General features: G+C 32.7%; 1 protein-coding gene and 2 long non-coding RNA genes across 3 annotated transcripts; 2 read left to right on the top strand and 1 right to left on the bottom strand.

Moving 5' to 3' along the window:
• Nucleotides 1-15,077: 15,077 nt before the first annotated feature.
• LOC148599020 (uncharacterized) lies at nt 15,078-21,663 on the top strand. The gene is made up of 7 exons (XM_088561060.1): nt 15,078-15,334; nt 15,675-15,837; nt 18,510-18,620; nt 18,997-19,050; nt 20,075-20,200; nt 20,494-20,622; nt 21,314-21,663. Exons 1-7 carry the CDS (start codon nt 15,251-15,253, stop codon nt 21,550-21,552), a joined length of 906 nt encoding a protein of 301 aa, XP_088417186.1. The 5' UTR covers nt 15,078-15,250; the 3' UTR covers nt 21,553-21,663.
• A 5,581-nt stretch (nt 21,664-27,244) lies between these two features.
• On the bottom strand, nt 27,245-42,397 carry LOC148599019 (uncharacterized). The gene is made up of 6 exons (XR_015918505.1): nt 42,244-42,397; nt 40,565-40,628; nt 39,640-39,694; nt 33,902-34,016; nt 30,274-30,502; nt 27,245-27,309 (listed from the first exon to the last, which is right to left on the bottom strand). It is a non-coding gene; the product is annotated as an uncharacterized LOC148599019 (long non-coding RNA).
• A 14-nt stretch (nt 42,398-42,411) lies between these two features.
• LOC148599018 (uncharacterized) lies at nt 42,412-47,447 on the top strand. The gene is made up of 3 exons (XR_015918506.1): nt 42,412-42,606; nt 43,466-44,056; nt 44,648-47,447. It is a non-coding gene; the product is annotated as an uncharacterized LOC148599018 (long non-coding RNA).
• Nucleotides 47,448-60,129: the final 12,682 nt, after the last annotated feature.

The following is a 60,129-nucleotide window of genomic DNA, read 5'->3' as shown; positions in this document are numbered from 1 at the left end:
CCACGCTCCTAGTTTCTAGTGGAGTCCGAGTTGCTCATTTACTTTTGTTACTTTGTATGTATGATTTTAGTTACTTTATGTTCTTTGTTGTGTATGTCTGTTTTCCATGTCTGGTCTTTGTCCCTGGATTACATTCTTTTGATTACCGCTATAACCTTGGTTCCCTTGATTACTCTTTAGAAAGCTCTGCCTCATTCCTATCATAAAATCATATTATTGACCAATCAGAAAGCAGGGGATGCAATCGTTTCAGTTTAAAATATCCCAGGGGTATTCCTAAATTGAAAGAAAATAATCACGTCCCCCTTTTTGAAATGATCGTCCCGACAAATCGTTGCAACTTTAGGTTCAGTTTGTGCTCTAAAACATATCTTAAGTCTTTGAAAAACATTTAATTTTAAATATTTTAGCGATTAACTCTGTGAAAAGTGTGTATTTTATGCTTTTTTAGCAAGCATTGTCACTTCCGGTTTCTTTACAACAAAAACCAAAACGAAAATTGCATTATCTCCCGTTTCCCGCGTGACCAATAAGTGGAACTCTCCTGTCAGCGCGGCATTCCCAGTGTTAGAAACTGTACAGTGGCACAGGAATTTCCGTTTGAAATGGTTGGTAAAACTTAAGTTCTATAACACTGTAAATCATCTGCTTCCAGTAGGGTGAAATATTACGTTTTTTCGCTATAAATGGCAGCACAAACTGGTAAAATCGGTAGTCAAAACAATACAGAGATTATGAACAATAAATAATTGAAAATAAAAGGAACTTATAATACATCTATCTTGAACTGTCAATGTGAAAATAACATTAAAGATACAAGTAGAAAGTACTGAAAACAGGCATTTTGATATTATTGAAGTCCATCATTTATTATCTGTTTAATTGGTCAGAAACAGAATCTTTTTCAATAAATCTGGATGTTGGAACTTTTTTTTCATATTTGGATTAGGACTAAAATAGGTAGAAATATACCATAGCTTTATGAAGACCTCAAAATAAAGTTTACATCGATCTTTCATCAGTAAATAGTCTGGCACTAATTCATAAACAGTTGCTTTGGCAACAACATAGACTGGGAGCTGGTTAAAAAGGGAAATTTATCATTTTAATATCAAAATAGTCTCGTTTGTAATTTATATTTTTGAAATAAGGATAACAACTAAATTACCGAGCAATAAAATCAAGTCGAGCCTTAATAGATCTAAATCTAACGTCGACGGTCCAAAAATATTGATCATGATGCATCACTAATATTTTTGGACTGTCAACGTTTCAAGACAAAAACTTGTAATTGATAAGTCTGGTTATATAACAATTTAGACGGAGACAAGTTTAATGACCTAATGGACTAAATGGATTGAAACTTATTGTTAAATGACCTTGAGATTGATGGAATGTGTAAAATGTTTACAGACACTTTTCTTTCAATAATTAAAGAATGTGTTCCATCAAAAATAGTAAATTTAAGAGGTAAAGATAAACCTTGGTTCAATAGTGAAATACGGAAGGCTATACGTGTTCGTGATAGAATCCGGAAAACGTTGAAAATATAAGCGACTCGGTGATAAAGAAAAATATAAGAAACAAAGAAATAAGGTTAATAACTTGAAAAGAACAGCAAAAGAAAAAAAAATGAAGAAAATCTAGATAACTTTATTCTTGAAAATACTTATTATCCAAAAGTTTATTGGAAAATTATAAAGATGCTTTTAAAATCTGAAAAAAAAGGTTCTTACAATATTCCCCCGTTAACAAATGTTTCAGATATTCAGTCAATGGGGAGTACGGTGTACGAGGACGGACGATGAAAAGTGCATTGTTTTAATTGAATACTTTTGTTCTATATCAAACATTAAAGCTCCATTAGCTGTCATTGTCGTAAATTTTTGTTTCTTTTGAAATATACCTTAATTTAGAATTATTTCTACTAATTTGTACTTCTCTTGTACAATTTCATTTGATATCCACAAATAAAATGCATTAAATACATGGAATATGTGTCTATATATTTATTGTCTTGCAAGACAAAAAATCGAACTAGATAAGTTCGTATGCATGTGGCCTCTGGTGACCTTAATCCGCGCATGTGTTGTAAGGGTCGCTTCTTTAATAACAAATCTGATTGCAAAGTAAAAGTGGTTATTCTAAGGCAAGGAAGACCGACGGACTCGAACCGTAAAAGAAAAAAGTCCGACTATAACGCAAGGATCCTTTTGAAATTTACGTATTGTGACATAATGCGGCTCAAATATGGTCATTATTTATTTAAAAACTAATCAAGAAATAGATGAAATGAAATGAAAACAAGACACGTGCTTACCTGTGTATCTGTTATTGTTATTTTATCAAGGTTCAAATATTTTTAACCCTGGTGAATGAATGTCCAGTCGGCCATCTTCGGAAGTAATGGCGAAAAATAATTAGATCAGTCCTATCGATCTTCTCTGATAAAAACAAAAAACATTGTCGTTGTTTTTACAATATTCTGTAGGTATCGACATTAATTGCATTACTACAAACTTATTTCATTGAATCAGCAAAATTAAGTAGAATCAAATCTGAACAAATTTGGCAGCATTTAAGCTTTAAAGAAGCATACAACCCTTTACCAAACATGGAGCGAAAATCAAATAATGAAATATTTACCATAAATATAGAACGTTCCGAGATAATAGTTGTTTTCAAAATTTGAAACCCGAATAAGGCATCCGGTCCTGATATAATAAGCCATAAGATGCTAAAAATCAGCCCTGAAAAAATCTCAATCCCTTTACAGATATTTAATAAATCCATTCAATATCGCAAATTTCTGTGACTCCGATTTTTAAAAATCGGGATACCGCTTTACCGTCGAACTATAAACCTATTTCTTTGATCAGCTGTGTGAGTAAAGTGATGGAGAGAATAATTCATAAACATGTCTACAATCACTTATTGAAAATAAACTTTTGTACAAATACCAAAACGGGCTCCTCCCTGGATACGCAACAGTGCACCAATTATTAGAGCTTTATAACTCTGTTCTTGATGGATTAGAGAAAAAAAAGCTGTTTCGTTCTTTGTGACTTCTCGAAAACGTTTGATAGAGTGTGGCATAAAGGTTTACTGCATAAATTGAAATCAGACGGCATAACTGGTGATCTTTTAAAATGGTTTAAAAGTTATCTTGAAAACAGGGAACAAAGAGTTGTAATAAAAAATACAGTGTCCCCGTTTGCTGTGTCTCAGTTGGAGTTCCACAAGGGTTTGTGCTAGGTACTCTATTATTTATCATTTTTATAAACGATATATCTGAAAAGCCTTATTCATTGACAAGACTTTTTGCAGATGATACATCATTTGGAGTTCTGGTACCGATCTTGTACATATTAAAGCTACTATAAATCATGATCTTGCTGAACTACATGTAGGCGACTGGTCTAAAAAGTGGTTGATGATGTTTAATCCGGATAAGACTGAAGTCTTAATGATCTCTAATATGAGTATACCTGATATTAACATTAACTTCAGTAATCAAGCAATTCCAATTGTTGACTCTCATAAATACTTAGGTGTAACATTTAGTCAAAATGGCAAATGGAATACTCACATTGACAACATAATTAAAAGTGCTGTGAAACATATCAACGTGATGCGAAAGCTTAAATATAAAATTTGTAGGAATACTTTAGAAAAACTTTATCTAGTTTACGTACGGTCAATTTTAGAATATGCATGTGAAGTATGGGACAACTGTGGTGTAGTTTCTTCGAACAAGTTAGAAAATGTGCAACTTGAAGATGACAGAATTGTAACTGGATTACCAATTTTTACCAAGATAGATCTAATCTACCGCGAAACTGGATGGGAAACATTAAAATCTAGACTTGAGAGAAAAAAACTCCGAACAAGGCCAGTCGTATGTAGATTTCGGAACTTAAAAGAAAGGGAACGGGTCTGTAAGGCTGCAAAAGATTTGAAAGGAACGACGACGTACGGAATCTGTGATCACTATCCTAAGGAAATTAATGACGAGATAATTATAGAATTATTATGGCCATAATTCAAAGATTCCAGACGACAAAAGAAAGAAAAAGGTCTGTTTCAAACGAGATCGTCTTTTTGTTGAGGTGAAGAACTTTTCCCACCGAAGAAGGACAAAAATGTGGATGTTGTCAGAAACGAAAGAGATTTTCGACGGAGATACGAAAGACAAGGAGCACGCCCAAACTACGACTTTCTGAGAGAACCCCACCCAAAGTACGACTTCTCGAGAGATTCCCGCTATGAACCCCACAACATAACTAGATAGGACGACCATGGACGAACCGTTACAACTGTACGCTTGAATGATACGCAGGACTCCCACACAAATTTGAACTCTTCTGATAGTGAATCAATCAAAAGATCAATAAAACTCTTGTCACTTAATGTTTGTGGTATTAAAAATAGATTGTTGTATCCTGAATTTAATTCATTGTTGAATGACTTTGATATTGTTTGTTTGATAAAGACAAAACTTGATGACTGCTATACGGTAGATTTAAATGACTTTGTATTCACTTATAAGAATAGTAGTAAAATATCTAATTATAGATCAGGTGGTATTGCTCTAGGTTACAGAAAATATTTAGAAAAGTATATATCAAACCGATTGAAACTAGCTGCCAATTTGTATATTGGTTGAAAGTTGATAAAACTGTATTTAATTTACCCGACGATGTATTTTTTGGTATTGTATAATGTGCCACCAGGGAACTGGAATTATGCGTCAGACGATGCCTTTTTAGATATATAAAATGAATTACAGAGATTTTCTCAAATTTCAAATCATTTAGTCTTGGTGATTTTAATAGGAGAATTGCAAATACGACCGATTATTATGATAATATATATAGAAACCAATGATTTTATGCACATATAAGAGATTGATTTTACTATGTTAATGTTCTTGACAATTTGAAAATAAGTAGAAACAGAAACAGTTTGTGATACAGTGATTAATGGTTATGATAGAAAACTAATAGATTTTTGTAGAAATAATAAAATGTTTGTTATGAATCGTAGAATGGAAGATGGAGTCGTAGGTAGACCTAAACATAGTAGTGTAATAGATTATATTTCATGTAATTCACACTTTCTTAAATATGTAAACACATTCGAAATACTTGATTTTTGTAATTTATATTCTGATGTACATGTAGCAATATCGCTGAACACAGATACTTCGGGTAAATTTTTTGAAAAGAGAAAGAGTAATCAACAACAATGTTATAGCGGCAATCAAACGAATGTAATCCAGGGACAAAGACCAGACATGGAAAACAGACAAACACAAGAAACACACCCATTCAACAAAATTATGATGAAGAGAAAATCAAGAAATTGGATAATGAGAAGGTAGATATATAATTATGATACAAATATTAAAATGTATAATGCCAATATGACTAGTGTAATCACCAGATAGGAAATTGAAAAGGCTGTAAAAAGGCGAAAAATACTAAATTCTCTGGTGAGATAAAATAATAAATGAATATATCACTTCATCTCTTGACGTCATGATTGAAAATTACGTTATGTTTTTTAATCTCATATTTAATACTGTTGTCTTGCCGGATGCATGGTTAATTGTTAACATAATTCCGATATATAAAAATAAAGGGGATATTATGGAGGCTAAAATCTATAGGCCAGTTACATTATTGTCTTGCTTGGGAAAAGTTTTTACCTCTATTTGAAATCAGAAATTAACTGATGTCACTCATGAACTTGATATTCTTAAGGAAAACCAAGCAGGCTTCCGGCAAGGGTACTCTACAACAGACCATATTTTGTTATTGTACGATTTATTTGAATAACTGTCTCTAAAGAAGAAAAACTTTATTGTATTTTCATAGATTTTGAAAAGCTTTTGACTTTGTTCACAGGAACTCTCTATTTCACAAACTGATATTGAATAATGTTAATGGTACATTTTTTAAAAATAATCCAAAATATTTACAGTGATGTTAAATCATGTTTTATTCATAACAACAACGTCTCTAATACATTTGCTAGTGAAATTGGTGTGCGACAAGGGTATAATTTGCCACCTTTATTGTTTTCTATGTGCTTAAATGACCTGCAGGAATACTTGCAAAATTTTGATGTTGATGGTATTAAGTCCATTTCAGATGACATTGGAAATGAACTAAATCTATATCTTAAGCTATTCCTGTTGATGTACGCCGATGACACTATTTTATTGTCGGAAACTAGTACAGATTTACAATTATTATTAGATATTTTTTGTTTATATTGTAGCAAATGGAAACTTAGGATTAATGTTAACAAAACGAAAGTTATTGTATTCTCGAAAGGTAGAATACCAGATATATTAAGTTCTTTATCAGTAATGAGGAATTAGAAATTGTCAAAAACTATGAATATCTTGGAGTATTATTTCCTTAAAGTGGGTCTTCCTTTAGCCACTCGAAAGCATGTACTTGATCAAGCTAATAAAGCTATCTATAGCATTATACGAGAATGCCGAACAAACCATTTAACAATTAAATGCCGATTGGATATGTTTGATAAAGCCATCAATCCAATTTTACTTTATGGCTGTGAATTTGGGGTTTGAAAATTTAGATATTATAGAAAAAGTTCATCTCTTTTATTGTAAACATATACTTCGTTTAAAAAGTCAACACCTAGTTTTATGGTTTATGGGAATTAGGAATATTTCCTATTTCAATTATTTTAAAATCAAGGATGATAAAAATTTAGATTCGACTAAATTATGCAAGAGAAAACAAGATTTCCTCCATATTGTATAAACTTTTGTTAGTCTTTTATAACAACTATGGGTACGAGAACAAATGGCTAACATTCATCAAAAATATATTTGATAGTTGTGGCATGTCAAACGTATGACGCATGAATGAATCATCAAAAGGTCTAAACTATAGACTTTTTAAGAATAATTCCGAATTAGAAGATTTTATATCTGTTTAACCATTTATTTTTGTATATACATTCCATAAGTTTAGATGTGGAAATCGTCGACTACTGATGGAGGTGGGAAGGTGGCAGAACATTCCAAGAGCGGATAGACTGTGTCACCTCTGTGACTCCCCCGACATCGGCGATGAGTTCCATTACACACTATCATGTAATTATTTTTCGAAATGAAAGGAAGAAATATCTTTCGTGCCATTATTGGCAAAATAATAATATTTTGAAGTTTAACCAGTTGTTCTCATCCCATAATTTAGCTGAACTAGAAAAATTGTGTAGATTTATGAAATATATATCTACTGTCATAAATCCACCTGGTTAGGTAAATGTAACTCATGTACATGTACAAGTATAATGTATTTCTACACATGCATTAATATCTGTATTTTGTATATATGTTATTATCTCTGTATTTTGTGTATATGTTATTATCTCTGTATTTTGTATATATGTTATTATCTCTGTATTTTGTATATATGTTATTATCTCTGTATTTTGTATAAATGTTATTATCTCTGTATTTTGTATACATGTTATCTCTGTAACTATGGCATAGTTTAAGAGAATAAAATCATAGTCAAAAATTAAAAGTCACTTATTTTTGACATGATCAATATTTTAAGTGCTTTTTAAGCAGATTGATAAAAGTTTGACATATTTTTTTGTTATTCCATTATTTAGCGCTCAACAATATTCGTTTCGAGGAAATTGGAATGAAGAACGGGACATCAATAGTCAAGACAAAGCACCAAAATTACAAAAAATAGTCATAAGAATAATATATATAAATTTAAAGAATGAATTAGCAAGCCAGGCTTGAATTAAAAAAAAAACAAAAAAAAACTGGAGGCTTGGACCAGGTTCATTGGTAGGATATTAATTTTAACGCCTTTCTCTGTTTTTTCCTTAAGCGCCCGTCGATCTGTTTTTATTTAAATGATGTCATTCCGGATTTAAAAGAAGGAGGAAAACTCTGGCATTGTTAAAAAAAAATCATCTGGTATGTGAAGGTGAAAAAGAGAACGTTACAATGATGTTTTGAAAATGGATTATTTCAAATAAATCGGCCTTACCATCATATAGATCGATGAAAAGTTTCCAAGTTATGAGTGGCTTATTTTCTTTAATTCTTGTTGGTATTTAGATTATAAAAAAGCAGAATTCGAGAAGTGAACCATAAAATGGCTTACTTATTCATTCTTTGCGTGAAGCAGACAGACGTGATTGGCTGCCCGAAAATTAAAATTATGACATTGTAAATGTTCAAAACAACTCCTAAACTCCACAAGAATCCATACAAACAACGTTTCATAGCTGGATCTACAAAGTGTACAACCAAACCTCTTTCAAAATTTTTAACTTCTATACTCACAACTGTCAAAGAGGGTCTGCAGTCCTACCACAACACTTGTTACTCCCGTAGTGGTATTAATTCAATGTGGATCCTGAAAAATTCGAAAGATCTTTTGGAGACAACCAGTTCAAGACTATTATCTGAATATAATAACATTAAAACCTACGCTTTTCAACGCTGTATACTTCTATTCCCCATACTCAGTTAAAATCCCGAATTAAAAACATTATATCGTTGTTTTTTTCCAAAACAGATGGTGCACCTAGATACAAATATATGTTCTTGGTAGAGATTCATCATACTTTGTAAGAAATAATTTCCAATTATCTTCCAAATATACAGAGGAAGATGTTTACAAAATGCTGGAATTTTTAATCGACAACATATTTGTCCAGTGTGGTGGACGTGTTTTTCAACAAACGGTCGGCATTCCAATGGGAACAAATTGTGCTCCTTTACTTGCTGACCTATTCCTTCACTCTTATGAGGCTGACTTTATAGCTGATCTGATCAGAAAGAAAGAATATGGCTTGGCTACATCCTTCAATCTCAGTTTCCGCTATATAGATGACGTAGTATCTTTAAACAATCCTAATTTCGGGGATTTGATACATCGCATCTACCCAAAAGATCTTGAGATAAAGGATACTACAGACACTGTGAAGTCAGCCCCATATCTTGACCTACACTTAGAAATCGATGGTAAAGGAAAACTATTGACCAAACTTTACGACAAATGTGATGACTTTTCATTCAGAATTGTCAACTTTCCTTTCATCTGTGGCAACATCCCTTCAGCACCTGCGTATGGAGTGTTCATATCACAACTCATACGTTATGCCAGAGCTTACCGAAACTACGCAGACTTTTTGTATCGCACTAGAACTCTAACAAATAGGCTTCTGGAACAGGGTTATGTTGCTACAAGATTGAAGTCATCACTACAGAAGTTTTATGGTCGTCATCATGAACTCGTGGATCGTTATGGTGTACCCATCTGCACCATGAAAACTGATTTATTCAACGGGTCATAGTTTTCCTTTCCTCGTTTGTCTACCCCGGACTTGACTTTTTATGAGCAACTCGGCGGGTGTTTCTAGAAAAGTAGGGGACGCTTACCCTACCGGTGCACCTGGTCCATGCTCCCAGTTTTTAGTGGAGTCCGTGTTGCTCATTTGCTTTTGTTACTTTGTATGTATGATTTAGTTACTTTATGTTCTTTGTTGTATATGTCTGTTTTCCATGTCTGGTCTTTGTCCTTGGATTACGTTCTTTTGATTACCGCTATAACCTTGGTTCCCTTGATTACTCTTTCTACCTTGTCAAAATATGACAACAGAAGTAACGCACAATTCAATGCACTTACTACAACTGATGTGTACATGTATCGCAAAAAAGTAAGTTTATAACAACTTACAGACAGTAAATATAGAAACGATAGATTGTATCCCCTGATTATAAACGTCTTGATCAGAGCCTCTCTCTTTTTTTAGTATTGTTAATCCGCCCCTGCCCTGGTCAATGATGTTTCCTTTGAACTAATATTCTATAGCAACTATGTTACCATTGTGTCATATTCATATGGCTACTAAAACTGGAGTCTTTTTGAGAGGTAAAACGTCTTAGAAGTTTTTATTTCATCTGAACTTATTTCTTCTTTTTTGCGTTAGAATTTTTGAATCTTCGTTAGAAGGAGTCTGGTTTGTTTTTATTAACTGGTTTAGTATAATCCGTTCAGAGCAGCGGCAGATCCAGAGGGGTGCATGGGGATGGCACCCCTCCTTTTCATATTGTAGATTCGCCACTGTGAGGATAAATTGCATGACAAGCATCAGCCTTGCGCACAATTAAACATCATAAGACATAAATATTGTGACAACATGCATGTACATGTTTGCACATGATTACATGCAAAATTCAAAGTTCACAGTTTGTGTACTGTCAAATATATTATGAAATCCAGCCTTATGAACCCTGAATCGCATTTTGTGTTTGAGAATCCCTGATTCATGGTTAAATCTTTTACGTTTTATTTGAAGTCCAAGCATATAATAAAGACAAAAGCAAAAAAAAAATATGCATGATTTTTGTATGTACAACCATAAATATCAAAACCTTAAGTCTTTTCATCAAAACGTAAGGTAGACTCGATACTTTACATTTGTTTCTGTTCGTAAAACAGTCCGGAAACTAGACAAATTGTCCGGAAACAATACCGTGTTATACAATTTTAGTACAATTATTAGTTTAAATATGTGAACGTGTGCTATTCCAAACTCATTTTGCAAAGCCCATGTTGCAGATCGAATCGAGAACGTTGTGTTTATTTTATTTGTTATTCAGTACGGAATACTTAAGTATGCATTGTAATATCCTCTACGGTGACTTATGACATTTTTGTTCTGTAATTAAATAGTCAACTTTTGTCGGAAAAAGTTCTATTATACATTTTTGAAATTGTATGCATGTGATCTTTACATGTTACTGGGGTCTATTGATCTTTGACCTCTCCTATAATTAATGCAAAATAGCAGAAAACTTTATCACTTTTCAGTTAGAAAAGAATGATATTCAAAAACTACATTGATTTATCTTTCCACTGACAAATGATATAGCCGTATACCATCTAGGCCCATTAAAGTTAGAAAAATCCTTAGCCGCTGCACTATTACAAGAGTAAAAATATTTATTCGTGGACCCCTACTGGTTAAAATGAAATATAAACATTATTTACATCGAGTTCAAGAACAGGAATGGTGTTCACCGTTAATTGAAATCTACTGCAAGAATATGATGAAATGTTGAAAAGAAAATTATTTTCAATTTGTTTCTTTACAAGTAAATTAACCTTGAAGTTAAAAACGTTTCGCCAAAGTGTTCTTATAAAGTTACCTTTTCAACCTTGAAATAATTTAAACTTAGTAATGTCTGTTTACAATAAATCCTACCATGGACCAAAGATGACAATCATAAAACACAAACATGAGAGAAGCCGAAAAAGAAACCATTTTATAAATTTGCTCATGTTACCCCGTACTTTACTAAACACAAACACAGTAAGCTGTCTTCTGTTATACAATTTTCAATACAGAATCGAAGAAAAACAGGTACCAGTTAACTAATTACCATGACAACATCAAACCTACTTCAATTTTCCCTTTTACACAAAAAAATTGAAAGTATTGCAATTAACTGTTGTTAATAGTACAGTACATAACAGGTATACACTAAAAAAAAAAACTAAGGATTCACTCTGCGAAACCTATTTTCTAATTTGTCAGAATTATTTTATTCTTGTTTTGCGAGTTAATATGTCAAACGCTCACAGACACAGACACGCTCTCTCACGTTCTACGTTTGTTCAATATTCATTCTGTTCTTAGCAAATGACATATTATTAAACTGTCAGGGGTATGACAGAAAGTATAGACGCTTAGCTAAGCATAGCTTGTAGGAAAATACTTGTAAAGTATTCAGACGGCTTAGCATGCATATATGCAATGGCGACTCTATGATTGGAATTTACTTTTGCTTGAGAAATTTGTTGATTTTGAGCTTTTGGGTGGTAAAATGTGACCAAATATAGCTTCGACTCTCTCACTGTTTATAAATTTCAGGTAGATACTAAAACTGTACAATATTGATCGGGGTATGAAGCATGTATAAAAATTCAAGATTTCATGATTAATTCTACTTCAAATATTTTAGAGTGAAGTTGTTACGTTTACACTTGACTGTACGCCTGTCAGGTTGGAATTTGTTTTTTCAACCTTATAACTTAAAACTGTTCATTTTGGTAACTAGGTAACAATTACTAACAAAACAATGACAAACATGAAATGAAAGGTCAAATCGTTTAAATTGCTACTTGTGGAAATAAAACAATTTACCTCAAGGGATAATCGTAATATTTTAAAAGCCCCAAAATCGTAAGTGGTTTTGTTATACAATACAGAGAAAATAGCGTAAAAATATTTTTATTCCCTTCAGATTGACAATTACGAGATAAAACTAATGTTTCCCCAGATTGCTATAATTTATGATAACGTTTTTGTTAGGAACAAAGTAATAAGTAATCTTAACGTTATAAAAAGGAGTTTTATAAGGTCGGATTATGACGTCATTGTGATTTAGATATTATGAAATCATCGAGTTTTCAATCTTAATCTCATTAACAGGTTCAAAATGTCTAACTGTCGAGAGTGAAAACAGACAGACAGGTTCAAAATGTCTAACTGTCGAGAGTGAAAACAGACAGACAGGTTCAAAATGTCTAACTGTCGAGAGTGAAAACAGACAGAAACAAATAATAACACTAATATTGAGCAGCAACCGTAATCAATATTATTATTTAAAAATCTGCACTTCTTTTAAATCCCGAATATGTTTTTGATTGGAAATCCTTCAGTAGGCCTCATATAAACTGTATCGAAAATAAAAGTGCAAATGAAAGTTGACCACTTAATTCATATTTGGTTACCTTCTAATACATAAAAGTACGGGGGCCCGTGCAGGTTCGGGTGTCAAAAGAATAGGCCTGCAGCAGCGCTAAGCTTGTCGTAAAAGGCGACTAAATAGTGCTCAGATCCTTAGCCGGGGGCTAGGGCGCTCTGCCCACAGAGCAACTTGGTTGTGTGCCCCAGGTGGTGGTATGGGGTACCCCTGGTGTGTTACATGCTGGGGTTGTCAGGCTATAATACGGAAAACCTGACCGCAAAACATAGTGGTGCACCGTGTTGGGAAAGATGCCACGTTCCTCGCACGTTAAAAAATCCTACTGTGATATTCTCCCGGAGTAGGAACCACATGGCTCAGCCACAGGAGGCTAAATTGCACGAACCTACCCACCTCTCCCTATTTCCAGTGGCAATCAAAATTTGTCGATCCCATTATCCTTGTGTCCCATTTCATTTTTCATTTCATCATCATTTCATGTTCATTTTATCATCCACTTCGTGTTCATCGCCTGAATATAGCTGAAATATTGCTGCTCGGGCGTTCAACCCCAACAAACAAACAAACAAAATAAAAGTACGGGAAAATTTCCAGCTTGAATTCTTACACTAAAGCCAGTCAAAAAAATATTTGACGATATAAAGCAGATCTAAGGAAAGTTGTTTTTTAGGACGTAACAAATATATTTGAACAATTTATTAACTTGAGATATGATATAGTTCACCCATACCTGGATTTAGACAGAACCATGCATACTCAGGTAGTACAATACGGTTAGGTCATTTCTGAAAATTTGGTCTCATTTTGTTGAAATAAAGCTGTTTTTGAGGCAGTCCGCACAGAAATTTCAAGTGTTTTGTCATAGAAAGTGCATATTTTTCAAATCCTTGGCGTGTGGAAGTTCAAGTCATTTATAAGTAATTTAGTGATTATTGTAATAAAATCCAGTAGTCATGGTAACATACTGGAAAAAAATATTACTGAGTTTTAGTACAAATCAGGGGTGCCTTTCCAAAACTAACAGCCAAATACTATGTTTTATAAAATATCAGGCACTTAGACACTACTACAGGATGAAAACATGCATGGAGTAGGTGGAAAAAGGGTAAAAATAATAGTTCCAAAAATTCGTGCGAAATGAGGTATTTTGAAAATCAGCCATCTGATGTTGAGGAGAGAACCTAATACGGCAGGGTACTGAAACGTTCCGGATACCATTCTTCATTTAAATTACACCTGTTTACCATTACATATTACTTAACTACATTTGAACAATATATCCACCAAATTTCAACTTTTAATTTTAAGTTTTACAAAATTTGACAGGGGTAACTTGGTATGCGAAACAGTGCGCCTTAATGTAACTGTATAGTGCACCCTTAAGAAATGGGGAAAATATAGAATGACCATTTCTATTTTTTTTTGTTCAATGGACGAGTAAATATTTTGGCACATTTATTCTTTTTCTAGAAGGTTCCACCCCTCCCCCATTTACCTACATGCATGATACAATTCTTTGATGGAACTTATGTTTCGTACATATCGGCAAAATTTCACTCTCAAAAATAACTATTGAAGTTATATCCCTTGATTATGTAAAATAATATCGGTCGTAGCAAAGGTTTGATTCATGTATAACCATTTTTGATAAATTACCATCTTCAGTGGCGTATTCAGAAGAGGTGATACAGACAAAAGTGAATTCCAGGCTGTTGTTAGTACGATGTGCACACATTTACAATTTTTAACGGGTGGGGGACGGGTCCTACTCAGGAAGCCATATTCGCCACCGATCTTTGAATGCCTATAGTTTGATTTCTATGGGCACCGTGTTAGATTTTGTCTATCTTAGGTTATTACTATTGTTGTATTTATGGAATCAACAAATGTATTGATGGAACTTTTCTTCCAATATTTCTGAAAACTTAAAGGCCTTGTGGACGCATCCCCCTTAAGCCCCCCTCGGTAGATAGCAACAACGTTTGACAGATTACCTACCAACTGTATGACTAATGGACATAGACAATTTTAAATTGGGGGGCGTGAGGGTTATCTTACTAACTTTGACTGTATTTTAGTGTTTAATTAAGTTATAATTGATGAGAAATGATTCCATTTACTTCTAAATCATACAGATTTTTTTTATTAAGAGAATAAATTAATCTATTTAATCCAATAATAATTTAATCCCCGGATATAAAAGGTTTATATTTACAGAATGGTCAAAGGTCAAAATACTCCACGTGTTACTATTGAAATGAAATCATTCTTTTTTTATAGTCCAACTAATTGTTCACGGATGGTCGAAAAAATTCTAAACATTGAGTAAGGTGATGTGTTTGTGTGTGCTTAATTTTTGAACTGTTGAAAATCCCGGGAAAACAAAACGCACGAGTGGATTTGGTATAAAAGGGCCGGGATTGCAGGTTGACGGCATTCATTCCATCGAAGTCTAGTGAAATGAACGCTCTATTGACATTGTGTGCAGTTCTTGTGATCGGGGCAACTTTTGCCAATGGAAAACTTTACAAGCGTGATTTGCGGGTATGTATTGAAGTATCTCTTTTTTTTTATTCGAATTCAAAGAATATGGTACTCATGTATGTACAACATTTTTTTCTTTTTTCTACAAATTCCAATTAAATCCTGATACATGTGAATACTGCTACATTTTATAAAGATATACATACATGTAAGGCAAGCGCGGATCCATAGATTTTAGAAAGGGGTATGGGTCCAGAAACAAAAATGGGTCGGAGTTATTATTTGCTCATTTTTGTCCAAATTTTCCATGAAAGTAACAACTCTCTCAAACGAAAAGTGCGTTTTCAAACTCTGGATTCCTAGATCCGTCACTGTAATACATATGGCGTTTTGATTTCAGGAGAGAAGTTTGTCAGAGTTTCTTCATATTACTCAAAACACCAGTCCACAAGAGTTGCAGTGTATGCTGGACGGCATACGAGAATGTGAGAAGAAACTCTATGTCCGCGATCTTACTGAAGAACTCAATGAAATTGGCAAATTATTGAAAAAATTGAAAGAAAGTGAGTACAATTTGAACACCGCCTGTACCTGTCACTGTCCTCCCGTGAAAGTATTAAATTTCTCTTTTATTGATCGATCCCCGGTCGAGTCATACCAAAGACATTGAAAGATTAGTATATTGGTAAGATGATTGAGGGTGTTAATGTTTTATTGGATGATCACGGGTGTAAATTTTTTTTGGATGATCGTTGGTGTTAATTTATATTTTGCATTTACAAAGATGTTATAGGTTTTGACTATATACACTCACCAACTTGTTAACTTGTAAGATACGAATGTACATTAAGACAAGATGTACATATACATGTATTTATTACGTGTGTTTTTTTTTAATTCCATGAAACTTACACAGAGGTGTTGTCAGCAAAAATGATGGAAAAGATGTGACAGAAGTTTGATATGTGTTGAACTTGCATATATGGGCACCTTAGGAAGTGTTCCTCTGCTAAGTATGAATTTGGTTTCTCAGTATGATAAAATGCATACAGATGTACAGAATAAATGAATGCGTTTTCATGGTTAAGAGTGCATTTGGGAAGGTGTGTATCTTGTTCTTGAGAGTATATAAATTGGATGATCGAGGGTGTTAATGTTTTATTAGATGATCGTGGGTGTTAATTTTTTTGGATGATCGAGGGTGTTAATGTTTTATTGGATGATCGAGGGTGTTAATGTTTTATTGGATGATCGAGGGTGTTAATGTTTTATTGGATGATCGAAAGTTTTAATTTTTTTGGATGATCGAGGGTGTTAATGTTTTATTGGATGATCGAACGTGTTAATGTTTTATTGAATGATCGAGGGTGTTAATGTTTTATTGGATAATGGAGGATGTAAATGTTTTATTGGATGATCGAAAGTTTTAATTTTTTTGGATGATCGAGGGTGTTAAATGTTTTATTAGATGATCGTTGGGTGTTAATGTTTAATTAGATGATCGAGGGTGTTAATGTTTTATTGGATGATCGAAAGTATTAATTTTTTTGGATGATCGAGGGTGTTAATGTTTTATTAGATGATCGAGGGTGTTAATGTTTTATTGGATGATCGAGGGTGTTAATGTTTTATTGGATAATGGAGGATGTAAATGTTTTATTGGATGATCGAGGGTGTTAATGTTTTATTGGATGATCGAGGGTGTTAATGTTTTATTAGATGATCGAAGATGTAGATGTTTTATTGGATGATCGAGGATGTAAATGTTTTCTTTGGATGATCGTTGGTGTGAATGTTTTATTGGATAATGGAAGATGTAAATGTTTTACTGGATGATCAAAAGTATTAATTTTTATTGGATGATCGAGGGTGTTAATGTTTTATTAGATGATCGAGGGTGTTAATGTTTTATTGGATAATGGAGGATGTAAATGTTTTATTGGATGATCGAGGGTGTTAATGTTTTATTGGATGATCGAAGATGTAGATGTTTTATTGGATGATCGAGGATGTAAATGTTGTTTTTGGATGATCGTTGGTGTGAATGTTTTATTGGATAATGGAGGATGTAAATGTTTTACTGGATGATCGAAAGTATTAATTTTTATTGGATGATCGAGGGTGTTAATGTTTTATTAGATGATCGAGGGTGTTAATGTTTTATTGGATGATCGGGGGTGTTAATGTTTTAATGGATGATCGAGGGTGTTAATGTTTTATTGGATGATCGAAGATGTAGATGTTTTATTGGATGATCGAGGATGTAAATGTTTTTTTTGGATGATCGTTGGTGTGAATGTTTTATTGGATAATGGAGGATGTAAATGTTTTACTGAATGATCGAAAGTATTAATTTTTATTGGATGATCGAGGGTGTTAATGTTTTAGTAGATGATCGTGGGTGTTAATGTTTTATTATATGATCGGTGGTTTTAAGTTTTATTGGATGATCGGTGGTTTTAAGTTTTATTGGTTGATCGAACGTGTTAATGTTTTATTGGATGATCGAGGGTATTAAAGTTTTATTGGATGATCGAGGGTGTAAATGTTTTATTGGATGATCGAGGGTGTAAATGTTTTATTGGATGATTGAGGATGTAGATGTTTTATTGGATGATCGAGGGTGTAAATGTTTCATTGGATGATCGAGGGTGTTAATGTTTTATTGGATGATCGAAGATGTAGATGTTTTATTGGATGATCGAGGGTGTTAAATGTTTTATTGGATGATCGAGGGTGTAAATGTTTTATTGGATGATCGAAGATGTAGATGTTTTATTGGATGATCGAGGGTGTTAAATGTTTTATTGGATGACCGAGGATGTAGATGTTTTATTGGATGATCGAATGTGTTAATGTTTTATTGGATGATCGAGGATGTAGATGTTTTATTGGATGATCGAGGGTGTAAATGTTTTATTGGATGATCGAGGGTGTTAATGTTTTCTTGGATGATCCAGGGTATTAAAGTTTTATTAGATGGTTCAAGATCTGGATGTTGTTGGTTGGTTAATTAGATGAGTGTGTTCTTAGATGTACTACAGTTATCGGTTTGGTTTCAACACCGATTTCAGTCATGAAACACCAGCCGATATTCCTATGTGTAATTCAAATTAACTACCATTTCCTGTTTTGTTATTAAAATATGATGCCGTAAAAACAAACAACAAAACAACAATCAAAACAGAACAACTGAAAAAAAAAACGTTTAACACATTTCTCATCTTTATTTTAGTTGACTGGAGTGACGACAATCTTGATGTAATGCAAGTACTTGAACACGACGAATTCGAACTCCTAGGAAAGATCATGCATCTCAACAACCAGCTGCCTAAAACTTGGGATGGTTAGTATACAAGATGGGATCTCAACAAATATGGAATTTGGTCTGTGCATGTTATCATTCTTCAAAACATAACCAGTATTGCAGGTTATATTAGGGGACGTAATTAGAATTAAAGGTCTAGCGAAACGAATCAAACATTGATTGGATGGGCAGAATTTGCAAAACAATCAAGATTTTTTTAAAACAACTTTCATCACATTTTCTTTTTATACCCTTACATATGATTAATTTTGTATGTTTCTATTACAGAAGACTTTTTACTTTACTTCAAATAACATTATTATTAGACAAAATTACAGCTTTAATAAATGCACATAGAGAAAGGACCGAGTATTTGCCATCTTGTTAAGTATAAATTATCCTATGTTTTTTTCAGAAGCCACACAGACATATACACCATTCGGACATGTCATTGATCAATGCTTTAAAGGTTTGTGTTTTAATTAGCTACACAGTACCACAATCATAGGGATAGTTGAGGTAATTAAAAGACTGACTAACAATGTGCACAGTTGACCCTTCCGGAAGTTCTTTTGGTAGGCTGTCATTTCATTGGTCCCTCTGTGTTAACGTTCTAGCAGGGTAGCCATTATGATACACAGGCTGATATGTAGTCGATCCCTCTGTCAAACCTACATCACAACTGACTGAGGGATATAAAATAGAAGTACTAAAGACAATACTCCCCAAAAGACCCTTTTGTGTTAACGGTGGGCTAGTCGATGAGCAAGCGTAGAGCATGCTCCATAAACACTTCCATGAGGACAATTCTTTTGTTTACCCAAGCCCTACCTCGCGGAAGTGTATATTTAGCATGCCCATCAACTTACCACAAAAGGGTATATTGGACTCGTTACACATAAGTCATTGATATCATTCGATTGTGGTAGCTCAATCTCTTCAAAAACACGTCCTCACTTTACAGTATGTATTCCATTCTCCTAAGCCCCCATACTAATTGACATTTTCATCTGGCTTTTTTTTTATTGATTCACGAACACTCATAAGAGACGTGTAGAACACATTTTTTTTTGCGTGGAAAGTCACTCTAGGAGCAATCATTTTATTGTTTTGGGATGGGTGTTAGGATGACATTTTCTATACATGTACCATTTATTTTGAGAAATTATGTTCTGCTGTTTTTTTTTGTTTTTTTTTTTAGATTTAACAAAAATATTAGGACAATAATAAATCCCGCCTTTTCATGTTTTCTTATGGCTTATCCTGGTTTTTGTTTCTTGTTAATGAAAATTTTATATCCTGCCATTTTCTTTTTAGATTTCTTCCTAGCAACATATAAAAGCAAATGGTAGTTTATTAATTTTGATATAAATATACTGTACAAGATGCAAATTGTTGTCAAATGAATTGGTATTAAAGCAGATAGGATACCATAGATAAAACCAGGATACCGTAGATAAAACACAAATATGTGTTTACCTTTCATTTTGTAGATATTGCAGCAATTGACTTGAGTGCAGAACAATCATTTGAAGATGCCAGAGACAGGGTTTTGAAGAAAGTGATTGAATGTGAAGAGAATGGATTTAAAATGTCAGTAGACCACATGGGAAAAATAGGTGAGTAATATATACGCTGTTATTGATGAATCCAAACCGGCTACATTTCTCTCACCATGTAAGTTGTGTTGATTTTGTACTTTAAATTCTAGTCATTGATTACATGTTTGTATGCGATTTGCGTCATTCTGTTTTATTCAAAGATGGGATCAATCCATATAGACATGTTGAAATAGAGTAATGATTAAGAAATGTACATTATATCTCTAGTATTGTATATTCAATCTTCTCATATATAGAATATATAGTAGGGAATTTCACAGCAGTATATCTTTTTTTTGTTTTTTAAACAGATGTCAATGATGTCAAAAGTATCCTCAATGGTATTAATACCATCAAAGAAATCATGGCTGAAGTTAGAGATATGAATTATGCCGCCATTGGAATCAATTTCCTTGACGGGGCTAACTATCCCGATCCTTGTAAGTATTAATCGATAAAGTTAGAGACGTATTTATTGCACTACTGGATTTATTTTCCTTTGCAGAACTGCATGTTCGCCGTCCCTTGTAAACTGGGGTGCAAATATAAAAGACAAATCGGATAAAACGCACTGTGTTATAAATTAAATGTACATATATGTACGGGCGAATAAATATAGACACGTGATCTGAAAAATTACTAGAAGCCAATAGACGATACACAAGATTTGGAAATAATTCATTAATTTGTACTTTTCCATACTTCTGGTAAAGATTATTTGAGGGAGGGATAAATGGCAGGTCACTCAACGAAGATTAAGGGAGAAATTCACGCAGGAAATCTATGTTTGATTTAAGTAGAAAAACGATTTCTAAAGCCAAACAATGCTCTAACATTCTGTTATGATCTTTTTGGAAGACCAAAACGTTTATGACAAAGGTTTTGTTATAAAATTGTTTATTTTTGAAACAGTTTTTGTCCAGTAGCGCTATATAATTTCGGAACAATTCCGAATTTCCCAATTTTGAATATTGTCTACACTACCTACATATACTGTCCCTTCCTTTCAAATTTATTATCCAGTCCGGATTGGAGTTTTCTGTGTGTTATTTGTTTCCACACCTTCTTACCTTTATGTGTTTACTTCCAAATTTTATATCCACGTTTTTGTCTTACCATTTAATTTTACAGCAACTTGGGATAATGCTTTCGAGAAGGACGCTGTCTCCCCAAGCAACATCAAAAATGCTGTTAAGGAACTTTTTGAAAGATTTGCTCCAGGTGACGATTCAAAGGAGAAACCCGATGTCAATGTAACTTCTCGAAGACTAGCCAAGAAAATGGTTGCTGCGCACCAATCTGCCATTGCTTCCAAGAAGGACGAGTTGAGAAAACGCATCGCTGCTCTACTGAAAAACTTGGACGATTAAAAATGAGGATCACATGAGATAAAAACTTCGAACACATGTGATATGAACTTTCTGAAGAAGTTGTAGTATTTGATATTTGTTTTTTGTTCTTTTAAAGGTAACTTTATGCAACATGTGTTCTGTTTTTACTCAAAGTTGAACATTAATTGAACCATTCCCAATACCAATCAGAATGACCATTCTAAATACCGATCATACATGCTCATAACCCATTTAGATCACAAGCCTTTACACTACCCAGAATGTGTCCATACCCAATACCGACCAGATAAGACAATTCACAATGCCGATCAGATATGCCCACTTAAAATATTGATCGAATAAATGTACGTCCATTCACAATTCCACTCCACTACTAGTATTCACCATAGTCCAGTGATTTTGCTTTACCAGTATGTTTCGTATTTTGCCCGACCGATACAATGTATGCCATTAAATACGGCGTTTCTCATTTACTTCTTCTTGTGAGTGTTAGCGATACTTTGTACCGTGATAGTCATGCATTTTGTCAGAAAGTTTTTGATGTCGTTATATTTGTAGTTTATAACATTAATTCTATTTCAAACGATCTACATGTAAGTGAGAACACGCAAGCAGAAATATAAAATAAAAACACAAAATGTTAATTCCTTTGTTTTATCAGCGTGGGAAATTAAGGAAATCAACAATGATTAAGATTTCGAAAAAGAGTTGGATTAAGGAATGTTAAAAAAATCGAAAACTACATAAAAGAGGGGCTCTTGGTTGTCATATGCTCATCTTTGAACAACTTCATTAAAGAAAAAAAAACATTAAAACAAAAAGGGGAGGTAGGAACCCACAACCCGACCAGCAACTGTCACAATATTGCCGCGAATTGCTTCCAAGAAAACTCTAGCTGGCCATATATTGGACTTCATATTAATACATATAACGTAAAGACTATAGTGTTTGATTACTCTTCTAAAATGCATTGGATTTAAGGTACATACATAAACGGAAAAGTGACAATAAAAAAAAGACCACTTACTCTGGTTCCGTTGAATTATTAATTTCTATTTGTATCACGCACTTGCATCTTTTAATGAGAATTAACCCTCTCGTTCACAAACATGAGTGAATATTAAATCTCATAAATACCACAACCGAATGACAGCTGAGACATGCATGAATCACCAACTCCCTGACATATAAAGATTTCTACTTAGTTTTTGACACGTTTTATTACCTTTCATTTAGCATAGGTACCTCCTCTTCATTATGGGCACAACTGGTCATGACAAACGATAATTGTATGGCACAAAATCTGACCGTTATAATCCGGAAGATATGTCTAAAATCTCATTGAAAAATTCACGAGGAATTAGATACGAAACATACCAAAATCGGACCAAAACTACAAACAAATTTTTTTTAGGAAGGCCCGTTTGGCTCCTAATTCAAAAACCATAAGATCTATCTGAACGCTGTCTGGAGAACAGACTGGGATTTTTATGAGGATGCCAATAAAAAATTCATATCGGACCAAAATTTCAAGATTATAATATTTGGCGTAGGCGCCTTCTCAAACACCACAAGAGAAATCTGACAGGAATATGATAAAATAAAAAATAAAAATCGGACCAATTTGAAAAATGTCTAAAAACGTATTTTTTTTTGGGGCGTGTCCCCCATGACTCGGTAGCCGTTAAGAGGTATCTGATATCTGATTGAAATATTTCCGAACTTAATAATAGTTTTTTTTTTAAAAATCAAAGAGTAATCAAGGGAACTAAGGTCAAAATCAGACAACAAACAAAGAGTTTCGTGGTGCGCAGCACGTGGAACACTATGCTTCGGGTTAGTGTGAACACAATATTAGTTCTTGAAACAATTAAGCACAGGCATTTGCAGTTCATTATGGGCACACCAAATGGTTCGAAGACGTGTATAACTCAAAATTTGAAATTTGAATAAGGGTTCAATTATTGAGCTACACTTGTATGCGGTAGGTATACAAGAAACTAGAATAATCCAATATATTTTTGTTTATCAAAAATGTCAATAACTGCAAAGTATGAAAATTTTCAAAATCAACCACTGCCGTGAAGTGTTGCTTGGTCATTTGTATTTGTAAATGACATTATTTACTGAAACTACAGTGTCTTTATCATAAACAACCCACAAGCTTTTCTGCTTTACCGTGAGTCCAAAATTTATAACATTTAAGTCACTCCAGCTAAGAATCATGCGAAATGTGATTCATGTGTGAAAAGCCTACATCTTGTTATGATTGACATTTCGTGTAAATTGACACAGTAAAAAAAATAATAACATTCGGTTTCTCATATAACTAGTGTTCTTAGGATACAAAAATATATAGAATGCACTGCAGGTTTTAAAATTAATGGAGAAAACTCTATAAATGACAACCATATATAAAAGAATCTATTGGATTCTAAATGTTGATTATCTCCGACAGATTTGAACGAATAATTACACATTTCATCATATAAACCCTTAAAACAACTGAATTACAAAAATAAAAATATGAAGCCTTTTTTGGGGTGTAGCACATTTTTTTCAGATTTTGCATGATTTTTACATAGACAGCTACTTAAATCTTATGGCATTTGAAGTGAAATCTAAAACAATAATTTTGTACCTTTTAATTGTGAAACTCGTAAAACTACAGATAAATTTTAACTGAATCAAAAACAGAATACTGTGGTTGTACTATAATTCGTGGGGTACCAATTTTCGTGATTTTCGTGGGTAGACAAAACCATGAAACTGGTTAAGTTCTAAGGTATAAAACATTAAGTCAAGTACAATTTCGAAAAATTGGCAATTTGCTATTTTTGCCATGCATCTTCAAGTAATGGCAAAAATCAATGATTTTTTTTTGTATAAAAGAGATTATTTACAAACAAATGCGGGACTCAAAGACCAGACATGGAAAACAGACACACGTAACAAAGAACATAAAATAAACAAAATAATGCATACAAATTAACAAATTCAAATGAGCAACTCGGACTCCACTTAAACTTGGAGCATGAACCAGGTGCACCGGTAGGGTAAGCGTCCTCTGCTTTTCTAGAAACGCTCGCCGAGCTGCTGATAAAAAGTCAAGTCCGGGGTAGACAAAAGAGGAAAGGAAAACTAAAACTGGTTGAACCCAATCTGTTTTCATGATGCAGATATGCAGATAGATAAACCGTAAGGATCCACGAGTTCATGATGACTTCAATCTTGTAGCAACATAACCCTATTGCGTGCTGTAACTTGTGTCTACCTCCGTTGTAACTTGTGTCTATCTCCTTTGTAACTTGTGTTTGCCTACGTTGTAACTTGTGTCAACCTCCTTTGTAACTTGTGTCTACCTGCGTTGTAACTTGTGTCTACCTCCGTTGTAACTCGTGTCTACCGACATTGTAGCTTGTGTCTACCTCCGTTGTAACATGTGTCTACCTACATTGTAATTTGTGTCTGCCTCCGTTGTAACTTGTGTCTAACTCCGTTGTAACTCGTGTCTACCTACGTTGCCGCTGACACTTTATGATGAAAGGCGGTTTTTACTCAAATGAAAGAATTGCAATTCTGTTATCAGCATGGTCGATGGCAAGGGTATTAAAAAGCCATGTAGTCTGACCTGTCTGACCTTTAACCTACTGATTATTGTTTATAAACCAATGAGAAAGTAGGAATTTGAAAATTTGGGTCAACATTTGATCTTCAACACAGAAAATCAATATAAAATTTGTTATAATTGTAGTAGAGTGAATTTGTGTATTATTTACATATTTTTGAAGTTGTTTCGTTTTTACAAAGTAGAGAGGCGCCACCAATGGTTAAGAATGATTAAATTTCATACTACATTATAAAGTAGAGAAGCGCCACCTATGGTTAAGAATGATTAAATTTTATACTACATTATAAAGTAGAGAGGCGCAACCTATGGTTAAGAATAATTAAATTTCATACTACATTATGATATTGTTTTATTTTATTTATGCTAATTAGTATTTTCATTTGATATGTTTGTATATTTATGAGTTGAATGAATTATATATTTCGTCCTGTTGATATTTACTTTTCAGTGTAACTGTAGCTATTGACTTTAATTAATGTTCAGTTTGGAATGCCTGGTCTTGTGATTTCTATTATTAGGTTATTCTTTTTATATATCAGGTTAGCTAATTCAGGAAAAAAACATATCCGATAAAATTCCAAATTTATATGTAACTTCTTTCATAGAAGTCCTTGACCTTTAAAAACCACATAACCATATTTGATTGGTGACCGTCTATGTACTGGATTCCTAAACTTCACAAGAATCCATACAAACAACGTTTCATAGCTGGTTCTGCAAAATGTACCACCAAAACTCTTTAAAAACTTTTAACTTCTATACTCACAACTATCAAAGAGGGTCTACAGTCCTACCACAACACTTGTTACTCCCGTAGTGGTATTAATTCGATGTGGATCCTGAAAAATTCAAAAGATCTTTTGGAGACATTCAGTTCAAGACTATTATCTGAATATAATAGCATTAAAACCTATGATTTTTCAACACTGTATACTTCTATTCCCCATACTCAGTTAAAATCCCGACTTAAAAACATTATACATCGTTGTTTTTCCAAAAAAGATGGTACACCTAGATACAAATATATAGTTCTTGGTAGAAATTCCTCGTACTTTGTAAGAAATAATTCCAAATCATCTTCCAAATATACAGAGGAAGATGTTTACAAAATGCTGGAATTTTTAATCGACAACATATTTGTCCAGTGTGGTGGACGTGTTTTTCAACAAACGGTCGGCATTCCAATGGGAACAACTTGTGCTCCTTTACTAGCTGACCTATTCCTTCACTCTTATGAGGCTGACTTTATAGTGGATCTGATCAGAAAGAAAGAATATTGTTTGGCTAAATCCTTCAATCTCAGTTTCCGCTATATAGATGACGTGTTATCTTTAAACAATCCTAATTTCGGGGATTTGATACATCGCATCTGCCCAAAAGAACTTGAGATAAAAGATACTACAGACACTGTGAAGTCAGCCTCATATCTTGACCTACACTTAGAAATCGATGGTAAAGGAAAACTACTGACCAAACTTTGCGACAAACGTGATGACTTTTCATTCAGAATTATCAACTTTCCTTTCATCTGTAGCAACATTCCTTCGGCTCCTGCGTATGGAGTGTTCATATCACAACTCATACGTTATACCAGAGCTTGCCGGGACTACGCAGACTTTTTATGGTCGTCATCATGAACTCGTGGATCGTTATGATGTATCCATCACCACCATGAAAACTGATTTATTCAACTGGCCATAGTTTTCCTTTCCTCGTTTGTATACCCCGGACTTGACTTTTTATGAGCAACTCGTGTTTCTAGAAAAGCAGAGGACGGTTACCGTACCGGTGCACCTGGCCCATGCTCCCAGTTTTTAGTGGAGTCCGAGTTGCTCATTTACTTTTGTTACTTTGTATGTATGATTTTAGTTACTTTATTTTCTTTGTAGTGTATGTCTGTTTTCCATGTCTGGTTTTTGTCCCTAGATTACATTGTTTTGATTACCGCTATAACCTTGGTTCCCTTGATTACTCTTTCAATAAAGAGATATCCCCATTTCTAATTATAGCAACGTATGAAGTTTTCCAAAAACATAGATTTTTTTGAAATTACTAACAAAGAGAGATAACTCAAACTTATTTCAAGGAACTGACTGTTTATCAAAATCAATGAACTAAAGTCTGTTTCACCAATTCAATTATTTCTGAAAAAAAAGGAAAAAAATTCACACTTAAGAAGCATAATTATTTGATTTTAAATGAATAAAATAAAAAAAAATACAAACAAAGTATTAGGTCATACTTAATTTTAATTTTCTCAAAACACATTTCGTAAGAAGTTAAAAACAAAGACATGTTTTTTTTGGTTTTTTTTTGGGCATGCTCCTATTAGACATGGACGTGTAAATTTTGCTTTTCTACCTATTTGGAATTATTGTTGGATAACGTACATGATGGAAGTTTGAAAGTTGGAACTTAAATAATTAACTGTCGGTTTAGTATAAATATTGCAATTCTATACACATTTGACTTATTTAAAAGTCCTCCTGAAAAGATTTTTGTTGCACGGTCTAATCAAAACAAACATCAAATATGGCCGCCTCCTTTGTTCAAGAGAGTGGACATGATCCTGACATGCTGGTGTCTAATTCTCAACCTACTATCAGTTTATCATCATCTAAATCGAATAAACGATCTATCCCAGACAGTCCTGATCACCTTCCTGCTACTCAAAAACAAAACATGAGACAGATCAAGCGTCGGAACTCTGTAGGAGACCTTCGAGATATCGAAAAAAAAGACATCATCTGCAAGGAAAACGGTAACTGACAAGGTCCTTGAAGCGCTCACCAGGCCTGACGTCCTAAACACGATAATTCCTCTACTAGCAGAAAAAAATGGTGAGACCCTAACCCCACTCATTGAAGACCAGGTCCAAAAATGCATATCTACACATATTGAGCCAATCAAAAGTGCTATCGATGAACATGAACATTTATTTAACAATCACAAAGAAAAAAATTGTAAACAATTTGTATGGATTCAAAAAGTTGATCTACAGGTTAGAGAAAATTCAAACACATTAGACATGTGGGACTCAGAGATTGGGTCGCTTAATAAAAAAATTCAAGATTTGGAAAACAGAATAGAGAGTAAAGAACAGTACTCTAGACGTACTAGTCTCCGGTTCCACAACATTACAGTACCTGTCGATCAAAGCGGAAATATAGTTCAACCTGTTAATACGGATGACATTATCGTTGATTTGTGCAACAGACAGCTAGGTCTGAGCTTATCGGCCAGTGATATAAGCCTTAGTCATGTCATCGGTAAAGTCAAATATGGAAAGTGCCAAGTAATTGTAAGATTCATGTCCTACCGTACCAGGGTTATTGTCTACTCAAATAAGAAATATTTGAAAAACAATGCAGATGGTATTTTCATTACTGAAAATCTTACCAAATTTAGAACGGACTTGACCAAAAAACTCTCTATATTGAAATACAATGACAAAATACACGCATATTGGACATCAGATGGACGCATCTTTGTTAAAAGATTTGAAGATAGGAGGAAAGAAATCGTAAAAAAACTTTGAGGACATCTCTAACTTTGAAAGAGGTATTGACCGATCAGCTCGCCACGCTCGATCAGAATCTGGCCGCAATCCGGATACCAATGAGGATAACGACTCTCAACAAAACGGGGGATAAACTATTCAATCAAACAAAATTGTTAAATTAACTTGTTGTCTCTATTTTTCCAATTTAAATGACTGACTACTATAATTTACAACTTAAAATGCCTTCAAAATACTAATATAAAGACTGCTATTATTAACAGTTGATATATATTTATATATTTATTTTTCTCATTATGGTTTAAGTAATAGAGTTGTGAATATTTATCTCATGTAAATTCAACTTTTGTAATGCTGTCTTTCGCAAATAGTAATTTAACTTTTTCATTTCCATTTTTTTTATCTATCAATTAATTGCAATTAGGATGACTATAATCAAAATAATCATCAGTAATTATTTGTTCCCTTATAGTCATTCCATATTAAATATATTAAATATCACCACATGAATAAATATAAAACTACAATCAATTATTGTGTACTTTTAACACTAAAGAAACAATTAGACTTATTACCAGTATTTAAACACACTTTATTTTTATTTCTCTCTTTTTGTTCTCTTTAAGTATAGACCTTGACCCCTTTTCAATGTTACATGACTAGACGTACTATACTGATCGATTTCAATACACAATCGAAAGTAGTGTCATTGAATACCTATCAAAAATGTACGTGTACAATTAATCGACATTGAGAGATGGCAGTTGGTATTTCTCCCTCGCTCTTTTTAATCTCTTCAATCTCATATATTATCGTTAGGCTTATCAACTACTTATGAAATTTTTAACTGAATAATATGCTTTCAATCTTACAAATAACAAACTTATCATTTATGGTTTAATATTGTTTATTTCAATCCTTTAGATGGCCTCTTTTAGTCAAATTAGGGGGCGTCTCACAACGTAACGGGTATTTAAAGAAAAATAGTGGTCAGTTGAATAACCAATTGTGATGTGTAAAGTATATATGATATTTATATCAAAATAAAAGAGCTACTAGAATAATATATTATATCTATCAAGTGGCTTTGATTTAAAATAAAGTTTGTTTTTGTTCTTTTGAATTTTATTAATCATTGTACATTAACTGCGTCTTTCATTTATATTTGAACAACTTTTAATAATTTAAAGTCAGACCTAATACTGTAGTTAAAGTAAAAGTTAAGTATATTTATTTTTCGACGATGATATTAGAATATTATCCAAATTCCCAAGAACGCTTCACGACACTTATTTACAATGCAAACCGTGTTTTTTCATTTTTGTTTAGTTATAATTTGTATTTCTTTTTTTGAATTTTACTTTCGTGAAATCTGATGATGAGTGTGAATGCGTAGTATTGTTTGTATTTTTTTTTGCCGTTTAGCCGCCCCCCTTGTGTGTATTTTTCTTAAACTGAGACCAAATGGGTAATTGTATTGAAAAATATAGGGCGGCTATTGGCTTATTCAATCTTCGTGATTATTCATTTAAGACAGTTTGTTATACCTCTAAAAGTAATGATTATTCTATGACAGAATATTACTTACAAATTTTAGGTGTTCATTTCTCGTCGTCTCTCTTTGCATTCTCCAAAGCTTAAGTCCCAACATTAATATTATTTTCCTATTGTATGTTTTAGAACACGTCCTTATCATTGGCAACATTGAAACAAACCCGGGTCCGAATTCGGAAAGTGGATCTACCTCTAGAGTTAACGAATCCATATTCTCCATATGCAATATCAATATCCGTAGTCTGTGAAATAAGGTCGACTTTCTAGAAAATTTCACAGATGAATTTGATATAGTAACCGTTACTGAAACTCACTTAGATCCAAGCATCAATAATGATGACAGCTCCATTCTTTTTCTAATAATATTATCCGTAAGGATCGTAACAATACCGGTGGCGGTATACTGATCTTTGTAAGGGATGGTATATCAATGATACGAAAAGGTGAACTCGAAAACCCCATTGACGAAATATTATGGGTAGAGATAAAAGATAAAGATCAATGTTTTCTACTTTGTTGTATTTATCGACCAGAATGGACGGGCGCTGACTTTTGGACAAGGCTAAACAACTCAATAAAGCACAGTTACCAATTTAACGAAAATATTGTGATAACTGGTGATCTGAACTCGAATTTATTTAGGCTCCACAATAATAGATTATATGACACAATGAATCTCTTCAATTTAAAAAAATGTAATTGATAAACCGACAAGGGTGACTGATCACAGTAGCACACTGCTAGACCCAATATTAATAAGTAATACAATTCAATATTCATTAACAGATGTACTTAAAGTACGATCAGAAATAAGTGATCATGATGCCCCAATAATATTTCTAAAATGTCCAAGATATGTACAAAAATCATTCAAAAGAGAAATTTGGCAATGTGATAATATTAATTTAGAGCATTTTTCGTCGCGACTTGATAATGTTGATTGGGACGAACTTTTGTCTAACACCGAGGATGTCGATGATATGTGTAAAACCTTTTCCCAAAGGTTTATTGGTATTGCAAGGGAGAGTATCCCAACAAAATTAGTTCAGATACACAATAATGAGAAACCGTGGTTTGATAGTCAGCTGAGAAAGGAAATTCGAAAAAGGGACCGATATCGTAAAAAGGCCCTAAAAACTAAAAGAGAAACTGACATTAATAAATACAAAAAGCAAAGAAACAAAGTAAATAATCTTAAAAAAATACTTAAAAGAAAAATTCGAAAAAAGTTTGGATAATATTATACTCAATAATGCTGCTAACTCAAAAACTTATTGGAGAATAATGAAGATGCTTATAAAATCTCATAAGGGCTCTGGTGAAATACCCCCACTTAAAAATATTATTAATGACGAAAATATTGGTGATACCGCATAAGGAGACGACGATAAATGTAATTTGCTTAGTAAATAATTCAGTCTAATTTCCTCTCTGGAGGACGAGAATGTTCCTCTTCCTGATTTTGAAGAAAAGACAAATATTTTCTTAACAGAACTTGAAATAAATGAATCTGACATCGTAGACATAATAAAAATATTAGATCCCCATAAAGCATCTGGCCCTGACATGATAAGTCATAAAATGTTGAAAATATGCCCAAAAAAAGTAGCAATGCCTTTAAGAATTATATTTAAGAAATCCCTAGAACAATGTAAGTTTCCTACCAGCTGGAAAATTGCAAATGTAATTGCGATCTTCAACAAAGGAGACAATTCTCTTCCATCTAATTATAGGCCAATATCCCTGATAAATTGTGTTGGAAAAGTGATGGAACGCATTGCTTATAAACATGTGTTTAACCATTTACAAAGAAATAAGCTCATTTTTGAATATCAGTCTGGTTTTCTTCCACAATGTTCAACAGTTCATCAACTAATAGAAATTTATAATTGTATTTTAAATTCTTTAGAAAATAATGAGGTAAATTGTTTTGTGTTTTGCGATTTTTCAAAAGCTTTTGATAAAGTATGGCATCATGGGTTATTACACAAAATGAAGTCATATGGTATATGTGGAAATTTATTGAATTGGTTTCAAAGTTATTTAGACAATAGAAAAGAAAGGGTAGTAAAAAAAAATCGTCTTCACAACCTTGCAACGTTACAGCTGGTGTGCATCAAGGCTCAGTTTTAGCTCATCTGTTATTCATAATATATATCAATGATATTGCTGAAAATCTTTTGTCCTTATGTAGACTATTTGCAGACAACACGTCTCTGAGCTACTCTGATCGTGACTTATCACACATAGAGACAGTGATTGGTCATGACCTCAGAGAGCTAAGTGATTGGTCCAAAAAATGGCTCATGTCTTTTAATCCTGACAAAACGGAAATTATGTTGTGTTCTAATATTGAAACTCCCGAAATAAACTTTGTATTTAATGATAAAAATATACCAGTTACAGATATGCATAAACATTTAGGTGCAACATTTAGTAACGATGCAAAATGGAATAATCATGTTGAATGTATAATCAAAAATGTATCGAAACATTTAAATGTATTACGGAAAACTTAAGTATAGTTTAGGAAGAAAGAATCTTGAATCACTATATTTTACTTTTATTCGACCGTTATTTGAATATGCATGTGAAGTTTGGGACAATATGGGCGTGGGTTATTGCAATAAACTTGAACAATTGCAGCTAGAGGCTGCTCGAATAGTAACTGGACTTTCAATCTTTACTAGTGCACGAATCATTTATAGTGAAATCGGATGGGAAACTCTAGCAGAAAGACGTGAAAGAAGAAAACTACAGTTGTTCTATAGTATTCAACATAATAATGCTCCAGAATATTTATACAATTTGATCCCACCAACAATTCAGAGTACAACAGTTTACCCCTTTCGTAATGGAAATGACTTGATACATCCTTTTTGTCGACTGTCTTTGACACAAGACCCGTTTTTACCATCAACTATACGGTTATGGAATAAATTCAATTTGTCTACTCGTAACATTGAATCTATAGGTAAATTTAAAAATGAATTAAAGAGGAGTAAATCAAATCCAACAAACAGAGTTCCTAAATATTTCGAGTTTGGAAATCGTAAATTAAACATTATTTTAACACAAATACGATGTTCGGCCTCCTTTTTAAATTATGATCTCTCGAGAGTTAACATTATAACGGATCCATCCTGCCGATGTGGTGCTAGCATTGAAGATTCAAATCATTTTTTCTTTGAATGTCCTCGCTATTCTGATATTAGAAACAGACTCCTTATTAATCTAAATTGGTTACCGGAAAATTGTCGAGTAAATTTAGATACCTTAACGTGTGATCACCCAGCTCTTACCGATGAGCAAAATACAATAAGTTTTAGTCACGTATATAATTATATAAAAGGATCTAAGAGTTTCCATATTGTTTAATCAGTATCATTGATACTGTAAGTATATTTAAAACAACCACATACATCATCACATCATCACAATATTTGCTAGTTATATCATGTCAATATTATGTTTATATATTTATTGTATTGTTTTTGCATGCTTTCAATATGTATTGTCACACACTGTATATGGAAGAAGACTTAATAAGTTTGTCTAACTTGTGTCTAATCCCTTTTGCATAATTACGCAAATAAAATATGTTTAAACTAAACAAAGATATATGCATTAAAATAATTCTTGTTTAAATATATATTGCTTACATTTCAGTTTAAGAGTGCCTTCCAGAAGATCATTATTAAATTCGTCAACTGTGAGTTCATATTTGTCCAAACGTTTATTTTCTTTTCCTCTAGTTTTAGGATTCCAATATATAATCTGTAAAATAGTAATTTAACATGTATTAAGTACTATATTTATAATTATTGAATGCAAAATTAAAAACATACAATGCAACTGATATAATGTACCAACAAAAGCAATTCTAAAATAACTTAAAATGCTAAACAAAAATTAAAAACATAAAATACAACTAAAACAATGCTTTAACCAAATCCATTCTGAAATTATTTAAAAAGCACACAAAAGTTTATAATAATGCTCCCCACAATAGGTTAAAACAAAATATATATAGCTTTGTGTTAATAAATAAGCAAACTTTTAAATAAAGAATAAAGTCTTTAATTCCACATGTATTTATTGTTAAAAGTTTTATATCTTCAGTAGTTAAAATATTATAGTTGTCACATTTAGTGGCATTAACAACACCAAGGACAGTCATTCTCAAAAGTGTTGAAGGATGAAATGAAGATTCTCTTTGATTTAGTGGTTCATGTTCTTTTATGATGTGTTGTGCAACATATGTACCTCACAATTGACAATTTTATTCAGATGAAATTCCTGTTTTGATTTGGTCTCATCGTTAACAAAATATGATTCATTTGAAAGCCATGTTTTTACTTTTGTATTTTGCGTGTAAATTTGGATTCTATAATTCCTACCAAAGCCAAACAGAAAAAAATATCAATTAACAAAAATAATAGAGAAAAAAGTTTATAACTTGCGAAACTCAAATATTGGAAACATCTTTATTTAATTAATTATTTCAACATCATAACAAACTGGCCATTACTACCTTATAATGATGTTGAAATTAATTTTCATTTGATATTTTGCAATATTAAAATTTTCAGTCATTATGAAATCTAAAATAGTGCTGTTAAAAAACAATTATTGTACATCCCAGCATTCAGAGTTATTTGATTATATTTAATTCCTTCAAATTTGGTTTCAATACAAATTATATGAGTGAAATTCATATACATATTTCATGTTATGGAAAGGTTTACCTTGACAGTTTTTACCCTGAATATCTTCCGAGATTTCAGGAACTGTAGTACTTTTCTGTTGTAAACAATTGGGTTATTTTATGTTGGTTTACAGAGTCTGAGGAAGATGGTTCTGATACAGGATGAGCCAATGGTTCTGATGGAGGTTCTATTGATGATGGTGGATAATCTGAAGCTGATGATGAATTGCATGATATTTTTAATGAATGATGTGATGGAACAGGTGGTTGTATCTCCATTAATTCACTTGACTGACAATTGTTATTTATGTTGAGTTCTGAGTTTTCAAGTAAAATTAGCTCTTTTAATTTTTTTACCAATTGGTTTAAATCAGCCCCTTTTCGAAAAATAAGTTTGTCATCGACTTTTTACTTCTCTATGTCTTTTCTGTGATTTGTTGTTTAACAGTTAAAATTTTGTTCTTTTTGTAAGTTAATGGATTAAAAAAATCTTCTACTTCTCTTTCTGACTTCCATTTGCCACCCATTTTTGAAATTGCCTGATGGAGTAAACAAGTTTGGACATTATTTTTTTTTTAATTTGGCTTCTTTTCCCTCAATTCTCTTTTTCAAAATTGAACCCCTCTCTAACTGTAAGGTCAAAAATTCCCTTATATCTTTTTGCCTCAATTTTTCACCATTTCTTCTTGTTGTTTCTATAATTTTTGCTTTGTCATGTTTTGTCTCTAACCAGTCTAAAGTTTTATTATTACGCAGCATAAGTTTGGCATTTATAGATGTTACATTGATATTGATGGAAACAGTTTTTTATCTATCGAGTTGTCCAAACATCCTTTCCTTGGTTATGTTAGTTGCAAAGCAGCTTTCATTTTCCTGTAATTCTTTCAGGGTTGGTTGATATTTTCCATTTGGTAAAAAAATTGAAAAACTTCCGACATTTTAACAACATTACTCCAGTAACATCTTTAATGATTTCAAAAACAATTGAACTCCATTCTCCCTTTAAAAGTGCCATCTGATATATTGGTGTATCATATTTCTCATCATTAAATAAATCATAATCATTGTTCAAAATAATTTCTGAAGTTTTGGTAATTTTTTCCACTTCTTTAACAAATGTATTAAATATAGGACCCATTTCAAGTATGGGTAAATCCTTTGATGCTATTGAAAAATAAGGAGCTTTAGTGTTAATAATGCCCAGTGCCAAAAAATGGAGTTGACAATATTATTTTCTAGAAGTTGAAGTATGGACTGTTTCAAAAAATGTGGTTTTGATCCACATGAGTGGCCTGGAATAAAACTTTTTATCTTCTCCCTCAAGTAATAAACTCCACAAGCATTGTTAAAAAATACATTAAAACGGTTTCCCTTCAAATTCATTATAGGTATATTGGAAATTCCACTCTCCACCATAAACTGTTGAAAAAAAAAAAACAGGTTCCCCTACCTTTTCATTGTATAAAAGTTTTGAAACCCATACTAATAAGTTCTTGGTAAAAGATTCTCCTTGTTTATTGAATAAACCTGGAAATTTCAAATTATGTTTTTGCTCAGTGTTTCTTGAAACTTTTTCAGCAATTTCATAAAATTGAATCAGTACATGTATTGAACATTAAAATTGATGTAGGTCCAGTGCTAATTCATCATCTATATTCTCATTTTTCATTTCATAAATAAATCTATTAGCCTTTAGTACAGTGTTACTTTTATCAGTCATACAATTGGTGATTTTAGATAAAAACTTTTCTTTATCATTGACCATATCAACAGTAGCACCTACATAGTTTTCAGCAGATTCACTGGCTATTTCCTTAATTCCTGTGAAAATCAATTTATATATCACAGGATACTGTATAATTAAATAAACTTGATAATATGTTTTGGATGGGTACATTGTGAGACAAGCAGCTCATAAAACATTCACTAACTGCAAAATAGTAATCCTGACTCAAATAATCACTGTTTAAGTTAATCCACATACAAAAAAAAAAAAAAAAAAAAAAAAACTGGCAGAGCAGGACATGCTTACACTTCCGGAGCATCTGATGTCTACATTGTGTATGTAAAACGTCTTTGTTTTCACATGTCAATCATATTTTTGGATTTTGAAACAACTGGAAAGTCCAAATGCTGACACTTAGGTATTTTTAAACCAATATTTTTAGAGTATTTTTCAAAAACTTATTTTTGGATTTTTGTCATTTACCTTGTCTATCTTTGTATAGTCTTTCTTTGTATACCCTTAACCTTAAGGACCACTTTTAAACTTTTCAAATGTTTTGATAATTCCAAAAGAAATATTACCAAGTGTATATTCTCCATTGCTAGTATTAATCTAGCACCATAATAATGATAGCCTTGCTTGGTTGTGGCATCTTTGAGAAGGGTTATATTTTCATTTTCATCTATGACTTCCTCTATCTGCATGCCACACACTATTTCTGCTTCTCTCATCATGTTATGAATGGATGAAATGGATGGTAAAGGACAAATGGTATGGCCGGTGAAGATCTGGACTGGTTTATTTTCTTTCAGTGGTTCAAAATTGTCTGCTTTAATTTCATTAATCAGTATGTCCATGTCTTCTTTTTCATTATCATAAAAATTTTGCCAATAACTAACTTCATCTTTTAACGAGTTTACTACATTTCTAAAAGTATTGCATTGAGTTGTTCTTTCTTCCTGTGATGGTGTCTTTTCACTGATTTGTGTTGATGTGGTTTTCATCTTTTTGGTAATATTTTTTAGTTTTAAAAAATCTAGTTCTTTAGTTACTTTCTTTAGTTTTAAAACCTTTCTCTTCAATTTTTTCTTTTCATTTCCCAATTTGGTGTTGACTTTCTTCTTCAATGCTAATATTTCTGTAGGTTGTTCTACTTTCCTAATCTTTGAATGTTTGAATGGTTCGGTTAGAAAAAGTACTGCTTCATGTGCTTTTCTACATGTTTTTAAATATTTCCGTCTGTTTTTTGTACCAATTATCCTCTTTTGGAGACTTGACGGTAGGACATTATCAGGGTTAATTCTCCATATTTTACAAAACCAGTGATTCGTCTGCATCCAATTCCATTGTACGATTTTGCGATTAAATGCAAATCAATAGCAGTTTGGTTGGTTAGTTTTTCCACGTGAAATGGAATTTGAGGATATTTGTGATTCATATTAATCAACAGATATTACCTTACTTACTAAAGCTACATGTAAATATATAAATGGAAGCTGTTAAAAAGCAAGCTGCAATAAATAAAGCGTGCAAGCAAAACTTAAACAGCAAAGCAAGGTGACTTTAAATAAGCATTTAATAGCTACTATTTTTTTTTAATAATCTCACCTCATTTTTTATATTTCCATCAATAGTTGGAACAAATGATATTGGAAATTGGAATGCAACAGTTGTATTATTATTTTTCGTCATTGGTTCTTGCAGATCATAATGTGATTGGGGCTCCATGTAATATTACATTTGCAGGTACATGTATAAAGAAGCGGTGCTGTACTCAGATGAATTGTAATTTTTTTTTACCATTTAATTAAATATAATTAGATTTAATTAGATAAATATATTGTATTTAATTATTTCTCACTAAATAAAAATTAAAATCATTATCTTAGCATAGTTATGAAATAGTGTTATTACTATCTTCATTTCCTGCATATCATAATGCTAACAGAATGAGATGATGAATCCGTATCACTGTCATCCGGCTGAGGAATTACTAAATGCAGGGAAGGAAGTTCACTTGTCTCACCTGAAACATCATGCAGGTAAGTCTCAGTATCACTAGAACTCACTTCAATGTAGTTAGAAAATTTATTATTTTCATAACTAAAAGAGGCTGAGTTTCTGCATCACTGAAACGTAAACCTGCTGAACCTGCAACAAGATCAGGTGACATTTGTGTTTCAGCATCAATGAAGGATACTTCCTCCTGTTGGTTATGTAAACAGTTTGGAGGCTGAAATGCACAGTCACTGTCACTGAAACAAATGCCAGGTGATTCTGCTACATGTTTGACAGCATATTCAGAATTAGATCACAGTTGACTGTCATAATCATCAAACAAAATTGATTGTGTTTGTGATTCTAGATTAAAGCTACTGGAATCTGATTCTGAAATTGCCATACTGCCTTCATCTGATGTACAGCATGTGACATCAACAGTGGATGAATCATCTGACCACGTGTCACTTAGACCAAACAGGGAATCAGATGAATCCACTGTTTCTGGATCAACTATAACACCTGCATTTGTCCTACAATTGCAACAATTACAGTCACATGGGTATGTGCATGGATCAGCAAGTTCCTCTGCAATACTGAAGTCTGGGAGAACATCAATGTTTTCTCTGCAGACAAATCTATATATTAACGCTATTCTTGCATCATTGCATTGTGGCATTTCCAATAATTGTGTCCTATATTGACATCTTGCCATTTTCTGTAAAATTAACATCTCATCAAATTTTCTATAAAACTTTGTAAAATTATATATTTTCTTCAATATTCTAGTTTAAAATCTATAATGTTTGGTTAAAATTAAAGCCAAAGACGACAGATTGAATTAATAAATGGTTTTAGAATATGATTGTTTTCATAACTTGTCTGTCTAGGACACAAAGAAGAGAGCTCTTTATATGTTAGCCCAAGCAACTGCACAATGTTTCTAATAATACTAAATAAGTACATACCAAGAAAGGCCTGTTATACAGGAAATGTATCGTATTATACAGGAAATGTATCAATCTACAATAAAGAATGTAATAAAAACATCACCAATGGAAAGAAGAAAAATACCATATTGTACTGTTTTCATATAAAATAAAAAAAAATATATCATACATGATAGATTTATTGGTTGCATCATGAAATTTATCACTATAAAACTCGTCAAACAAGATGAATTCACTTGTACATGTATTTAATTTGTTTTAGTTTAACCTTACACAAATTAAAACAAATTGTTTTAATTGAAATTAATAGAACTTTGATCCAAATGTATAGAAGAAAAGAAATGAATGGATGTTAAAATTCAAAAGAAAGTTACATTTATAAAGGGGGATTACTCAGTAAAATTCATGTTTTTTTGTCAGTTTTTCCCTCTTTTGTTAATTTGTAAAATGTTTTAATACGTAGATGATTTTTTAATAAATGCTGAAATATCTAGTACATTGTGTATTTCTAAATTAAGTTTATCATATAAGGCATTGTTATGAGTTTCTATCAAGTTAATAGGCTTTAGAGTTATCTCCCCTTTCCAAAGGAAATCTGAAATATTTATGGTAAACCCAAAATAGATTATGTAAGACTATATAAGGTTTCAATTTTTGCTATAAAATAGAGCTTAAAAGTATTTTGTTGAATCTGTGGTAAAACTTTGCAATATTGATCAAACTAACTATGCACAACAACAGAAATATATTCAAACTTTAGAATGTAATTGACATACAAAATCATTATTAATTGGTCAATGAAACAAAAGTGTGCGAAGCTGAGCCTGATTGTTTTTGTGCTAGACCTAAGAAGAAACAGCCCACAGGTAGGCAACCCAACCAGACACATTTTTTGGATTCTGTAATCTCAATTTTCAGATAACTTTAAAATGTTTAACCTTACCAAGTGACTATAAAGCAAACATTTTCAAGTAGAATCTCCGTATACAATGTAATGTGAAGTATTTCTGAAAAAAAAAAAGATTGTTTCACTAAGAAAAATAGCCATACTTAATATTGATGATAATTTGTACATATATATACTAAGGGTTCTTCATGACCTCTTTTTGCATGGCGCTGCGCCATGTGTTACTTTCCTTGCGCCATAAATTCAAAACAAGCGCGATGTGTTCATTTGACGTCCGCCATGTATTCAACAATTTGAGTCACACATTACAAATCGACAATGTATTTCCCAATTACGCTTACTTATTAATTACCTATACTTGTCATAAGTTACTGTGGTTAAATTATAAAAAAAAACTTTTATAATGGCAACAACACAATGACCACACCTACTTTAATTCCTCTAGAGCTGTGGACCTGTAGTCAAGCCTATAGGGAAAGGAAAACTTCACCTTAGTATAACCGAGTTGGACAGTACAGATAGAAAGATTTACCATAACTGTTGTTTATAAATTTCTATGTTGAAGCTTGTGCTATTAAATACGTCTCGTTCAACCTTATTATACTTTCTTTGGCAATTTATTTTCTGTGTTAAAGGACATGCGCCACAATGAAAATGTGTCCAACAAGAGATTGAGCTATGTGTTCATTTTGATCCATGGAGATCCCTGATACTTACTTTAATTGAAAATGAATATTCATTTTTAAAATTTCACTATGTATTAACAGTAATATTTTATAATTATGTTTATTTCACATCAACTTGACATCTATGGAAAAAAAAATATATAATTGTTGATACAAATACTTTCTATAGTCTACATGTATTATATACAGTTGATGTGTGCACAATGGATATCCAATTAAATCAACCATGTAGTATGTTTTCATTAAGGTAATAATTGTTTACTATATTTTTTCGAAATATTTTCAAAACTTCAGATATAATTGAAAAACCAGATTGTCATGAAAGTATAACTAGAAGCATGTTTATCTGTACAAAAATGACTCTTATTATACAATTTTACTAGTAATCTTCTTCATATACAATTTAAATAACATATTTCTAATAATTGTTGCTAATAACAAGGGAAGCAATGCAACAAAGGAAAAAGGCAATCCCAGTTGAAACCCCCTCTATTCAATAAATAACCTACACTCTGTAAAACAGCATTTATTTAACATGCCAATGTATGTTTCAATGAAGATGTATACTTATGCTAGTTGTCAACTGTTATTTAATATATTGATGTGATTTTCCAATTCCCCCCATTTCTTTGTGTTCAATATGTATATCTAATGTTTTAAAGTGTATGAAAAAAATATTTATATAGTTTTTTATTTTGATGATTTTTACCAAAAAAAGTTATTAACAATACATAGAGAAAAAAAAACTATAACCAAGGGAGTTAACACTTAACCTCATATTTCCCAAATCAATTTTTCACACGTATTCACATAATAGTATATTTTAATGAAACACTCAATCGGGATTTGTTTTACAAAAATTATCGTCTATTGGAAGTGCCGTTGAGTCCCAGCGCATATTACAAAAATATTTGCAAAAGAGAAGAAACCTTGTTGAAGAAAAAAACAAAACAACGGCAATTGCGCTTATTTGATATCCTTGTTTAATGGATGTATCTGTTATAGCTTTATATTTGATCTACTTCTTACCTCTAATTCAAAATGACAACCTAAAAAAATATTCCACAACTGAATCATACGATTATGTCCTGCACGTGAAACATGAGGAAGACCAACGCAGGAAGTCAATTTTCATCTAAAGTTCTCTTCCCTTTCCGGTGCAGACATAAATTCCGGTAGTATTTCTGAAGTAGCTACTCAGGTTTTTTATATTGATTTACGTTGTAATTGGACTGTTTGGGGCACATGTAGTTTTGGAGGGAAATCGTTTGTAACAAGCAATTTTTTTATTCATTTGTCAATTAGATGTTGGTCCTGGAAGGCAGACATCTTGATTTCTGTATTGAACATTTTTATATTTTGAATTGGTCCTAGGATAACTGTGCCTCAAAGGTTAGGTTTCTTCTTTCTCTTGTTACTGATTAATTGGCTTTATTTTAACAGGGCCTATTGTGAATGTTAAAAATAATTTACAAATGAGTATATGGAAAAGTCATCAAGGGAACTAAGGTTATAGCGGTAATTGAAAGAATGTAATCCAGGGACAAAGACCAGACATGGAAAACAGACATACACAACAAAGATCATAAAGTAACTAAAATCATACATACAAAGTAACAAAAGCAAATAAGCAACTCGGACGCCACTAAAATTGGGAGCATGGACCAGGTGCACCGGTTGGGTAGGCGTCTTTCTAGAAACACCCGCCGAGTTGCTCATAAAAAGTCAAGTCCGGGGTAGAAGAGGAAAGGAAAACCATGACCCATTGAACAAATCAGTTTTCATGATGCAGATGGATACACCATAACGATCCACGAATTCATGATGACCATAAAATTGTTGTAGTAATGACTTCAATCTTGTCTGTTCTTTATGAATGTGTTAATCATATTAAACTAGATTAAAGTTTAAAGTTTAAGATGTTAAATGTTTAAAATATAAAATAGCTTTTAATGACCATATTTGAGTCTTTTTAGCAGATATAACATTTTACAATATGTTTTATAATAATTATAGCATTGTTTGGCCTTATCTGTCTGACCTGTATTATATGATTAAACACTCTTATCCTAGAATTTATCCATGTATAAAATCGGACCATTCACTCACAAGAAGGATTCATACTTTTATATCATGCTTGTGAGTGATTGGTCAGGTTTTCCTTGTCCATAAATTATGGGAAAATAGTGTTTAATCCTTATAATTCCAATTCCTAATTATTTGAAATATATAAATATTTTTTTCCTTGTAGACTTTCATTCAGTGAAGTTGACACCAGTCCTGAAATCGACGTTGCAAATGGCGGTATTCAACCGACAACGAGACATGGTTGTCATTTTCAATATTCAAAGTATTTATGGACTACTGATAACTATATTATTTCAGAAGTATTGTTTTGAATAAACAATGCCGAAAAATGAATGGAATAAAGTAGATAATACCGTTTTGAGCCTCTAAGCAGCTCTATCTTTTGTTGGAGCAATGGTAGCCATTTTGTTTACGATATGTACATGGAATTTACACTGTTGTAGAAACAGTCAACGCTGAGGGGGTAAAAATTGAACAACCAATCATAATGCACGAAAAAGGCATATGCTAATTAGATAGGAACTATTACTAAATATTGAAATGGTACTGTTCTAAGTAGTATGTTTTCAATAATAGAATTTTCTAGAACATGTCAACGAACAAGAGTTTTAATGATTCATTGTTTTATTAATTGTTCTAGAACATTCATAGAATGTTTATGACTTAATTTATAAATACTGAGTATCAGAAAAGAAAAGGGAATCGATGGTAATTAACTGATGCATGACTGAATGCAATTTCTGATTAATTTTATGTAAGTAATTTCATTTTTTAACACTGGACTTCCGAAGACACATTTGTTCCTTGTTTAAAGTGCTGGAGTGTGTGTTGGACTCTGTTCTAACCCTTTAATATTTAAATAAACTTTGAATTCGTGCTTTTCTGAATAATAATTCTAAAGTGGAAATCAGAGGTAGGATAGATAAGCGAAATTCCCGCGCTGTATTTTGCTAATTACTTTTGCTCTGTGGGCAGAGCGCCCTAGCCCCCAGCTAGGTTTCTGAGCACTATTTAGTCGCCTTTTACGACAAGCTTAGCGCTGCTGCAGGCCTATTCTTTTGACACCCGGACCTGCACTGGTCAATTAAAATTATTGAAATTCGAATTTGTTTCATGTCTACAGAACTCTTTTAAGAGGTTATTTCTTACTTTGACTTTTACGTGAAACATTCTTTAAAATACGATATTATAGTGTAATGTTTCTATTAAACGTTTAATACAGTTTTGAGGTTTGCATAAGATTTGTTGGTTTTTTTCATACACACAAATACAATGTACAAGTATTTACCTCTTGCTAAAATAAACTATGTATTTTAGTAAAACTAATTATGATTTGTTTTTTTAGTTGCATAATGAAAGTTTTCGACGCGTGCAACCGAACTCCGATGCAAAAGAAAGTGGAATAAAGTTAAAATTTGTCAAATATAAGGAGAATGGATTTGATAAAATGTCAAAGAGACAACAACCCCATAAAATGTCAGCTCAAGGGCACCGATGGGTCTTCAATGAACGACAAGGAAGCCATCACACTACTAGGCAAGCTGACCGCATAACAACATTATACACAAGTACAGCGAAGTAATTGCCTCTATATACTACAGCAACATAAAAGTGAACTGAAAGTGAAAACGAAGAAAAACATACAGAAGCAAGAAATTCCAGACTTGGAACAGGCGCAAAAAAAATACGGAGGGATTAAAGTACTCTTGTGTTATCACTACCTTACCCCTTTTTAAATATACCTAAAATTCAGTTCTAAAAGGTCTGACTCACTTGTTAAAATATGAATATAGAAACTGATGATACGTCACAAAAATGCATAAACATATATTAGCAGTTAACTGACAGGCCAGATCTAGACCAGTTTAAACCTACAAAAAGTTATTGTCCTCATCGTATGTATTATCAATCCCAATTCTTAGCATTATCATACAATAAGGACACAACCCGTGTCATGCCGAACGCTGCTTTCAAATATAGTGCGTAAATTTCTATGTAAAGTCCATATGAGCAAATCAATGTTAATACATACGACTTCAATTTCTAACGATTTGACAACAATATAACTATATCCCTTGCGAATAAGCCTATTCAACGGTTTAGTCAACTAATTGAGTGACTATTGAGCTTTCCGAGATTGGTGAAAATATTGCCATGAAACATAGGCTTGGAGATACCCGTACGTTTATTAGTACATCTGTATTTGAGAATGGGTTCTTTTTATCTGTTGAAAATAAATGTTATACGAGCTTATGATATTGAAAACTTTGATGTAGTAATTTCTTGGTTATGTAAAGATTTCCGTAAAATCCGAAACATTGTTGCAAATACGAGCAAATTGAACCAATTCTGATATATATGAGGGTGACTAGGAGAGGTCGCCATCTAAAACGGACAGATAACAATAGGTCCTGAAAAGTGGTCTCTTTAATCGTTGATTGTAAGTTTATCATTATTGATATGAATATTAGGATCAATGTGAATTCGTTATTATCTGTATTTGCTTTATTCAAAGACAGTTCTGCAGGATATAAATCTTTAGTATAAATATCGAAGTCATCTTTGTTAAGAGCCAAAATATTGGCCAAATATTTGAAAGTGTTGTAATTTTTTTCTAATAATTGTTGTTTGTAAGGGATTTTACTGATTGGTTTCCGTAATTTGTGATTCATAACAATACAGAAAGAGGCCTGCATAAGTGGTGCATCGATGTTCCTCATGTGAATTCCAATAACTCGACTATAATCGGTATTTGTAAAATGAACGGAAAAATTGTCTAACAATATTGTTTAACAGGAATTCGAGCGCTGTCAACAGAAGTCCAATTATCGTAGTTTTATGTGTTTTGTTACTTAAAATGATCTAAAATGATTCAAACAAATATATATTCATATCCCGATTAATCAAAGAACAATATGATATGCGAATTTTGTTTTATGAGATTATGTGGAAGTGTTGTGTACAGAGTAGGAAAATCAAACCTTTCAATAAACGTATTTTAAAGAGTAATCAAGGGAACCAAGGTTATAGCGGTAATCAAAAGGATGTAATCCAGGGACAAAGACCAGACATGGAAAACAGACATACACAAAAAAGAACATAAAGTAACTAAAATCATACATACAAATTAAAAAGTAAATGAGCAACTCGGAATCCACTAAAAACTGGTAGCATGGACCAGGTGCACCGGTAGGGTAAGCGTCCTCTGCTTTTCTAGAAACACATGGCATGTAAAAGTCTTTAACTCTTCAAAATAGTTAATTCCACTATTTTCATGTGCTTTTTTATTACAGAAATGTATTTTCAGATTTTTATGGCATCGAACGAACTACATGTAGTAAGTAACATAGAAAACTTACACATCAGGGTTCAATCATTCACTAAGGTTCCATGTTATGCATGAATGAAGTGCCATAATATGTTTAACTAAAATCAATCAATCAATTAAATAATAGTCCCTATAAAAGACAGACACTGCCTTTGGTACAGGTAATTCATGGTGTGGAAAAACCCTCCGAACAAACAATGTCTTTTCGGTCTTTCGATGCTATATATTTAGGTAACATTAGTCTTTTCTGTATTCCGATCTGCACTTTTCATCATACATTCATCTCACACTAAAATCGACCAACTCAAACCAAACGAAGTGCAATAACTCTAGTAAAGTGTCAATTTTATGTACAATTAATATAAATTTTATATTAAAAAGGCAATCCATCCAAATGAGAAACTAAGACTGGTTATGTGGTTTGTAACTGATTCTTCTGAATAGGAGATAAGAGTAAAGTTGGTGGTTTTATGACATTTCATGAATCCCCTTCTGTCTGAGGATATCAAGTTTTTCATTTTAAATTTCTCTTTGTTTACTTTGTTTTAGTGTTATACTTTGTGCTTCAGTTTTTCTCAAAAGTCTAGGGGATTCATTCACACAATATCATCTTAGCTTGACATGTATATAAATATTTATACATTTGAAAATCACGCTATGTTGAGTCATATAATGACGGCATCATATTTACATCATTGTGTTCAGAAATTAATAATTCGATTGAATGAAATATTATTGGGATGTCTTTGTCTCCCACACTGCATTTATTATTAAATAAACAACACTATAACGATTAATATTTTAATCAAACTTTTAACGACGCTTCAACTGCTTATTGTATAGTCAAGACTGTAACAAGGAATGTTAATGGCAAGGATAACTGTCATCTAAACGAACAGAAACAATGTTGCAAAAAAAAAAAAAAAAAAAAAAACGAATTCAATGGCGTTGTTGCGAAAAGATAAACGGAGTTCTTATTCAAAATTTACAATTACACTGTTTGTAAGCAATAGTTGTATAAGTCATTTAGGCAATGCACATTTGTATTGATGAGTTTACACATGTAAATGTTATGCAAAAACATTATATGTTATTAAGTATATCTATTTACTTATCGGTCAATTAATAATCATCCTCTTAACGTTTCATGGTCAAAGAATATGTACAGAAACATTATTGGCCTTCTTGATAATAGGTAATCAAATATGTGCCCAATCGAATTCCACCATGGCCGGGTGTCATTTTCTCTCTGGTTCATCCTCTTGTGATAGCTTGCGTTTCGTTTTGCATTTCGTTTCTTTCTCTTGAGAGCCTTTATTCGTCTTTTCTTGTCTTCGGGATTTGAATGCCTCATTGCTACAAAATATAGTGGTGGTTAAACTATTGACCTTTATATTTTGCACATGTTTCATCTTAATTTTTCATATTTCTCTTACACTGTTTTGAGAAATTTATCTGAAACATCAAAGGAAATATGAACATGATAGTTGTTCATTTTATTGTTGATAATTAGTTGAGTTTAAATGACCTTAGTCATGACTCGGTGTCATTTGTGCCCTGTTTGTGTGCATACAGTAAGTTTTCATATTAAGAGTTGTTTGATAATGTACAAAGAATGGAAACAATGGCGCTTAGAGTATATACGGCTTTGGAAAATGAGGCAATGAGGTGAAGGGATAGACGGAACGGGGTGAGAGGCAATGGGTTGAAGGGAGTTAGGGAATGAAGTAAAAGGCAATGGGTTGAAGGGATGGAGGGAATGTGGTAAGAGGCGATGGATTGAAGGGATCGAAGAAATGGGATAAGAAGCAATGTGTTGAATGGATCGGGGGAATGGGGCAAGAGGCAATGAGTTGAAGGGATCGAAGGAATGGAATATGAGGCAATGGGTTGACGGGATCGAGTTGAAGGGATGGAGAGAATGGGGTAAAAGACGATGGGTTGAAGGAATTGGGGGAATGGGGTAAGAGACGATGGGGTCATGGGATCGAGGGAATGGGGTAAGAGGCGATGGGTTGAAGGAATCGAGGGAATGGGGTAAGAGGTAATGAAATTAAGGAAATAAAGGATGAAAGAATATGTTTAAGGAAATGAGTGAACGGAGTTAAGGGAATTTAGAATGGGGCATATTCAAATGGGGTATGGGAAAAGGATGATATGATATGGGGCAAAGGAGAATAAGGCTTGGGTCAAAGCAGGAAAGGGTAAAGGGAAAATGAGGATAGGTATGGGTTAAATGATGATACGGCGTGGAATAAGGCATTGGGCGAAGAATGATATGGTATGAGGCAAAGGTCGATATAATATAGGTCATAGGATGAATGGATATAGGTAAATGTGGATAGGGGTTGGGCAATGAAGAATGGTACGTGAGGCAAGTACGTGAGGATATGGAAATGCAAAACGTAATTTCACATTATTGTATACTTTATTATTTGTAATTTACCTTGTGAGAATAAAAAAAAATCATTTATGTCATTTGTTGAAGGTTGTTGTTTTTATTCATTGCTTGATAGTAAACATGAACACTGGATGAACAAAATGAAATATGGATTTTCAATGAAGGGAAAGAAATTTCACCTTGTAAACACCTACAGACTGTCTTCAGCTAGCCAGTGAATTAAAAAAAAACGGTTACTAACGTTACCTATTTGCATATACACATTATACCAAAACTCAAATTCACACATGAAAATCAAAAGCAGGAGATAAAAATGAACTCTTAGCGAAATAGACAGTTAAATTTGGAAGAAACAAATTAAACTCTGTGTCAGGCAGTCAAAGTTAATAGTTTTTAACATAATTTTTACATGTCATGTCTCAGCAATGAGTTTGTTTCTGTTTTGAATAAACAAAGGACATTTTTTCTTTATTTACCTTTGATAAATCTGTGATATTTATACGGAAAGTTGTTTTCCAGCAGTTGACAGCTGTTAGTTCTACAAAAAAATTAATATCTGTTTTAAAGCACATAAAGTTAACTTGTCTATATAATTCTGCCTTCTATTTTTCTATTATAGTTACCTTACTCTTCAGTACCCAATCAAACGAATTTAGGACATTTGCAATGGTAGAGGTGATTAACGCCAATGGAAGAGGTGATCAATGCCAATGGTAGGGGTGATTAATGCCAATGCTAGAGGTGATCAATGCAAATGGTGGGGGTGATTAATACCAATGGTAGAGGTGATCAATGCCAATGGTAGAGGTGATCAATGCCTGGCACCGTATATTTGCTCCTAATAATATTTGTTCCAAGAAGAAACAATGTTATAACAAGTAATATTGTACTTGCAAGCAAAACACAAAATTGGCCAAAACCGACAAATGGTGTCGGATTTAGTCAAATTTTGGTATGAATCGAAAAACCGGTCACCGAGAAATCGCCAGGATATATTTACGTGCAGATAAAAAAGCATAATAATAATAATAATTGAAATTTACGTTTTCACGAAGCGTGTAGAAGTCGCCTCCCGTTTCCTAATCTTTCTTTGGAGAAACATATCGCCAATTGAACTGCTTATTACTAATCGAGGCAGAGTAAAGTACGTGAATATCAAATAACAATGAAACCGAAAAACATTTACTTTTTTGACCGCAGTGGCGGCCATTTTGAAAATAACAGTCGATACGTAGCTCAAATGGTTTGAACCGCAGATTATTAATTAGGACGGCTCAGAGAACCTAGATATCAATTTTCATCAAAATTGGACAAATTTGAATTTGTGGACCGTGTTGGCGGCCATTTTGAAAATGGCGGCCGAGAAACACGCGATTTTATTTTTCGGGATTTTGTTTGTAACATTAAGCTTAATATATATACCAAGTTTCGTCAAATTCTGATCAGCAGTTTTTGAGATATTTGATGTTCCAAAAATCCGGTATAAAAAACGGGTACCTTCAGTCCGGCGGTCATTTTGAAAAAAATGGCGGCAGCTGAAAATTTTTTTTTGAAGTTTTGCATCCTTTGAAGAGTAGTCCTAACTTCTTGAAAAATTTCATCTCAATCGGACCAGCAACTTTTGAGAAAAAGGGCGGACACTTTCAACAATTTTTATGACAGGAGAAATAAAATAATAATAATAATAATAATAATAATCATAATAATAACAATAATAATAATAATAAGTAGAAGAAGAAACACAGTAAAAACAATGAATCACCGCCACTTCGTGGTCGGCAACTTAATTAAAATTTACGTTTCCACGAAACGTGTAGAAGTCGCCTCCTGTTTCCTTGTCTGTGTTTTAAGAAACATATCGTCAGATGAACTACTTATTATTAATCAAGGCAGCGTAAAGAATTTTGTCGAAATCGAATAACTTTAATTTTTTCATCGCGGCGGCGGCCATTTTGAAAATGGCAGCCGATACGTAGCTCAAGTTGCCGATTGAGCCGCAGATTATTAACCAGGAAGTCTTAAAGAACTTAGATATCAATTTCATCAAAATCGGAAAACTTTTAATTTTTGCTAGCATTGGCGGTCATTTTGAAAATGACGTCTGACACGTAGCTCAAATTTCCAATTCAGCTACAGCTTATTAATTGGGACGACTCAAAGAATCTAGATATCAATTTTCATCAAAATCTGACAAATTTGAATTTTCGACCACGTTGGCGGCCATTTTGAAAATGGCGGTCGAGACGCACGCGATTTTTTAATAATTTTGTTTGGACTATTGCGCTTAATTCATACACCAAGTTGCGTCAAATTCTGATCAGCGATTTTTGAGATATATGATGTTTCAATTTCCGGGGTAAAAAATTGGGTACCTTTAGTCCAGAGGCCATTTTGGAAAAATGGCGGCAGCTGGAAATTTATTTTTGAGGTTCAAAGAGTAGTTCTAACATCTTGAAAAGTTTCAACTTAATCGGAGAAAAGGGGCGGACACTTTCATCATTTTTTATGACAGGAGAATTAAAATAATAATAATAATAAGAAGAAGAAGAAACACAGTAAAAACAATAAGTCACCGCCACTTCGTGGTCGGCGACTTAATAATAATAAGTAGAAACATAGGAAAACGAATAAATCATCGAACAATGTTGAAATTTTGCCGATTTTGGCGTTCTGGAATTTTTTCCTTGATACTTGATAACAGCAAGAGTTGTACAGCGTTCTGATTTATTTTCACACATCTAATGAGTTCCACTAATTTTATAAAAAAAAATTTCATTCTTCCGGATTTTGTGTTGGCGGCCATTTTGAAATTCCGAAAGTGGCTTGCACACTTCTGAGCATGCTTGATTTTTGAGCCAAGTTTGGTATGAATCGAATAAATGGTCTCCGAGAAATCGCCAGAACATCTTTACGTGAAATGGAACAAAAACAATAAGTCACCGCAACTTCGTTTGGGAGACTTAATAATAATAAGAAACAGAGCAAAAACAATAAGTTGCAAAACTTCGTTTTGGCGACTTAATAATATATGTTCTGCAGAATTTCTGTCATGGAATATCTTTTCCTTCAGTATTGTTTTAGTAATATAAGGAACTTTTTACATTTTTATATTTTGATTGATATTATAGTTGTTCCTGATAAGCATTTATTTTCACACCTGGCTGGTTACTATCTAAATCAGAAAGGTGTTTTAATCAAGGGTTTATTATTGACAATTAATAATGTTCATGATGAGTTAGATGTATTTACCTGAGCACAATACATGTATGTAAAGCAAAGATGGAAGCTAATAAATATTTATGTTCTCTAATGATGGATTTTCTGTTGAAGATCAGTAAATATATTAAAAAATGAAGTTGTGATATAAACCTAAATTTCAATGAAAAAACGTTTTTACAATTTTGTTTACATGCAAACAAGTCAATAGTTCTATAATTCTATAGATATTGCATTTTTCCAAGTGAATATTATTATTACTCGAAATGAACATAGCATTGTACTTTCACACTGCACCTTTTGTGGATTTATTATCAAATTACCGCACGAAACATCAGAAAAAATATTCTATAATACTTTTACATTCAGAACAAATATTCTATAATAATTTTACCATTCAGAACAAATATTCTATAATAATATTACCATTTAGAACAAATATTATATAATATTTCTACCTTTTTAATCTTTAATCAAGATACCATTAGGAATAAAAAGTTATATATGTGTATTATTTTAACCATTTTAAATAAAAGTAGCATTATGTTCTTTTACAAAATATATATTTCTAAAGTCCAATGTTATTCAAATATACTAAAATATGTATTTTTTTTCAATTATTTTTAAAAAAATATTTCATATCCTTGAAAAAAAAAGAAAATATAAGAAAAACCCTAAAACATTTCTTTTCTTTTATTATGTAGGCATGAATGAAAATGAGAAATCATAATATTTATTCCAAAGAAAATTTATTATGCAACAAAAAATCCGTTTGGAATTTATTTTATGTGATACTAATTTAGATGCATCGGTATTTTTATTATACATTAGGAAAATATATAACAAAATAAATTCCAATTGGAACTTTGTTCCATAATGAATTGTCTTTGGAATAAATATTATGGTGGAACTTCTATTCCGTGACAACGACAATGGTAGAGGTGATTAATGCCCATGGTAGAGGTAATTAATACCAATTGTAGAGGTGATCAATGCCAATGATAGAGGTGGTTAAGGCCAATAGTAGAGGTGATAAATGCCAATGATAGAGGTGATTAATGCCAATGGTAAAGGGAATTAATGGTACAAAAAAGCCAACGAATATACAATGTTTTGTTGTTGTTTATATACCACATATTTAATTGGAGTACTTTAGTAGATAGATCTGTATTTTTATTAGAAAAAAAAATAAACTCATCTCCCAAATAAGTCAACGACATCTGGAACAAAAACAATTACAAAGTATAGAAATAGACGTTGTGGCACGATTGTTAATAGGATAGTCATTCACCAAAAGCCAAGAAAAATATAATGACATTTTACTGTAATTTATTGAGTAATTATTTAATCTTAACATTTGTCTAGGTATCAAATCTACTATTTTAAGTATTCCTTTAAAACTTGGCACATTGTTCTGTATTATGAGTGGATTTTAAGTATCCACGTCATATTGCATGTAAAATTCTAAGCACCAAATGTTTTATAAAAGGACCTCTGTATCCGCTACTCATAACAAAATACATAAAAGCAAAAATATATTGTTTAGCTTCCTTTCCTTTACTGTCACAGGATTCAGCCACGAATTCAGTTCAGGAAGCACCACAAATAATCGCATTTTTCTTGGATGATACACAACGAATTTGTGTCATTTCTAATGCTGCTGATTAGAGGTTACACATGTACACCATATCAAAGTTTACAATATATATGATTGGTATTTGTTTATTTTTTTAATAGCCACTGCTGGTGACTAAAGGTCTCCGAGAATATGTACTAACCCAGAAGCCAGACAAGTCTGACCCCGGACTATATCAGGTATAAATGTAAATAAATTGACACTAAAGAGAACCAGAATTGAAAAAAAAACTAATGTAAAAAGAAATTAATCTTCGAACTCTCAGAGGAAGTATGCCAAACCAAGTTTTACAACACAAAAGAACTGAAAACAACATATGATTACGATCTGAAATATCATGAAGGGATCAACAAAAACCGGCCTCATTTTGTGATAATCCAGAAGAAACCGTGCAAAAATAATAAATACCTAACACTTCGTTTTCGGGGATTAATAATATGAAGAGCAAAATCAATAGGGATCCCGAACTTCGTTTTAGGAGTTTTATAAACAAAATAAATTGCAGAAACTGAACCATTTACCTATTATTGTTTGGCAATTAAACAACAGACAATCTAATTTTTTGACAGTTAGGTCTTGTTGAGGATGAATAATATCTAATACAAAAACAGCCACGTGTTGTATGAGAACGGAGGTTATATGTGGTTGGGTAAATAATGAAGATGACCAGGTGCCGATTACAGAAATTTTTAAAATAAGGTTAGACAAAACAGGAATACAACGCTATTGTTTGCTATTTTGTCAAGGTTTTGCATTATATTAAATATATTTGTGAAAAAAAGAGGGTAAAAGGTCAACCTCGGAACCCTCCCTGGATCTATCACTGTAACTGCCTAATAGCTTTTTTACTGACTGAGTGCCTATGTATTCGTGGTTGAAATATTGAACTAATCAAACAGCGATTAGATTCTGATGTAGATCAATAAAGTAGCACCCACATGAATTTTAAGACCATACAAGATTGAAAGATTTTCCGTAAACCTAGCCCCTACCTTTTACTTCGTCATTTACGATTGTTGATCTTTAATCAGAACTTTCACAGCACTGCGACATTATAAACATTACCCTTGTGGCGATAGAGCAACCTCCTCCAACACGACTTAAAAATAAAGTATGCTACTTTACAGTTTAAAGTTTCGTTTATAAACAGGATCTTTCAATTCAAGCAAGTGGGATGTTTTACAAGATATGCTACCACAGAACTCAAATGCATGCCCACTGAATACATTGGTTGTATAAAAATCATACTATTATGGTAATTGTTGCTTTTCGAACAAGACAAAAACCACGAGAAATAGAAATATGTGTTAAAGATGTTTTCATGCAATAAAAAAAACGAAATTACAAAGTACAACTTACGGAAAGTTTGAGAGGTTTTAAATGCGTACAGGTTTCAGATCGTGTTTTATATATTATGTCATGACAAGTTTCACATCTTATGTAGGCGACACAAAATGTGCAGTGTAGGCACTAAAAATTCAGCTCCTTCAATTTTTCAACTTGCAGTATTATCGGAAAAAAATTCATTTCGGTTATATTTATGAAACATAATTGTTATAAGTATTGTCTTAAGAAAAGGCAAAATAGTTATGGTATAAAAGCGAGATGCATTATTAAACATATGTTTTAGATTCTTTCAATTGATTTCCTTCACTCCGATTAGTCGTATAATAACTCTCCACTTTCTAAATGACTATAGAGGTTATACCCCATGCATATATATTTATGCGTGTGATGTTTTGTTTGTTGTTTGTTTGTTGGGGTTTAACGTCCGAGTAGCAATATTTCAGCTATATTCAGACGAAATGAAATTGATGAGAAAATGGTCATGAAATGATGAAATGAAAAGGGGATGGGACAAAAGGACAATGGGGTCGACAAATTTTAATTGCCACTGGAAATAGGGAGAGGTGGGTAGGGTCGGGCAATTTAGCCTCCTGTGGCGGAGCCCTATGGTTCTTACTCCGGTAGAATACCCCAGTAGGGTTCTTTAACGTGCGAGGAACGTGGCATCTTTCCCAACACAGTGCACCACTATGGTTTGCGGTCAGGTTTTCCGTATTATAGCCTGACAACCCCAGCATGTAACACGCCAGGGGTACCCCATTCCACCACCTGAGGCACACATCCCAGTTGCTCCTTGGGCAGAACGCCCTAGCCCCCGGCTAGGGTTCTGAGTACTACTTAGTGGCCTTTTACGACAAGCTTAGTGCTGCTGTAGGCCTATTTTTTTAACACCCGGACCTGCACGGGGCATGCGTGTGATGAAAAAGATTACAAATTATGTTGGTTTTAACAAATACCAAAGGTAAGTATTTTTGATAGGAATATATTGTATGTAACGATAATTATGTCTGGAATAGAAACCATGTGTACGTCTAGACTGGCCTAAAATTTGACATTCTTCCAAGTGGTTAAAATGTACAAATATTTGTGGTTAGAAACTGAAATACGCTGTAAGAACTTAATTCAATAACTGGAAGAATTTGATAATTTGTTCTAATACATTGAAGAATACATTGCTTTTTTACTTTTGATGAGTATTATACCCCTTAAATGGTAGTTTTTTTGCGCCTTGATATTCCATTAATAAATAAATATAAGGGGAATGGATGTCATGAATATGTCAAAGAAACAACCACCCTAACAAGATAAAACAAAGTCAGCTCATTGTATGTGAAGGGAATGGAAAATCTCATATAACAACTAACAATGCTTCTTAAATTTAACTTGCATCGTTTAAAATCAGAATTTAAGAGGAAATTCATATTATACTATTTAAGTAAAATGCCTGATAGAGCATAAGCTAGCATTGTTTTGCGTGATGACTTTTCATTCAGAATTGTCAACTTTCCTTTCATCTGTGGCAATATCCCTTCAGCACCTGTGTATGGAGTGTACATATCACAACTCATACGTTATGCCAGAGCTTGCCGAAACTACGCAGACTTTTTACATCGCGCTAGAACTCTAACAAATAGGCTTCTGGACCAGGGTTATATTGCTACAAGATTGAAGTCATCACTACAGAAGTTTTATGGTCGTCATCATGAACTCGTGGATCGTTATGGTGTATCCTTCTGCACCATGAAAACTGATTTATTCAACGGGTCATAATTTTCCTTTCCTCGTTTGTCTACCCCGGACTTGACTTTTTATGAGCAACTCGGTGGGTGTTTCTAGAAAAGCAGAGGACGCTTACCCTACCGGTGCACCTGGTCCATGCTCCCAGTTTTTAGTGGAGTCCGAGTTGCTCATTTACTTTTGTTACTTTGTATATATGATTTAAGTTACTTTATGTTCTTTGTTGTGTATGTCTGTTTTCAATGTCTGGTCTTTGTCCCTGGATTACATTCTTTTGATTACCGCTATAACCTTGGTTCCCTTGATTACTCTTTGCTATTCCACAGCACCATTTAGATATAAATCTTTGTTAGCTTTGTTTAGTTGTTGATTGAAATCTGCATAAAACTGTGAAAAAAATTCGACCATATTCACATTCGAAAAACAATGTCTACACCGTAGAATTAACTGTATGATCAGATATGTTCAACATGTAATAAACTATGTAGTTATGATATTGGATATTCGAAATATGAAATTGCATCTTCTGTGTGGACACCATTTCCGTGCCAAATATATTACAGGAACTTGACAAAAGGTACGAAATGGACAGAATATCTGAATATTTGTTCACTTCAAGCAATTCTTTTGTCATTTTAATGCAAGAATTTTCTTATGTTTCTTAAATAACAATTAAATCTATTAACACTTTTTGATTATTTTTTATTTTAGGCCATTGATAACCTTTATCGCCCATTCTCTTTTTCATATTCAAATGAATGGTATCATTACAATTCTAAAGAAAATCCTTTGATAAGTTTTGTCCTAGATTGTGTATATGGCAGAACCTTTTTGAAACATTTTGTACCCGAAATTACACTATTTTACGACAGAGCCATTTAAGAGACAAAATGTTATCTTCTAAACCTAGATTATAGACGAAATGTTTTAGCTAACTTTCCCGCGATTGTACACTGTAGGTACACTGTATACAAAAGTTAAAAACCACTGAATTACTACTGCAAGTATGTATTTTTCTCACTTTTGTAAACAAATTTTGTAGAAATTTTAATCCAAGGCTAATTAAGACACAAACAAAAAAATAGAAATACAAAAGTGTATCTCCTCAATAACCACAATAATATATCAAGATGACCAACACTAGAATGCATTAAGTATTTGTGTGTTCAGTAATCAGGAAACAAGTGTGTCCGGCATGCATTTTACATTGAAGCCCTTAAATCGTTGCTACGTAAGCTTATGAAGTTTAATGCAATATATTACTTAATTTCGTTTATATCAAACAATATTAATCCTCAGAGCGATTACAAGATCAAATAGAGGTTTTATTTTTATTCCGATAAAATCTTGGTTCCCTTGGTTTCTCTTTAAGATACCTTAAATGAATTAGCCCTTATCTATAATTTTGTCTTTTGTGATTGTACATGACAAGTTTACGTTTACATCATTTAGACATTGTGAGCATTTCTATGTATGGCCTTTATTGGGTAGTATTTAGCAAAAAGCTCCCTTCCGAAGCTTCTGAGTTCATCCCAGAGATGTGGTGTGGTTGCTCTTGTTGTTTATTATTATCAGTTTATATTTTTCAAACTCTTTTTGCCCATAAATTATGTAATCTTTTTACCATCAGCTTTCAGCTGGGTGAAGCCCAATCCGAGGTACCCTTGACTAACGCCATGAATGAATAAGAAAGGAATTGCAGAGAGTTGTGGTGCATGTCATTACAATTGAAAATATTTATTAATTAGAAATATGTTTTTGGAAGCAAAAATATTAATCATATTATTTAAGCGGTAGTCATTGTAAGAATTGTAAGATTCTGTAAAATTTGATACACCTGAAAAAAGTCTACACATTTTTATTTTTGGTATTAAGTTGCATTATAGGTCTATATGATGAAATGTATAATTATTCATTCTAATCCGTCTGCTCTTAGGGGATAATCCACGTGGAAAATCCAATAGTTTCTATTGTATCTTAATGTCTCATACAGAGTATTTTCCCTTAATTTTGAATTCTACAGTGCGTTCTATATAACTTTTATCTCTTATGAACAAGACTTATATGAAATGCCGCATGTTACTTTCTGTTTACTATGACATTTTAAACAAAATATAAAAAAAAAAATAATATGTAGGCTATCCAACCATTAATCATGTTTGCATGATTCTTTTGTGGAGTGCTACTTAATCATTTCATCCTAAAAATAAAATGTACTACATTGTAAAATGTATAAATTCTATACTTCAGTATTTACGTAATATTCGTCCCAGAAAACAATAATACTAGTAGCTATTGTTTAAATGACCGAAATCAAAAGGAGTCCGCAATTTTGGAATGGGTTTGGTAAAGTGGAATTTGGGTTTGAGAACCAAAATAGAAAAAGTCGGCAATTTGGACGCGGCAAACTGAGATTTGGTTTTAGGAACCGCAATAAGAAAAGTTGGCATTTTGGGCAGCGGCAATTTGGACTCGACAAACTGGGAGTCAGCAATTCGGAATTCGGCTATTCGGGATGTTACCGTTCGATATGCTAGTTTCAAGCTAAAGTACGTTTCCGCTATCTATATTGACAAATGTTTGGGTTAAGTAAATACCATCCTAAAAAACATATGCTATATGTACCACAAAATTGCACGAATTTTCAGAAAAGACATAAAAAATGTATAAAGTTCTTTAAGATGTATTTTCTATATATTTTACATACATCTGTACGTAACAGAATACAATAAACAAACGACAAACAAGTAAATTAATGCTATGAAACTAAATACACACACTGAAAAAAAAGCAGGAGTAACTAAATCTTAATTCAGTCGATCTATTGTGGTCGGAAATGGTGAGCAATTCTTTCTTCTAAAGTCCGCCGAAAGTGTTTATCTAGTGTTGCTCAATAGTTAAAATTTATGAATCACGGAAACTCCATTTTCTCATTTACGCATTATGTACCCACAGTGATAGCTAATGGTACAGTATTAACGCAAATGGCCAATATGTGGTAAATCAATGATATTGATGAGTTTAAATGATTTATTTTGAGAAAAAAATAATTCATATCGTTTTAAGGACGTACCTTATATGCTTCACCAAATGGCGACTGTTATGAAGCATGCGACTTAAGTGCTTTGATGCACGTCATTTAAGAATCGAACTGTTAACCTA

The sequence above is a fragment of the Perna viridis genome, chromosome 14 (genome assembly GCF_037379345.1).
Source record: "Perna viridis isolate PV_CMFRI_1.1 ecotype Kerala chromosome 14, ASM3737934v1, whole genome shotgun sequence".
NCBI lineage: Eukaryota > Metazoa > Mollusca > Bivalvia > Mytilida > Mytilidae > Perna > Perna viridis.
This window is presented reverse-complemented; position numbering and strand designations above follow the sequence as displayed.

Coding starts and splice junctions, on each gene's coding strand:
- LOC148599020 (XM_088561060.1), top strand. CDS start 15,251: ATGAACGCTCTATTGACATTGTGTGCAGTTCTTGTGATCGGGGCAACT. Junction 15,838..18,509: donor ATTGAAAAAATTGAAAGAAA/GTGAGTACAATT, acceptor TCTTTATTTTAG/TTGACTGGAGTGACGACAAT. Junction 19,051..20,074: donor CATTGATCAATGCTTTAAAG/GTTTGTGTTTTA, acceptor TTCATTTTGTAG/ATATTGCAGCAATTGACTTG.